Source organism: Panicum hallii, chromosome 2 (assembly GCF_002211085.1).
Source record: "Panicum hallii strain FIL2 chromosome 2, PHallii_v3.1, whole genome shotgun sequence".
NCBI lineage: Eukaryota > Viridiplantae > Streptophyta > Magnoliopsida > Poales > Poaceae > Panicum > Panicum hallii.
The window spans coordinates 10,715,166-10,776,113 of NC_038043.1; the positions used below are offsets into that span (position 1 = coordinate 10,715,166).

At 48.6% G+C, this 60,948-nt stretch overlaps 2 protein-coding genes across 2 annotated transcripts; both read right to left on the minus strand.

The window, feature by feature from the left end:
• Nucleotides 1–31,617: 31,617 nt before the first annotated feature.
• Nucleotides 31,618–33,032, minus strand: LOC112880878 (translation initiation factor IF-2-like). The gene is made up of 2 exons (XM_025945611.1): nucleotides 32,296–33,032; nucleotides 31,618–31,621 (listed from the first exon to the last, which is right to left on the minus strand). The coding sequence occupies exons 1-2, from the start codon at nucleotides 33,030–33,032 to the stop codon at nucleotides 31,618–31,620; spliced, it is 741 nt and encodes a 246-aa protein (XP_025801396.1).
• Nucleotides 33,033–39,717: 6,685 nt separating this feature from the next.
• LOC112881505 (glycine-rich RNA-binding protein 7-like) lies at nucleotides 39,718–44,614 on the minus strand. The gene is made up of 5 exons (XM_025946234.1): nucleotides 44,458–44,614; nucleotides 44,158–44,279; nucleotides 43,930–43,998; nucleotides 43,732–43,838; nucleotides 39,718–40,626 (listed from the first exon to the last, which is right to left on the minus strand). Exons 2-5 carry the CDS (start codon nucleotides 44,264–44,266, stop codon nucleotides 39,973–39,975), a joined length of 939 nt encoding a protein of 312 aa, XP_025802019.1. The 5' UTR covers nucleotides 44,267–44,279; nucleotides 44,458–44,614; the 3' UTR covers nucleotides 39,718–39,972.
• Between the last annotated feature and the right edge of the window lie 16,334 nt (nucleotides 44,615–60,948).

Genomic DNA, 60,948 nt, shown 5'->3' on the forward strand with positions numbered 1-60,948 from the left:
TTCCACCATGGTTTTGTGTGCTGTTTTTATGTAATGTTGTACTATTTCTTATCTTTTGTTTTTGTTTGCATGAATGTGTATGTGCTGGACCATGTTTTGGCGTTGCGATCGTGAGTAGACGCTGAGCCTTTGGAAGAGTACCAGGAGCCCCTTTCTGCAGAGCAGTTTGAGCAGCAGTAGGAGAATTTGAGGAAGGCAAGTATAACATGAACATCCTATCACTTTTAAATACAATTCCATACTGCATTTTAATACTATATGCCTATAAGGATTTCCTGGCCACTATTATCCTTTATATATATACCTTGGGTTGCATTTTGGTTAGTTGTGCTAGGTGCTGTGCTCTCACACATCTCGGTTCTTTTAAATTAAATTTGATTAATGGTTATATGCAACTTGATCCTGAGAGTGGCCCTCTGTGCTGTGTGCTTGAGCGGCTCACGTCTCTTAAAATATGTTTTTGTTAGAAACATGGTTTAGGGGGCCAGCACGGTGCTTAGTGCTTGGTTGGCTACTCTCCATAAGGACCGGTTCATAGAGCGACAACCTGGGACAACCGCGCAACCACAAGACTGGAATGGGACGGTCTTGACTTACTAATTAGGTCATTTTGGTTTGGGAGTAACTTACCTGCGGGGCAAGAGATGTGGTAAGCTTCTATGGCCCTCGCGCTACGAGGCTTGGTCTGTGTTGTGTGTCTTGTACCCCCTCGAGGCTTGCTCCATAGTCGTTGATCCAGAATCCTTAGCGGTTACACCTTACCAACGTGTCCTTTGTAACGGTCTCGTAGTGTGCTTGCTAGTCATCTCACCTAAGGAAGTGTGATGGACAACTAGCGTGGCTCACGACTTGTGGGTAAAGTTGTGCAACCTCTCGAGAGTGTAAAACTGGTATACTGGCCGTGCTCACGGTCATGAGCGGCCCAGATCCTCTGTCTGATTAGTGGGAATCTATCTTGGGTGGTTTGCTTTGGTTCTCAGTAGATTTATGCTTAATCTTGATTAATTATTATGTAACTTGGGTATGGTAATTCATCCACTTGTAGTAATTAGCTTTAATAAAATTTGCCAAGATTAAAAGCTAATGCAGTTGAGTCAGCTAACCCTAGAGCCTAATAATTCATGTTATACTTGTTGAGTACAAGTTGTGTACTCACACTTGCCTTCTCTACTCTTCTGTTCTCTCTGGGATATCTTCGACTGCTGCTCAGTACCAGGTGACGTGGAGGACTACATCAGCGGACTCGACGATTTCTAGGCGTTTGTCTCCCAGTTGACGTCCCTGTGGCGCCCTGCTTTTCATGTATTTATTTTACGCTTCCGCATTCCTTGAACTGATTCTTGATTCAGTTGTAATAAAGATATTCGTTTATAATTTATACGCTTTTATTTCAAGATACGTGTTGTGATATCTTGATGATTCTGTTGTATATATGCGTGACTTGATCCTGGCGCATATATGATTGCTCGATTTATGTTCTTATAAATCGGGTGTGACAGGATTGGTATCAGAGCCGTGTCGGCTGTAGAACGAAGCCTAGATAGAAATGGTCGATTTTAGGGATTTCCTTTCGCTTGCTCTGCTTCCGCAAAACCCAAACATTCGTTTCTGCTCCTATTCCTTGAGCTCTAAACCTCGATTTTGCTAATCCTCTCTGTATTTCTCCGATAATTGGTCTGATATTTTCAGTAGACATGGCCGGTAATTTTCTGACTGTCCTCATAAGTCTAGGATGCCCTTGCAAAATTACGCTAGAGCGCCTGTTTGTTTTAGTCGAGTGGAGTGATAAACTCGACTAACGTGTGAATATTGAATGTTTGTGATTGTGCAAGATGTTTGATTTGAATTTTTGGTTGATTGCATTGTTTAGAAGTTAAACTTGTTCATACAAATTGACTTTAATACAAAACTTGAATTAAGTAAAAAAAATGGAGATAGATCGTGGGGGTAAAACCGTACACTCTTTACTCTCTACTTTATCCTGTCGGAGTTTCTTTCCGGAATCGTACAATATCTTCTTCTCATAAATTTCATTCTGCTGCAAACAGATGGTGAACACCAGGAGCACCGACACCGGTTCTGGCCAGCAGGGGCAGAACAACCAGAGCACTGACCAGCCGCTGCCGATGCCTCCACCTCTGACTCTGGAGCAGTTCTTTCAACTCTAGATGCAGATGATGGCTACTCTAAACAACACTGTTCAGGCTCTGCAGCAGATCCACGCTCAGCCACTACCTCCTCCACCGCCGCAGCCCCGCGACAGGCATGCAGACTTTCTGAGGGGTCACCCGCCGACGTTCTCTCATGCGGCTGATCCACTCCAGGCTGACGACTGGCTTCGTTCAATGGAGCGTCAGTTGGATGTCGCTCAGTGCGACGACAGGGAGCGAGTCATATTCGCGGCATGGCAGCTACGAGGCTCGGCTCTTGACTGGTGGGAGTCCTATCCAGCTTGGGACCGTGGCACTTTCACCTGGATCCAGTTCCGGGAGCGTTTCAGGAACCACCACATCCCTGCTGGAGTGATGAAAATGAAGCACAAGGAGTTCCTTGCGCTTAAGCAGGTAAATCTGAGTAAAATCTTTCCGCAAATTCTTTTTGAGCTCAAGCCCACCCTTGTTTATCTTCATGGAATTGGAAATGCTGAGTAATTTCCATTCTCCTTTTTCCGGTGATTATCCTTTCAGGGAGCTATGACGGTGACCGAGTACCGTGATCGTTTCCTCCAGCTCGCTCGCTACGCCCCGCTGAGGTCGCCAATGATGGTGATAAGCAGGAGCGCTTCAGGGAGGGACTCGATGACCATCTGGAGTACGTGCTCATGAACCACCGCTTCGACAACTTCAACCAGCTGGTCGACGCTGCCCTCAACACCGAGCGCAAACGCTGGGAGATTGAGGACAAGAAGAGGAAGATGGCTCCTGCTGCGTCTGGTAGCAACACCCGGCCTCGGTACTAGTACCAGCAGCAGCAGCTACAGCAGCAGCAGAGGCAGATCCAGCAGTACCAGCAGCGCCAGCAGCAGTACCCGCCTCGTCCTCAGCAGCAGCAGCAGGCGGGACAGGGCCAGAGGCTTCCAGCACCTCCGGCGCCCTTTGCTCCACCAGCTCCGCGGCAGGGAGCGCCCACTCCTCCTGCCGGACAGCAGACTCCAGCGCTCCCACGGGTGTGCTTTCACTGTGGCGAGCCGGGGCACTACGCCAACTTCTGTCCCCAGAAGGCGCAATCTGGACAGTAGGGGCGCCCAGCTCAGCCCAAGGCGCCATCTCAGGGCAGGGTGAACCACGTGACGGCCGAGTCAGCGGCCGAGGCTCCTAACATGGTTATTGGTACGTTCATGGTCAATACTCACCCTGCTACCGTTCTTTTCGATACGGGTGCTACGCATTCATTTATTACTCGGTCATTTGCTGAGAAACATCGTATACCAGTATCCTGCCTGAGGACTCCTATGGTAGTTACCACACCTGGAGGCAAGATCCATACCTGCTCTATCTGTTCCAGGATTAGTTTGATCATAAGGGGGGTAGAGTTCCGCACCGGGCTTTATTGTCATCGACTCAGTGGGTATTGATGTGATCTTGGGAATGGAGACCCTTGTTAGATGGGTGTCAAGATTGATTGCGCTCAGAGGACTGTCTATTTGTCAGCACCGGATGGACAGGAGGCCACAGTCAGTGCTTCGAAGCCTTCTGGAATTCTTTGTCAGATGGAGGCTAGACCCACGGATGGTATTCGCGTGGTGTCTGAATTTTCGAATGTCTTTCCGGATGATCTGTCAGGCATGCCGCCTGACCACGACATTGAGTTTTCTATTGATCTCTTGCCTGGCACAGCTCCTATTGCTAAGCGGCCCTATCGTATGGCACCCGTTGAGCATGAGGAAGTTAAGAAGACTGTCGATGAGTTGCTAGCCAAGGGCTATATCCGTCGTAATTTCTCTCCTTGGGCTTTTCCTGTATTGCTTGTAAAGAAGAAGGATGGCGTGAAGAGAATGTGCGTCGATTATCGGGATCTGAATGCAGTCACCATCAAGAACAAGCATCCATTGCCTCGCATTGAGGATCTCTTTGATCAGCTTCAGGGTGCTTGTGTATTCTCGAAGATTGATCTGCGTTCGGGTTATCACCAGCTGAAGATTCGTCCTGAGGATATTCCGAAGACGGCATTCACCTGCAAGTATGGGCTATACGAGTATACGGTCATGTCCTTTGGCTTGACCAATGCTCCGGCTTTCTTCATGCATCTGATGAACAAGGTTTTCATGGATTATCTGGACACCTTTGTGGTGATATTCATTGATGATATCCTGGTATATTCCAAGTCAGAGGCAGAGCATGAGAAACATCTGAGGCTTGTGTTGCAGAGGCTCAGAGAGCACAAGCTGTATGCCAAGCTCAGCAAGTGCGAATTCTGGATTGACGAGGTCCCATTCCTCGGTCATGTCATCTCCAAGGGAGGTATTGCTGTGGACCCCGGGAAGGTGAAGGATGTGCTTGACTGGGTGGTACCACAGACGGTGAAGGAAGTTCGCTCTTTTCTGGGCTTAGCAGGATATTATCGGAGGTTCATTAAGAATTTCTCCAAGATTGCGAAGCCTTTGACTTCCTTGCTAGAGAAGGGTGTGGACTTCTCTTGGACTGATGAGCGTCAGAAGGCCTTCGAGGAGCTGAAGAAGAGGTTGACTACGGCACCAGTCCTTACTCTGCCAGACCAGAGCAAGAGGTTCACAGTGTATTGTGATGCTTCGAGGGATGGTCTTGGTTGCGTCCTGATGCAGGAAGGCAGAGTGATACCTTATGCCTCGCGACAGTTGCGTCGGCACGAGCTAAATTATCCCACACATGATCTGGAGTTAGCCGCAGTTATGCATGCTCTGAAGATATGGAGGCATTACTTGTTTGGGCAAAGGTGTGATATTTACACCGATCACAAGAGCCTCAAGTATATTTTCACTCAGAATGAGCTGAACATGCGGCAGAGAAGATGGCTAGAGTTGGTCAAGGATTATGACCTGGAGATTCACTATCATTCGGGCAAGGCCAATGTTGTAGCAGATGCTCTGAGCAGGAAGAGCTATGTTAACATGGCCGTGGCTTTTCAGATGCCTCAGGAGTTATGCGAGGATTTTGAGCAGTTGAGACTGGGTTTCTTGCATCACACCTCGAGTGCATCATTCGAGGCAGAACCCACTCTAGAGGCGGAGATCAGGCAGCACCAGAAAGAAGACAAGAAGCTGCAGGAGATTCGTGAATTGCTCAAGATTGGTAAAGCACCTCATTTCAGGGAGGATGATCAGGGAATCTTGTGGTACAAGGGTCGAATATGTGTGCCAGATGTGAAGGATCTCAGGAAGCTGATCTTGAGCGAGGCTCATGATACGCATATTCCATTCATCCAGGCAGCACGAAGATGTATTATGACCTCAAGGAACGATTCTGGTGGTATGGAATGAAGCGTTCCGTTGCGGAGTACGTGGCTATCTGTGACATTTGTCAGCGTGTCAAGGCAGAGCATCAGAGACCAGCAGGTCTATTGCAGCCGTTGAAGATTCCAGAGTGGAAATGGGAAGAGATCACTATGGATTTCATTGTGGGATTGCCTCGTACCCAGAAAGGGTACAACTCCATATGTGTAGTAGTGGATCGGTTGACGAAGGTTGCTCACTTCATTCCGGTGAACACTACTTACTCCGGTGCTAGACTCGCAGAGTTGTACATCTCCAGGATCGTCTGTCTACATGGTGTTCCGAAGAAGATCATATCTGACCGAGGATCTCAGTTCACTTCACGGTTCTGGGAACAGTTGCATGATTCGCTGGATACGAAGCTACGCTTCAGTACCGCTTATCATCCTCAGACAGATGGGCAGACAGAGAGAACCAACCAAGTGTTGGAGGATATGCTTCAAGCCTGCGCTATTCAGTATGGTACCAGCTGGGATAAATGCCTGCCGTATGCAGAGTTTTCGTACAACAATAGCTATCAGGCCAGTCTGAAGAAATCTCCTTTCGAGGCCATGTATGGTCAGAAGTGCAGAACTCCGCTGTATTGGGATCAGATTGGCGAGAGGCAGGTGTTTGGTCCGGATATCGTTGAAGAGGCAGAATAGTTGGTACAGCAGGTGCGCGAGAACCTGAGGGTCGCACAGACTCGTCAGAAGAGCTACGCGGATGTTCGTCGTCGAGATTTGACCTTTGAAGTGGGTGATCATGTGTATCTAAAGGTCTCGCCGATGAGAGGAATCCGCAGGTTTAATGTGAAGGGGAAGTTAGCCCCTAGATACATTGGTCCGTTCAAGGTGTTGGAACGGAAGGGTGAGGTAGCATACCGCTTGGAGTTGCCTCCCAACCTCTCAGGAGTGCATGATGTGTTCCACGTGTCTCAGCTGAAGAAGTGCTTGAGGGTGCCTGAAGAACAAGCCCCATTGGAAGGGTTGGAAGTGCAAGAGGATCTGACCTACACCGAGCATCCGGTGAAAATCCTGGAGACGTCTGAGAGAATTACCAGAAACAAGAAGATCAAGATGTGCCGTGTTCAGTGGAGTCATCACACGGAGGATGAGGCTACCTGGGAGCGAGAAGATGAGCTGAGGAAGACATATCCCGATCTCTTTGCTAGCTAACCTATTCGAAACTCGAGACGAGATTCCTATAAGGGGGGTAGGTTTGTAACACCCTAAGGTAAACTTTCGAGATTTATAATGAATTTAATTGGGTTCTAGTAATTTTCTAAGGATTTATTTTGCCTAGCTTGCATTTATTTATAATCTAATTCACAAGTGATTAAAATTTATTTTAGGTTCAACATGTTTGTGCATTCATGCTGGTGCATAAGTTTTATTTGGTTGAGTGCATAGGGGTTGAATTCAAATTTGGGTTGAATTCAAATAGATTTGAGTTGGTGCGGGAAAAGTAAAGGAAGGAAACAGGAAGGTAGGTCAGTCATTCCTTCTTTTCTCAGTCATTCCTTCTTTTCTCAGTCATTCCTTCTTTTCTTAGTCATTCCTTCTTTTCTCAGTCATTCCCGTTCTTTTCTCAGTCATTCCTTATTTTCTCAGTCATTCCCATTCTTTTCTCAGTCATTACCGTTCTTTTCTCTGTTATTCTTTCTTTCTCAGTCATTCCCCTAGCTTGACCCCACCTGTCGGTGACCATCTCTTTATTTTCCTTCTTCTTCCTCGTGCCCGACCTCCCCTGTTTCTCCTCCGCCGTCCCGGCCGCTTCCTTGCTGCCCGTGGCCCCGCTCCGCCCTCAGTGCGCTCGCTCGAGGCCCACTGACCAGGCTCGCCGGCGCCCTCACCTTCTAGAAGCTGAGCCCCAAAGCTCGGGAGTTCGCAAATCCGTTGCGCGATCCGCTTTCACCGCAGGGTCCGCGGCACGCACGCCTAGGGCATCCCCGCCGCCTCTTAAGCTACCAGGCCGCCTCTCCTGTGACTTCCCGAAACCGCGACCGCAACCCTAGCCACGCCCAGCTCGCTCTCGCCGTCGAATTTCGCCACGACCGCCATTGCCGGTGAGCTCGGCTGCTACCAAAATTGATCGCCGCCGGCGCGTTTCCGTACTCCCTAACTCCTGTGTTACCTTCACAGCACCACCCCGAGTCGATCCACGGTGACCAGAAGCACGGAGCCCCTGCATCGTCTTCCTCCACGAGCACCGCCCGTCCTCGCCGCTCGGCCCTCACCGCCGACCACCCTGCGCTGTTTCACCGGCCAGTTCGAGCCCTCGGTGAGCAACAGCACATTCCCCTGGTCCTTTTGCGCTAGATGTCGTGGACCTTAGCCCATTTCCGTAGCCGGAACGCCGCACGCCGGTGAGCTCCGCCGCGCAAACCTGCTTCCGCCGCCGCGCGCGCAATCCCGAACAACCCCGAGGCCCACAAGTGCCTCAGGTGGATCGCGCGTGTCACGCTGATCGCGACAGACCCAAGCCCCGTTCGATTTGACCCCCGGAGCATTGATTTCGCCCAGCTCCGGTGGCGCGCCGCCGTGGAAACCGATCTCCGGCGACCCCCCCCCTCCCCCCCCGCCGGCCGCGTTCTATCAGATCGGACCTGTCCGGACCCCCGCCGTGCACATCGGACTGTCCGAACTAGATTGGGTCCGAACCGTCTGATCCAGATCCGATGGCCCAGATTGGAGGATACCCCTTCAGCCGTGGCAGTTTTGTTAAAGAGCCCCTGAGCTTTCTTGGAATCAACCCGCAGTCCACCTTCGTTCAAAGATAATTCCAGTTAAGCCCCTATTTTTGCACCGAAGCCCCTGAGCTTTCCAGAAATAGGGTCCGCCATCCCTAGAGCGCAGTTCTACACGTTAGACCCTGTGTCTATAGTTTAATTATGTCTAGGTCCCTAGTTTTTGCCCAGAAACCCCCTGGAAGTTCTGTTTTCTCGCAGAAAAGCTTCTCAACCTTGTTTTAGCTCTAGTTTTCGCGTCTTAGCTCCGTTTTAGGTGGTTTTTGCGCTCACGCGATCGTTGTAACGTGTAGAACAGTTCCACCATGGTTTTGTGTGCTATTTTTATGTAATGTTGTACTATTTCTTATCTTTTGTTTTTGTTTGCATGAATGTGTATGTGCTGGACCATGTTTTGGCGTTGCGATCGTGAGTAGACGCTGAGCCTTTGAACGAGTACCAGGAGCCCCTTTCTGCAGAGCAGTTTGCGCAGCAGCAGGAGAACTTTGAGGAAGGCAAGTATAACATGAACATCCTATCACTTTTAAATACAATTCCATACTGCATTTTAATACTGTATGCCTATAAGGATTTCCTAGCCACTGTTATCCTTTATATATATACCTTGGGTTGCATTTTGGTTAGTTGTGCTAGGTGCTGTGCTCTCACACATCTCGGTTCTTTTAAATTAAATTTGATTAATGGTTATATGCAACTTGATCCTGAGAGTGGCCCTCTGTGCTGTGTGCTTGAGCGGCTCACGTCTCTTAAAATATGTTTTTGTTAGAAACATGGTTTAGGGGGCCAGCACGGTGCTTAGTGCTTGGTTGGCTACTCTCCATAAGGACCGGTTCATAGAGCGACAACCTGGGACAACCGCGCAACCACAAGACTGGAATGGGACGGTCTTGACTTACTAATTAGGTCATTTTGGTTTGGGAGTAACTTACCTGCGGGGCAAGAGAGGTGGTAAGCTTCTATGGCCCTCGCGCTACGAGGCTTGGTCTGTGCTGTGTGTCTTGTACCCCCTCGAGGCTTGCTCCATAGTCGTTGATCCAGAATCCTTAGCGGTTACACCTTACCAACGTGTCCTTTGTAACGGTCTCGTAGTGTGCTTGCTAATCATCTCACCTAAGGAAGTGTGATGGACAACTAGCGTGGCTCACGACTTGTGGGTAAAGTTGTGCAACCTCTCGAGAGTGTAAAACTGGTATACTGGCCGTGCTCACAGTCATGAGCAGCCCAGATCCTCTGTCTGATTAGTGGGAATCTATCTTGGGTGGTTTGGTTTGGTTCTAGTAGATTTATGCTTAATCTTGATTAATTATTATGTAACTTGGGTATGGTAATTCATCCACTTGTAGTAATTAGCTTTAATAAAATTTGCCAAGATTAAAAGCTAATGCAGTTGAGTCAGCTAACCCTAGAGCCTCATAATTCGTGTTATACTTGTTGAGTACAAGTTGTGTACTCACACTTGCCTTCTCTACTCTTCTGTTCTCTCTGGGATATCTTCGACTGCTGCTCAGTACTAGGTGACGTGGAGGACTACATCAGCGGACTCGACGATTTCTAGGCGTTTGTCTCCCAGTTGACGTCCCTGTGGCGCCCTGCTTTTCATGTATTTATTTTACGCTTCCGCATTCCTTGAACTGATTCTTGATTCAGTTGTAATAAAGATATTCGTTTATAATTTATACGCTTTTATTTCGAGATACGTGTTGTGATATCTTGATGATTCTGTTGTATATATGCGTGACTTGATCCTGGCGCATATATGATTGCTCGATTTATGTTCTTATAAATTGGGTGTGACACTATGGCAAGGGATGGCACCGCCGTCTTTGCGGCACGCCCCTCCTATTACGCCAGGGGGCGGACCTCCCATCTAGTCGGTAGGTCCAACCTCCCTCGCCTCGATCAGGAGGTCGGGCGCCTCTTTAATGTTACCACCAGGTCTGCAGCAGGGCCCACTAGCCTGGTGTGCCTGCCTGTCCCTACGCCTAGCGGCGTAGGGTGACCCGGTACGATCCGTCCCGTCAAACTGATGGAGGGAGGGCGCGACCCGCGCGAGCGCCGGTCACAGTGTCATGATGGCCCGGCTGACCGGGGGTGCCCCTCCGGTCCTCTGGTCCATAGGCGGCGCCCCTACCCCAACTTGTCGGGCGAGGGGTGCGCATTACACGTCTTGTTGGGTTCAGTGGAGTTAATGCCGCCTCGCGCCTTTCTCAGGAGACCCTGTGCCCGGGCTCCCTCCTAGGATCAACTCGGGCCACCCGACCCCCGCGGCAATGCTCTTGGTGGGGAGGGCGCCATATGTTCCGTGCCTTGCTGCTGCTGGGCTCTGGCGACTTTCTTCATTGTTGGGCAGGTGCTATCTGCACTCGGCATCCCGCTGGGCTGGGCCGCTTGGTGGTCAGCCTGCTAATCCTTGCTTGGGCCCTTAAAGGCTGTACTTCAGGGTACCTATGGTACTTAACCCCGTCACAGGTTGCAGTGTAGGTGTGTTTCACTCAGTGTGCAGAGTGGATCTAAGCCATTTTCCTAGACTAGATCATTACAATGAAGAACATAAAAATAAGCAAATCGAGAATGGAGACACGTCGATTTATTTACCAAAGCTTGATTTCTTCCAAGAAAGTGCATACACCTCCATTTAGGGCCTCGGTAGCGCTTGAGTCGGGTCCCTTTCAACTCTTTCCTCGCCTCTATCTTGAACTCTATTCTTATGAATGCGATATCAATGCTGTCGGTACATACAGACAGGGGTACATCCTGCTACGGTGTCCAGGCCCTTGGCGTCTCATAATCCATAATCTCCCCCTCGCCTTCTGGGTGACGAGGCACATTACCCGGTCCTGACAGCTGGGACTACGGTCTCCGAACCCTCCCCGAGCTCTGAGAGGTCCGGGGCCTCTGCGCACCCAGGAGGGCAGGAGGGCTCTCGGGTTGCCCCCGCGGATCCGGACTCCCCAGGGGGTCCGGGGCCGCTACGTGTGATGGCCGGACCATCACGGGCCAGACTGCTACAACCGGCCTCGGAGGGCCCGGACCCCCCTTCCCCTCGGGGGAGGGGACCGGTGCCGCCACATGCCGTCCTATAGTGGGAGCGGGGCTAGCCCTGCCACGTGCCTGCGGCTGAAGGCCCTTCACAAGTCCCCAACCCACCTACCAGCATTTAATGCGGTAGCTGGGCTGGGCGCGCCCAAGTCAAAAAGAGCGGCCTGCCACTGACACACGGGGCAGGTACGCTGACACCACGGTAAGCCTGCCTGATCTGAAGGCGGCGCGTCGTATCACAGTGCACAGTGCGCGGACTGTCTGTAGTCCCGTCACGGCGCTGTGCGCGTGATGATGGTCTGTAATAGGCAAAGCTAAGGCGTGCGCTGTAACAGTGCACGCGCAACGGGTCAGCGCTGCTTCACCGCCTGACAGGAGGTCCCATCCTAACAGTGACAGCACGACTTCACTGTTATGCAACGCTGACACCGGACGCTGTACAAGACAAGGTTGTACACGGCCATATCCTGGCAAAAGATACGCACATCAACTTCTCGATCGAGAAGACTACGGAGAGGAGCTCGGGGAGATGACCTCCATGCCTCTCATAGAACAGCTCCTGTTGGCCGGGCCCACCTGTCGGGGTCCGGCTCAGTGTAAGCACTCCCCTTGGACTATAAAAGGGAGAGTGCACTCGTTAGAAAAAAAGGCTCAGACACACAAGCTTAGGCTGCTTTCCATTCAGGCTCACACTGCCAATACTAACACCGAAGTGGACGTAGGGTGTTACGCTCCGGCGGCCCAAACCACTCTAAATCTTGCGCCTTTCCTGTGTTCATCCGCATACCGATCGAGCGCACATAAATCCCCTCCAAACCCATCCTTAACTAGGATTAGGCGGGTGCTTTCCGCCACCCGGCTGGAGAATTCCTCCGACATTTGGTGCACCAGGTAGGAGGTTTAGGTTTGGTTCGCGTTTGGTCGAAGTGCAAGGCCGCGATGGCACAGGAAAACGGTCACCATCACCTCCTGATTGGTGAAGAGGTGGCGTCTACGGCGCCACACGCCTCTCGCCGTCCCGCCTCCAGAGCGGCTCCGCGTGTTGCCCCACCGTGTGCAGCGGAGCGAGCCTCAGTGGCCCAATCGGTGCCTGCACCGAGCGGGCCCCTCATGGCAGCCAGGGAGTTGCTCCGCAACCCCCCTGGAGAGGCGGCTTCGCCAGACGCGCACAGGCAATGGCGTGACGACGTCGACCGTCTCCTCAACCTGGCACAGGCTTCCCCAGGCTCTGCGGGGGGTCTGTTTCCAGGCAGCGCCGTCGCCAGGGTGGCGCATCCGGTTCCGTGCACTCACCGTCCGTGAGGAGTGCACGGACCAAAGACCTCCGGGCGGAGCTCAACCGCAGGCATGCGGGAGAGGACGCCAGGGTCTCCATCGAGCGAGCGCTCAACCGACAGCTCAATATTGAGGGTCGGGACCTTGCGCCCGAGCTCGATGCGGCTGCGGCCAGGCCGCAAGGACTCCCCCAGGCGCCGGTGTCGGGCGTGGGCCCCACCTGCCGGAAAAATATGACGGCTCCACTAACCCATCAGAGTTCCTGCGGGTCTACATCACCGCCATCACAGCGGCCGGAGGTAACGAAGCCGTCATGGAAAGTTACTTTCATGTAGCCTTGACCGGGCCAGCCCGGACCTGGCTCATGAATCTTACCCCGGGATCCATCCAGTCCTGGGGTGAGCTCTGCGCACAGTTCACGGCGAACTTCGCCAGTGCGTACCAGCAGCATGGCGTGGAGGCCCACCTCCACGCCGTGAGGCAACAACCCAGGGAAACCCTCCGGGCTTTCATCTCCCGCTTCACCAAGGTACGTGGAACTATCCCACGTATCTCCGATGCATCTATCATCACGGCCTTCCGACAGGGGGTCCGAGACGAGAAGATGCTAGAGAAGCTGGCGACCTACCAAGTGGAAGCCGTCACCACCCTGTTCGCTCTGGCGGACAAGTGCGCTCGGGCTGCAGAAGGCCGTGCATGGCACTCTGCAACCCACGCAGGACCTGCTCAAACGAGTGGGCCCAGTGTCGCTGCCCCTGGCAGCGGCAAGAAGAAGAACAAGAAGAACCGTGGCTTTGACAGGTCACGGATTGGGGGTCCGGCCGTTGCAGCTGCGACGACCGGGGGCCAGAACTCCCGTGGCAAGCGCCCACGACAGCAGCGCACCGACCCCGGTGAAATGATCGATGGACCAAGAGGGGGGGTGAATTGGGCCTTTTTCAATTTCTAAAACGAGATAAAGCAACCTTAACCTATGCAAAACTAGAAAGGCACCAATTCACCAACCGGGTAACAAAACTACTTACGCAAGCTAGGAAGGATAAAAAGAGATAAAACCTAGCAAGGTAGAGCTAACTAGTGATCCCTAAATCAAGCACATGAATGAATTGCATGAAAGATAATGCTTGAATAAGTAAAGTGGACAAGGGACAACCGGATTTTTTCCCGTGGTATCGATGTGTTGGCACACACCCCTAATCCACGTTGTGACACTCACAAAGAGTATTGTCACCTCCCAAGTCACCAAGATGAGGGCGCTCACTAAGAGTCTCCGTTCACCATCCCGGTGTGGTGGAGATCAAGCCACGTACAATCTTCTTCTCCGGGCTTCCTCAATCCTTGGCAAGCTCCGCGAGAATCACCTCGATCACCAAGATCGCCTAGGTGATGCCAATCACCAAGAGTAACAAGCTAAGGCCTTCACTTGAGCAAGAACCAATCACTAAGAATGGATGCACACAAGCTTCTTTCTACTCAAGTCCTTAATCTTGCTTCTTGAATGATTGAATGGACAAGTGTATGAAATGATGAAGCTCAAGGTGGCTCTTGACTATAGTATAAGTGTTTTGGGTGTTGCCTGGTCTCAAGAGAGAGTTAGAATGACCCATTGGAGGGGTATATATAGGCAGCTCACACGAATAGAGCCGTTGGAGAAAAAGCTGCCAGAAAACTGCGTAGCGCCGGTTAATCCGACGTCCCTCCAATAGTCATCGTCGGTTTAACCGGTGAATGTAAACTGCCCCTTCTGAAAACTAGCCGTTACAGCTTGGGCAGATTAACCGTCGTTGCATCGGTTTAACCGGTGAGTGTAGTCATCCATTGAACAACTGAAAAACCAAGTCACTGGACAACTGCACCGACGTCCAATTTCAAATAGCGTCGGTTTAACCGGTGAGTATAGTTGTCCACTGATCAACTAAAAACCAAGTCTCTGGACAACTGCACCGATGTTAAATTTAAATATCGTCGGTTGAACCGGTGTATAGACTTGTCCAGACTCTGCTGACCTCGTTTAACCGACGTATAGAAAACTTGAGGCGTCGGTTAAACCGGTGTTAAGGATTTTTCTGATTTTGAGTTTTCTGACTTGAGTCTTGAATGAAATCCAAATATTTCTTGAGATATAAGTTGAGAACCACTTATTTGAGCTTCTAGAAACCTGAGTGACCATTGTGTGCATCCATTTTCAAATGACCATGTCCATGCTCAAGTTACTAAGCCTAAACCCCTCTTAATAGTGCGATCACTACAAAACTATAAAACCTATACTAACCTAAGTGTCCTTCTCAACCTTATGACACTTAGGACTAGAAAGATCCTTAGTCTTGACATATTATTGAGTTGAATGCCGAGATCGCCTTTTTGAATAATAAAAATTAGGGGCCTCTTTTGACATATATCCAAATGAGCGATAATGATCTATAAATCTGCACAAACTCATTAGTCACAATAATGGTTGTCATTAATCACCGAAACATACCTTGAGGGCCTAGATGCTCACAATCTCCCCCTTTTTGGTGATTGATGACAACATAAACATAGATAACGAGAGAGCGAGAAAGATAAAGCACGAATAAACACAAGCAAACTCGAAAAGAGAGAATCAAGGAACTCAATGGCTCAAACAAAATCCATAGATATGTCTCAAAAGCTCAGCATGCTCAAATGACAAATGTACATATCCATGAACTAACACCAAATATAGTACAATAAGAAACATCAAGGTCCTGATCACGAGCTCTCTCTAATGCTACCCTCCCCCTGACTCTCACTCCCTCTCCCCCTTTGGCATCAAAGCACAAAAAGTAGAGCTACTGATCCGGCTGACGAGGGACAGCGAGGAAGCGATCCGGGTCATCATCATCGTCGTCGTCAGACGGTGGATCCTCAGAGACTGACGGTAGCTGCTGATCTGAAATGCCTGCAGGGGCTGAGCTGACCGGGGAGAGGATCTGTGGAAGTAGTAGCCGGCTCAGCAGAAGATGTGTCAACATCTGAAGTAGTGAGTGCTGATGCTGCCGGCTGTGACGACTGCTGAACCAAAGAGACCTCTCCTCCTCCCCCTGAAGGTAGTGTCTGTGGAACGACGGGGAGGCCGGCAGACTGCACTGCTGAGGGTGACTCCTGGAAGAGTGAGGTCGCAGGCAGTGGAGAGAAGAGTGGACGACTCGCAGACCCAAGTAGTGCTAACAATGAGAACATAATCTCCGGGGTCGCGGAAGAAGCTGGAGCAGTGGAGGCTGGAGCTGGTGTAACTGCAAGTGGTGGTGCTCCAGCGCCCTGAAGGCCTGACGGTCCTGACTGCTGTGGGGCGAGTCCGGTGTGAGAATATAGCTGAGAAATCATCCCGAACATCGCCATCATGCCCTGCTGCATCTGCTGAAACTGAGCGTTTGTCCTCTGAGATACTCTGTCAATGAGGCCGACAAAACGCTCCTCTGTAGCAGCTCGCTCTCGGGCGGCCTCTCTCTGTATCTCTGCAAGCTGGGCCTCATGGGCTCTCCTGGCCTCCTCCTGAGCACGGCGGTCCTCCCTCTGCTGTGTAACCAGCTGCTGCAGAAGTGCGGTGAGCTCAGACGGCTGAGACACCTGAGACTCTAAAACTGTGGTAGCAGCAGCAGCTGACACTGGAGCTGGCTCTCCGGAACCTCCTGCCTCGTGATCGTGACTCGCTGGAGCAGGTGCAGGGAAGTACTCCTCGTCCTCGGAGGAGTCTGACTCTAGGTCTGACCAATGTATCTCATCATCTCCTCCGAGAAGCTGTGCCTCTGCGGCAAGCAGTGCCTCATCCTCCTGGGCAACACGGGCCTGAACCTCAGGAGACAGCCGTGCCATGGCAGCTCGATCTGCCTGTCTGCCTCTCCTCCTGTCTGAGGGTGCGGTCGGACGGTAGACGGGAAACCAGGGGACCTCGTCCTGCCTGAAAACTGCACTGACGGGTGACTCAGCTGGCACAATCATAGAGCAGATGAAGCTGATCCAGTGAGCATAAGGAAACTGTCGTACAACGCCCATCCCGTCAGTGATGACATCCTCAACCTCAGCCAGAATAAAGTCAACAATATCGAACGGCTCGTGAGTGAGAATGTGAAGAAGCAGTAGCTGCTGCAGACCTGTGAACCCCTCTGGGTAGCCACTCCTCGGGAGTAACGTCCTCCGGAGTGCCATGTGAACTGCGTAAGCCTCGGGGGTCAGCAGGCTGGGGACTCTGGCGTAGGAGGCTGGAAAGGGCTGGCGGAAGCACTGTGAGATCGCCTCGTGAGAAGGAGCAATCCCGCCAATCATGGCCCTGCGAGGTGGATCTGCATCACTGTAGACCATTTCGTGCAGAGAGACGTCAACTAGGTCAACTCCAAGGATCCCAGCAAGTGTCGCTCTGGACAATCCAAATACCTGCCCTCCAAACATGAAGTGAACAGCTCTGCGCTCTGGGGCAATCCATGCTGTAGCATAAAAGACTCTGACCCAGTCCTCAATATATCTGTTCCGCTCAATAGAAAGCAACCTGGGCAGACCCCTGAAGTGAGCAAAGTGCTCCCTGACATCAGCTCCCCCTGCGGCTGTCCTCAGTGAAACCCAGTCAAGAACTCTGTGAGGAAAGATCCTGTGGCCCCGCCTCTGATAGGTCTCGTAGAAACTGGCCTGAAGGAGTGTCCAGAATCTGCGATCGACCCTGCAGTCACGGGTCACCGGGAACCACTCCTCCTCCTGTACACTCCACCTGAGCCGCTTGACCTTTGCCGCATTGGCCTTGGTCAAGTTCTGGAGCAGCACACCTGGCTCCAGACGCACGACAGTGTCCATGCGGAACACTGCGCGCTCGGCCGCTAGGGCCTCGGCTCGACGAGCTGCTGCTGCTGCTGCTGTGGACCTGCGAGGCTCCTGTGGTTGGTGACCTCCTCGCGTCCTCGGTCCAGTGCGACGCTCGGTCGCTGGTGAAGTGTCCTCTGCGGGGGACGTCTGCCGGGTGCGGCCAGAACATCGTAGAGCTGGTGACTGCTGTGTATCCTGCCCCTGAGACTGCTCGGACTGCTCTGTATCTGAATCTGAATCGGACTCTGCCGCTGAAGGTGACTGCTCTGACTCTGCTGCTGCTGCTGCGGCTCTGGTGGCCCTGGCACCTCGGACTCTGCCCATCCCTCTGCCTCTGCCTCTGCCCCTGGCTGGCGTGTCCCTGATAGCAAACGGACAAGCACGGCCTGATGCCTGCTCCTCGGCAGCCTTAGCCACCAACTCGGCCCTCTCGGCCTCTCTCGCTGCGCGAGTCCGCTTGCGAGCGGGCTCCTCGACCACTATCTCCTTCCCCTTCCTCTTATCACGACCCATTTCAATCACTGACAGGAACAAAGAATGCGGCGTTGTGAACTAGGGCTAGCGAAAGGTAGCGCGGCGTGAATGCGGTGCAAAGGCGTGTGGGTGGTGGCACGGTGGAGCTGCAGGGCGTGCAGGCACGGTGGCGCGGTGGCACGGCGGTGTGGTTGCAGTGCAGGCGGCGCACGGGCGTGGCTGAGGTGGCGCGAGCGGCGCAAGGCGGCGGTGGTTGCGGCACGGTGGCGTACGGGCGCAGGCGTGAGGGCGGCGGTGTGTGTAAACGCGGGCGGCGGACGGCGGCGGACGGCGGCGGTGCGACGGCGGCGGTGTAGCAGAGTAGGCGGCGGACGCGGACGGCAGCCGGCGGTGCAGCACTACGGCAGTGAGGGCGAAAGCAACAATGAAGGCGAGGGGTCGATGAGAATGACGATGAGTGTGCGGCTGCGAGTGGGAGAGAAAGTCATATGACATGTGGACCCCGCAGAATTTCTTATCGCCGGTTGATCCGACGCTTAGGTTTTGAACGCCGGTTGATTGCGTCGGTGTAGTTTACCAGAAACTCTGCCAAATCTGCATCTGTACGCCGGTTGAACCGATGCTCCAAAAAGTGAACTCGTCGGTTGAACGATGCAAATAACAGTTGATTTTCAGGTCAAATTTGTGATCTGTTCACCGGTTGATCCGATGCTGCGAACTTTGTATACACCGGTTGAACGCTTGAAATGTCTGGGCTGAACCTGGAACTTAGTAACGTCGGTTAAACCGATGGGTATAGATCCATTGAACGTCGGTTTAACCGGTGAACCCAAAAACCCTCTCTCAGCTCACTTTTCTATGCTAAGTCCAATGAACTTATAAGATTCAACTAAACTCAAGTTAATGGACTTGCATAGGCGACTTTACCCCTCAAAGTAAATAGGATAGCTTAATAACTTAAATAGTTTTTCTTTTCAAAATCAAGGAAAAGTCGCAAGAGAGACAAAGCGCCAAATTAAAATGTATGAGCCATGTCATAGGAATATTGAAGGAGGAAAGCTTCAAACTCACCATGACATTGCTCACTAGGCAATAACGTACCTAACACTTTACTCTTTTCACTTCTCATGAATTAAGATCTTGCACGTAAAACAAGTCTCATCTTCATCAAGTGATCTCCTTTGTGACCTTTACGCATGCAATGATAATGCAAACTACAATCACATGCGAAAGAAAGGTAAACATCAAGTGCACAACTATATGACAAGAAAATGTATAGCGAGAATTTAAATTCTACTTGTCAAGTTTGATCCCACGGAAAGCTTCTTCATGATGAGCCTTTCTACAAGCCTAGAGGAAAACAAGTGGACCACCACCTCTAGCTAAACCCTTGCTCATCACTATCTTATCATGGTTAGACAAGTGTCCTATATGTATGCATTTTTCTATATGACATGGCAATTTACATGACGTTTGCCGCATCTAATACATTAAGCTCATTTCTTAGCCTAACAAAGGTACTCTCGTCTAAAGGTTTTGTGAAAATATCCGCCAATTGCTCCTCGGATCTCACACCTTGAAGGGAAATGTCCCCCTTGGCTTCGTGATCACGCAAGAAGTGATGGCGAATATCAATGTGCTTTGTGCGAGAGTGTTGAACCGGATTCTTGGCAATTTTTACGGCACTTTCATTGTCACAAAGGAGTGGTATTCTTCCTAGTTTCACACCAAAGTCCAAAAGGGTTTGCTTCATATATAGAATTTGGGTACAAAATGCACCGGCTGCTATATATTCCGCTTCCGCGGTGGACAAAGCCACGGAATTTTGCTTCTTACTCGACCAAGAAACTAGAGAACGCCCAAGCAAATGGCAACCCCCGGAGGTACTCTTGCGATCCACATGGCTTCCGGCAAAATCCGAATCCGAGTATCCCAAGAGATCTAAGCTAGCGCCTTTGGGGTACCACAAGCCTATGCTAGGAGTGTGCTTGAGATACCGAAGGATCCTATTCACAGCAGAAAGGTGTGATTCCTTAGGGTTAGCTTGAAAACGGGCACACAAGCACACACTAAACATTATATCGGGCCTAGATGCGGTAAGGTAAAGCAAAGACCCTATCATAGAACGATAGAGGGATTGATCAACTGGTTTACCGTCCACATCCAAGTCGAGATGCCCATTTGTAGCCATAGGAGTCTTAATTAGCTTGCATTCATCCATCTTGAATTTCTTCAAGATATCTTTAGTATATTTTTCTTGATAGATGAATGTCCCTTCTTTCATTTGTTTGACTTGAAAACCAAGGAAGAAAGTCAATTCGCCAATCATGGACATCTCGAATTCCCTAGACATCATGGTAGCAAACTCATGGCTTAGTAAACCATTAGTTGAGCCAAAGATAATATCGTCAACATAAATTTGATAAATGAAAAGATCCCCGTTGACGTCTTTTGTGAACAAAGTGGTGTCCACCCTCCCGATTTTGAAGCCTTGCATGATTAGGAAGTCACGAAGCCTCTCATACCAAGCCCTTGGAGCTTGTTTGAGCCCGTAGATTGCCTTGTGCAACCTATAAACATGGTTGGGATTCCTCGGATCTTCAAACCCGGGAGGTTGCTCAACATAAACAAGTTCGTTAATAAAGCCATTTAAGAAAGCACTTTTCACATCCATTTGATATAACTTAATATTATGATGTGAAGAGTAAGCAAGAAGAATGCGGATAGCTTCAAGTCTTGCGACCGGAGCAAAAGTTTCACCAAAATCCAAATCTTCGACTTGAGAAAACCCTTTTGCCACAAGTCTTGCTTTGTTGCATACCACCACCCCATGTTCATCTTGCTTGTTTCAAAAGACCCACTTTGTGCCGATGATGTTTTTGTCTTTCGGAGGAGCTTCGAGGACCCATACTTCATTGCGGGTGAAATTGTTCAACTCTTCTTGCATGGCCATCACCCAATCCGAGTCCTCAAGTGCTTCCTCTATGCTAGTGGGTTCAATGCAAGAAACAAACGAGTGATGTTCGCAAAATAAAGCATACTTAGAGCGAGTTCTTACTCCTTTGGAAGGACTACCAATGATTTGACCAATTGGATGATCCTTGGAGATGCGACCATGCTTCACTAGCGGTATTTGCGTGGATGCTTGTTGGGGTGGATCATGAGTGACTTGTGCTTGTGGTGGAACATTTTGCTCTTCTTGTTCTTGGACTTGGGGTGTTGGCGTTGACACATTTTCTTGAGGTAGTGGATCAACTTTATCTTGATCTTCATCCACTTGGGGTGCCGTGGAGGTGTTTGGCAAAGATGAGGAAGTTCCTCCCCCTTGATCATTGTCTTCATGCACCTCCTCCGGCTTGATATCCCCAATGGACATCTTCTTTAAGGCTTTTTCAATCTCTTCATCCCCTACATTTTCATAGCCAACAACCTCCTCTTGGGAGCCATTAGATTCATCAAACTCCACATCACACGTTTCTTCAACTAACCCGGAGGTTTGATTGAATACTCTATATGCTTTGAAGTTTGATGCATAACCAAGAAAGAAACCTTCATCACACCTACTTTCAAACTTACCGAGCCTTTTCTTCTTATAAATGAAGCATTTGCAACCAAAGACCCGAAAGTATGATATATTTGGTTTCCTCCCGGTGATGAGCTCATATGGAGTTTTCTTGAGGAGTCGGTGAGGATACACTCGGTTGGATGCATGACACGCCGTGTTGATTGCTTCCGCCCAAAACTTCTCGGACGTGCCATAATCATCCAACATTGCTCTTGCTAGGGTGATGAGTGTCTTATTCTTTCTTTCCACCACTCCATTTTGTTGAGGCGTGTAGGTGGCGGAAAACTCATGTTTGACTCCTTCTTCATCGCACCATTCTTCAATCTTCATATTTTTGAACTCGGTGCCGTTGTCACTCCGGATCTTCACGATTGGGGAATTGTATTCCCTTTGAGCTTTTCTTGCAAATGACTTGAAGATTTCCGGGGTTTCACCCTTATCGCCTAGAAACATGACCCAAGTGTAACGTGAAAAATCATCAACAATTACTAGGCAATAGTGGTTACCACCAATGCTCTTGTATGAAGTTGGACCAAAGAGATCCATGTGTAGTAGCTCGAGCGGCTTGGAGGTAGACAACATCGTCTTGATAGGATGATGAGTTGCAACTTGCTTCCCCGGCTTGACATGCTTTGCATAGCTTGTTCTTGTCAAAAGTGACGTCCTTTATGCCGGTGATCATACCTTTCTTGTGGGCTTTCTTGAGGTTGCTCATGCCAATATGAGCAATTCTTCTATGCCAAAGCCACCCAAGAGACGACTTGGTGAAGAGGTAAGTCATGGTGCTTGTTTGCTTTGAAGAGAAATCCACCAAATAGATATTGCCATGCCTAAACCCCGTGAATACCAATGACTTGTCTTTTTCATGAGTCACTACAACACCATTCTTGTCAAAGGCACACGTTAGTCCAAGATCACATAATTGTGCAATAGAAATAAGATTAAAACTAAGTGCTTCTACAAACAACACATTTGAAATGGATAAATCTTTTGAAATTGCAATTCTACCCAAACCTAAGACTTTCCCCTTTGAGTTATCACCATAGGTGACATGTTCATGATCGCCGGGGTCTTCAAGTGAGGTGAACATGCTATCATTGCCGGTCATGTGTTGAGAGCAACCGCTATCAAGTACCCAATGTTTTCCACCGGCTTTGTAGTTCACCTACACACATGAGAATTTATTTTTGAGTTTTCGGAACCCAAACAAGCTTTGGGCCTTGCACATGTGTGACAAGAGCATTTGGGACCCAAAGTTGCTTGGGGAGCTTCTTCTTCGACTCCTTAGCAATTTTGCCAATGAACTTGGCCTTCACCTTGCCCTTCACTTTACTCAAGAGAAAATGATTATTTTGGAACATTGATGAGTAATTCTTGGGTAATTTAGGAAGAGGACGTGATGGTAAAGTGCACTCCCTAGTGTGGTGCCCAGTGACTTGGCAATGTTGGCAATATGAGCCAACTTCCTTGATGAAGCTTGTCTTGATCTCCGGAGAAGGAGTTGTAGCCATGTTTGGCTCCGGAAATGAACCAAGACCTCTCTTACCATAGTCACGGGCATTGTTAAAGAGAATCTCCTTGTGGATATATTCTCCCCTTGAGAGTTTCTCCACACTACTCTTGAGGCTTGCCACTTGATCCATCAATTCCTTTTCCCTAGAAGAAGCAAGCTTGGGCACAACATTAGTGGCATATGCATCAATGAGTAGGTCATCACATGAAGTAGAAGCATTGACCTTTTCATGAACAACTTTCTCAAGACTTGGGTCAATTACTTCATAAGCAAATTCAAGTTCTTGATACTTGTGAGCCAACTCCCTATGCTCTTGTTTGAGCTTTTTGTGGCTCTCTTCAACTTGCTTAGCAAGTACAAGTGACTCATTATGCTTTTTGAGCAAGTCATTGTACTTACTAAGTAAGTCGGAGTGGGCAAGCTCTAACTTGGCATGAGTGCTCTCAAGAATTTTGACTTTGCCCTTTTCCCTCTTGATAATGGATGTATACTCATTGATGAGGTTAGTAAATTCATTTGGATCAAGCTCTTCATCACTATCATCTTCACTATCTACCTCACATACCTTGGTGTTACCTTTTGCCATGAGGCACATAGGAGGCGGAGATAGAGATGGTTCTTCATTGGTGAGGGCGATGGTGACAATGTCTTCTTCATCACTTGAGTCTTCGCTTGATGAGACATCGGTCACCCACTCTTGTTTCTCCACTAAGAAACTTTTCTTGGTGTGCCCTTTCTTCTTTGGGAAGAGCTTGGTCTTCTTGTCATGGGTCTTCTTCTTCCCAAATCTCTTGTTTTTGTTCTTTCTCTCCTCTTCTTCATCATCGCTTGAATCATGGCGATGCTTATTCTTGCTGTCCTTGCTTCTTTTTGTCCAGCTTGGGGCAATTTGGACGGATGTGCCCTTTTCGCCACAATTGTAGCAAATCTTGTTCTTGACATCCATTGGCCGGAACATTCCCTTCTTGGAGTCAAAGTTGAAACCCTTCTTATTGATCTTCTCATTCAAGCGTGTGAACTTTCTCATCATGAGAGCAAGTTCTCCATCATCTTCAACATCGGATGAGCTCTCATGATGATCATCTTCTTCATTGCTTGAGCTTGAGTCTTGTTTGAGCATCTTGAGCTTGCGGGATTTGTTTGTCTTGGTCTTTAGAGCAATTGACTTGCTTGATGTTGGCTCTTCGGACATACCAAGAATGCTCATTTCATGAGCGCGAATTTCGCCCACAAGTTCCCCTACTTCCATTGTGGCGAGATCCTCCTTTTGAAGCATACATTGATAATGTTATACTTGGGCTTCGGGAGGAGCATGAGGATCTTGCGATTGATGGATGCACTGTCAATTTTGGATATTTCAAGTGCATTAATGTCCTTGACAATGACATTCAAGCAAGAATACATATCATTGCAATTTTCATGAGCTAGCATTTTAAAGGAATCATACTTAGCTTTAAACAAGTGATATTTTTGCTCACGAACTTTGGTGGAACCTTCATGAATCTCAATGAGCTCCTTCCAAATATCACTTGCTAGGTCCATGCCATTTACTCTAGCAAAGACCTCCTCACTAATAGCTTCGAAAATTGCATTTCTAGCTTTAGCATTCCATTTTAATTGTTCGGGGGGTGGGATCTTCGGTGAACCCGACTTTAGTTGCCGACCATACTTCGGGGGCAATCGCATCAAGGTATGCGGCCATGCGAACTTTCCAATAGGCAAAGTTCTTGCCCTCGAAGTGAGGCGGCAAACCACCCATCTTGGCCATAGCTCTAGGCGGTGAAGCCTAATGATCCAAATGAGCAACGAGGCTCTGATACCAATTGAAAGGATCGATGGACCAAGAGGGGGGGTGAATTGGGCCTTTTCAATTTCTAAAACGAGATAAAGCAACCTTAACCTATGCAAAACTAGAAAGGCACCAATTCACCAACCGGGTAACAAAACTACTTACGCAAGCTAGGAAGGATAAAAAGAGACAAAACCTAGTAAGGTAGAGCTAACTAGTGATCCCTAAATCAAGCACATGAATGAATTGCATGAAAGATAATGCTTGAATAAGTAAAGTGGACAAGGGACAACCGGATTTTTTTCCCGTGGTATCGATGTGTTGGCACACACCCCTAATCCACGTTGTGACACTCACAAAGAGTATTGTCACCTCCCAAGTCACCAAGACGAGGGCGCTCACTAAGAGTCTCCGTTCACCATCCCGGTGTGGTGGAGATCAAGCCACGTACAATCTTCTTCTCCGGGCTTCCTCAATCCTTGGCAAGCTCCGCGAGAATCACCTCGATCACCAAGATCGCCTAGGTGATGCCAATCACCAAGAGTAACAAGCTAAGGCCTTCACTTGAGCAAGAACCAATCACTAAGAATGGATGCCACAAACTTCTTTCTACTCAAGTCCTTAATCTTGCTTCTTGAATGATTGAATGGACAAGTGTATGAAATGATGAAGCTCAAGGTGGCTCTTGACTATAAGTATAAGTGTTTTGGGTGTTGCCTGGTCTCAAGAGAGAGTTAGAATGACCCATTGGAGGGGTATATATAGGCAGCTCACACGAATAGAGCCGTTGGAGAAAAAGCTGCCAGAAAACTGCGTAGCGCCGATTAATCCGACGTCCCTCCAATAGTCATCGTCGGTTTAACCGGTGATGTAAACTGCCCCTTCTGAAAACTAGCCGTTACAGCTTGGGCAGATTAACTGTCGTTGCATCGGTTTAACCGGTGAGTGTAGTCATCCATTGAACAACTGAAAAAACCAAGTCACTGGACAACTGCACCGACGTCCAATTTCAAATAGCGTCGGTTTAACCCGGTGAGTATAGTTGTCCACTGATCAACTAAAAACCAAGTCTCTGGACAACTGCACCGACGTTAAATTTAAATATCATCGGTTGAACCGGTGTATAGACTTGTCCAGACTCTGCTGACCTCGTTTAACCGACGTATAGAAAACTTGAGGCGTCGGTTAAACCGGTGTTAAGGATTTTTCTGATTTTGGTTTTCTGACTTGAGTCTTGAATGAAATCCAAATATTTTTGAGATATAAGTTGAGAACCACTTATTTGAGCTTCTAGAAACCTGAGTGACCATTGTGTGCATCCATTTTCAAATGACCATGTCCATGCTCAAGTTACTAAGCCTAAACCCCTCTTAATAGTGCGATCACTACAAAACTATAAAACCTATACTAACCTAAGTGTCCTTCTCAACCTTATGACACTTAGGACTAGAAAGATCCTTAGTCTTGACATATTATTGAGTTGAATGCCGAGATCGCCTTTTTGAATAATAAAAATTAGGGGCCTCTTTTGACATATATCCAAATGAGCGATAATGATCTATAAATCTGCACAAACTCATTAGTCACAATAATGGTTGTCATTAATCACCGAAACATACCTTGAGGGCCTAGATGCTCACACCCGGGTCATGTCCTGTCCATCCTGGGGCTCGCCACAGCGCCACTGAGTGCCGCGAGATCCAAAAGCTCGCGGAGCGCCTCAGCAAGAGGCGTGACCAAGCCTCCAAGGAAGGCTCCTCCCCTCCGCGGCGGTCCGGCAAGGAGAAAGCCTCTGATGCCAACGCAGCTGTGACTGAGAGGGAGTTAGGGTATCAAACCCCCAATAAAGACCTCAAGGGACTTTTCCAGCAGTCCGATTCCGAGTCCGACGGGGACGAGCGCCGCAAGAAGCTGTACGTTATGTACGGCGGCAGTTCGGAGCTCGTCTCCCGGCGGGACGTCAAGGCCCTTCGCCGGGAGGTCCTCTCGGTGAAGCCAGGGGTGCCGAGAGCGGCGCCCCATCAGCGGTGGAAGGGCATTACCATCTCCTTTGGGCCATCTGATTGCCCAGAGAACATGGCGGGCGCTGGAGTGCTGCCGCTCATTACAGCACCCACCATCGCCAATGTTCGCCTTCACCATGTGCTGATCGACGGAGGCGCCGGCCTCAGCGTCATCAGCTATGCAGCGTTCAAGCACCTGCAGTTCCCGGAGTCCAAGCTGGCTCCATCACGCCTATTCTCAGGAGTGGGCCCGGATCCCGTGTACCCGGTGGGGACCATCACCCTACCGGTTACATTCGGGACGGAGGATAATTTCCGTACCGAGAACGTGCAGTTCGAGGTTGCGGAAGTTAACCTCCCCTTCAACGCCATCATCGGCAGACCGGCCCTATACCGGTTCATGGCCGTCGCCCACTACGGGTACCTGGTCCTGAAGATGCCTTCTCCGGCAGGCGTCCTCACTGTCCAGAGTGACCGTGCCGCTGCGGTTGTGGCGGTTGAAAAGCTCCATGCGCTGGCGACAGGACTTGCCCCTGCAGCTGGCGCCCAGGGGTCCGACCCCTCGGCCTCACGTGCCAAGGCTCTGGCCAAGGCACCGAGGGTCTTTCCGTCCGACACAGACGATGTTCCCGTGAAGACCGTCCAGGTCGGAGCGGAGACCTCCCAGACCACCCGCATCGGTGGCAACCTGGGAGAGAAATAGGAAAGCGCGCTCATCGCCTTCCTCCGGGCAAATGTTGATGTGTTCGCCTGGGAACCGTCACAAATGCCCGGGATCCCCAGGGAGGTGATTGAGCATCATCTGAAGATCCACCCCGACACCAGGCCGGTCCGGCAGAATCCACGCAAGCAGTCCATTGAGCGGAAAAACTTCATCCGTGAAGAGGTCCGCAAGCTGCTGCAGGCTGGCTTCATCGAGGAGGTCTACCATCCTGTATGGTTGGCCAACCCAGTTGTGGTCCCAAAGGCCAACGGGAAGCTTCGGATGTGCATCGACTACACCAATCTTAATAAGGCATGTCCAAAAGACCCTTATCCACTCCCGCGTATAGATCAGATTGTAGACTCCACCTCCGGGTGTGATTTGCTGTCCTTCATAGATGCCTATTCTGGTTTTTATCAAATCAAAATGGCTAGAGATGATAGGAAGCATACAGCTTTTATAACAGTGGATGGTCTTTATTGTTATATAGTGATGCCTTATGGATTGCTCAATGCTCTACCCACCTTTGCTCGTGCAATGAATATCACTCTAGGTGATTTGGTTAGAGATATAGTAGAGGTGTATGTCGATGACATCGTTGTCAAGACTAGAGAGTCGTGTTCCCTATTGGAAAATTTAGCTCGTGTTTTTGACAAGTTACGAGCGACCTCCACCAAGCTTAACCCCGAGAAGTGCGTCTTCGGTGTATCGGTGGGGAAGCTCCTTGGTTTCCTGGTCTCCCACCGGGGGATCGAGGCTAACCCGGATAAGGTCCGGGCGATCGAGGCAATGAGGCCCCCTGCGCGCCTCAAGGACGTCCAGAGGTTGACGGGGTCCCTCGCCGCCCTCAGCCGGTTCATTTCGAGGCTGGCGGAGAGGGCACTTCCCTTCTTCAAGTTGATGAGGGGGTCCGGCCCATTCGCATGGACCGAAGAGGCAGAACGTGCCTTCCAAGAGATGAAGCAGTACCTTACCTCCTTGCCGGTCCTGGTCGCACCAGACCCAGGTGAGACACTGTTTCTTTATCTTGCAGCAACGACCGAGGTGATCAGCATGGTGCTGGTCACCGAGAGGTCCGAGCCTCTCTCGCAGGGGGCCCCCGCGGACCCCCCTGCAGGAGAAGGAGGTCCGGCCTCCACCACTTCAGTAACCGGCCCTACTTCGGAGGGTCCGGCCGGGTCCCGACCCGGAGAAGCGCTAAGCAGCCTGGGGGCCGACGGGTCCCTAGCTCAAGTTGAAGGGTCCAGTCCACTTGGCAGAGTCAGGACCGTCCAGAAGCCGGTCTACTACGTCAGTGAGGTCCTTCATGAGGCAAAGGCCAGGTATCCTGAGACGCATAAGCTCCTTTATGCTATACTTGTTGCGTCCAGAAAGCTCCGCCACTACTTTCAGGCCCACAAGGTTGTGGTGGTGACCGCCTACCCATTGAGGGCCATCCTCCACAACTCCAACGCCATAGGCAACATCGCCAAGTGGGCAGCAGAGCTCGCTGGGTTCCAGCTCGACTTCCAGCCACGTCACGCCATCAAGAGCCAGATCCTTGCTGACTTCATCGCGGAATGGACGCCTGCACCAAGCGCCTCCGGGGGTCCAGACCAAGGGACGGATCCCCCACGTCCGGAGGTCAAGGCTCCGGTCTTTACCGGACCTCACTGGACCCTCTTCTTTGACGGGTCCGCCCGCGGCAAGAGGGCCGGGGCTGGCGTGGTCCTCATCGACCCACATGGCGAGCAGTTAAAGTACATGGTGCACCTCGATTTTGAGGCCACCAACAACATGGCGGAGTATGAGGCCTTAATCTTTGGGCTCACGGCGGCTCTCGCCCTGGGGGTCCGGGAGCTCCTGGTCAAAGGGGACTCCCAGCTCATCATCAGGCAAGTCCGGGGGGAGTGTTGCTGCAACAACCCCCAGCTCGCAGCCTACCTCATTCATGTGAAGAGGCTGGAGAAGGACTTCGATGTGCTGGAACTGTAACATGTTCCACGCGAAGGCAACACAGCAGCTGATGCACTCTCTGCGAGCGCATCGACCCAGGCACCCGTGCCTGAGGGCGTCTTCTAGAGACGTCTGCTGAAGCCGTCTGCCCAGCCTGCCGACCTGGGCGAAGGGGGTCGGACTAGCACCTCGAAGCTAGCGGTCCCGGCGGCAATCCATCCGTGGTGCCCGCCAAGGGTCGTGTGCTCCTTTGAGGGTCCCGAAGACCTCAGGGAGCCACACCCAGTTTCTCAGGAAGGTCCCGATGCATGGATCTCTAAGGTCCGGGACTACCTGAAAGATAATTACCTTCCTTAAGATCAAGCATCTGCTGAGTGCATTGTCTGGATGGCTAAGCGATACACAGTGGTAGAAGGGGATCTCTACCGCCGTGGCGCCAACGGCGTCCTCATGCGGTGCATCACCCAGGAAGAGGGCCGTGACTTGCTTGCGGAGATCCATGGAGGCGAGTGCGGAAGTCATTCTTCATCCCGCACGCTGGTTGGTAAAGCTTTCCGGCATGGCTTCTACTGGCCGACTGCACTCCAGGATGCAGCTGAGTTGGTAAGGTCCTGCAAAGCGTGCCAGTTCCATGCAAAGCAGATACACACTCCAGCTCAGGCACTGCAGATGATTCCTCCCTCTTGGCCCTTTGCTGTGTGGGGACTGGATATCTTAGGACCTTTCCCTAGGGCCGTCGGCGGGTACCGGTACCTCTACGTTGCCATTGACAAATTCACTAAGTGGCCGGAGGCAACCCCAGTGGTCAACATCACCAAGGCGTCAGCAACTGCTTTCCTCAGGTCAATTGTGTGCCGGTTCGGGGTCCCGAACCGGGTCATTACTGACAATGGGACTCAGTTCATGAGCCAATACTTTCAGGAGTACTGTGAAGATATTGGGCATTTAGCTCTGTTTCGCCTCAGTGGCGCACCCCAGGAGCAATGGCCAAGTTGAGCGGGCCAATGCTGAGATCCTTAGAGGACTCAAGATCCGGACCTACTGTGATCTTGAGAAGCATGGCGCAAGGAGGATTGAAGAGCTTCCGAGTGTGTTATGGGGGAACCGGACCACACCCAGCCGCGCAACAGGGGAAACCCCTTTCTTCCTGGTTTACGGGGCCGAAGCGTGCCTTCCCCCGGAGATCACCATGGGCTCTCTACGGGTCCAGGCTTTTGATGAGGATTTGCAGGAACAGCAGCATCGCCAAGACGTGGACCTCATCGACGAGCGCAGATGGCGAGCAGCAGTCCGAAATGCACGGTACAACCAAGCGCTCCGGCGCTACCACCAACGGTTTGTGCGAAGTAGGGAGCTCCGGGTCGGGGACCTAGTCCTAAGGCGAATCCTAAACCGGGAGGGCATGCACAAGCTCTCCCCCAGCTGGGAGGGGCCCTTCAAGGTGACAAAGGTGTGCCGACCCGGATCTGTTCGCCTGGCTGCGGAGGATGGAATGCAACTACCCAATCCATGGAACATTGAGCACCTCCGTAAGTTCTATCCCTAGGACCTGGTTGAGAGGAAATTTTTCCTTTGTAATTGGTAGCATTGCCGTGCGGACCAGGGCGGTAGAGGTCCGCCCTCGTAAACCCGGCCCCTGGCGTACATCGCACAACTCTTCTGTACCAATTCATTAAGGGAAAATTTGTTCTCAAATGCGTCCTTGAAGTCTATGCGATTCTATATTTTTTCGCTTCTTGTTACGCTAACCCCCACGTGTTCTTCACGTCTGTGTTGTGCCTAAAGCCTCCCTTAAGTTGCTACGCTACGTCTCTGCCTCGGACCTCTGTTTCGCAGGAGAGAAGGGATCGGACTCCTGGGAACTGGCTTCAGGGGGACGTGCTCGCCCTTTGCTGGGGTCCAGGGTTGTCTAGCCGTTTAGCCTGGTTCCGTACCCTGAGCCTACACACTCTGCCCCCCTAGGGTGGGTACCGTCGTACCTTGAACCGTGGACCCGGGGGCCGGGACCCCTTTTAATCCCCGAACGCAGGTCCTAGTGCTCTGGCTTGCTACGCAACTTAGGAGCACTTCACTGGCCAGACTGAGGATCCGTGGAGACGTCTACTAAACGTCGATCCTAAGTCATGTGCAGGACCTCGGTTTTATGGCAGCTAGTCCCGACCTATCGCGACTACCTCCCAGGGGGCCACGGGACCTCGGTGTGCCCAACAGCACTTTGCAGATCGACAATCAGGAAAAAAGCTAAGTTTTTCACGAAAAGTAGACACATCAAATACTTAAACGCATTACTAATAATGTGCACAACATTTTAAAGCTATCTTACAATAACAAAAGTTATGTTACAAAAGAAATAACAAAAAGACACTAGCACTACTCCGCTGGTGGTCCGGAGGCACTCCCACTCTCTGCAGGTTCGGGACGACGCCGGAGGTGGGCCGCGACCATGTCCACCGCCTCCTGGACCCCTTCCCGCGCGGCGGCTGAGGTCGCCCGGAGGGGTCCGACCAAGACAGGAGTCAGCTGGATGGAGGGGTCATGGCTCCGGAAGCTGGTGAGGATGTACTCAGCCATCCCCCGAGCAACTATTCTCCCCTCTGTCTCCAGGAGGTCCTGCATCCCGGCCTCCGCATCCTGTAGCCGCCTGGCGGTGGAGTCCAGCAGTTGGAGTGCGGCGCCAAATGGCGAAGGAGCCTCCGGTACCCAGATGGGGTTGGCTCCGAGTGCCTCTAGCAGAGGGTTCACCGTACCGACCCATCTTGTTAACCGGTCGGAGCCGGCGCGCTGCTCTGCCAGGAGCCCCTCCATCTTGGCCTCCCTCTCCTGGAGCGCTGCCTCGCGTTCCTGGAGCCTCCGGTTCCCGGCTGCCAGCTCCTCCTCCACGGCCTCTTCCCGCTTCTGGAGCTCCTGAAGCCGGGCCACCTCCTCTGCTTCGCGGGCGGCCAGCCATTCTTCTTTCTTTGCTGCCGCCGCCGCTAAATCTGCGAGGGCGGACTTTTCCGCCTCGACCACTGCCGACGCCTTCCTGGCCTGAGCCGCCAGCTCCCGGACGACCCGATCCCTGTCTGCCACCGCCTGCTTCATCTCCTCCACGGCGATCAGCCCCTCAAGGGCTTCCGTTTCCCTCCGCCTGGCCTCTTTCTCCCGTTGGAGCGCCGCCGCCTCCCGGACGCGAGCTTGCTCCAGCTCCTCCTGCAGAAGCTCGCGCCCCTGCACGAGCTTGGCGCGCTCCTCGGCGTAGCGGGCGGAGACGGAGTTGATGCGGTCGCCCAGACGGACCTCCCAGTCGGAGAGTCGGTGGCGTTCTGCCTCCAGCTTCTCCCACTCCCGGCGCATGCCGGCCTCTAGCTCCTTCTGAGCTTGGTGGCACTTGGCTATGAGTCGGGGAAGAGGGATCTCCGCCGTACTCGGGAGGAGGCGCCTTCCCAGCACTACCTCTGTCTCCTCCCCCTGCTCCGCCGGTGCAGCGGAGCTGCTGGCAACTTCGGCGACCCCTGGTGCCGCCCCCTCCGCCTCTTCCGCTGCCTCCGGTGCCGCCACCTCTGCTGCCTCCGGCGCTGCAGCCTCCGCCGTGGCAGCGGCCCCCTCAGCCGCTGGCTCAGCTGGTGAGGGCCCGGCCTCGTCGTCTGAAGCTGCGGCCGCTGCCTCCATAGCTGCAGCGGCTTTGGTGGCCCCCTCCTGGGGGGCAGCTTCGGGTCGTGGCGGGGTGGAGGCATCCGGCTCCGGGCCCATGGGTCCGGTAGCTTCTGGAGCTGCTTCGGGCGGGGGTCCTGCTGGGGTCGGCGCCGAGGGTCCCAACGCTGGCTGGGGCCGGATCCCCCAGTTGGTGCATATGAAGATTGCGGCCTGCCGTATCATCAGTATGGTTAAGGACCAGAAGCCAAGAGAGATAATGAAAAGCTATGAGAAGGATGCTTACGCGTAGTCGCACCACTCCCATCTGCCCCGGGCGGCTGGGGGGACTTTCCTCCCTGCTGAAGACCCCCCGGATTTTTGATGGGTGTCCCCGGCCATCGGAGCTTCTGGTGGCGGCGGTGGGGACTGTGACCTGGCCTCGGGCGGGGGTGGTGGCGTCGTCGGACGCCGTTCTGGTGGTGGCGGCGGAGGAGTCTGTTGTTTCGAAGGAGGCCGTCGCGCTCCCTCCGGACTCCTCTCCGTCCGCCGGTGTTGTGGCGGAGGTGGTGGAGCTCCGCTCTGCTCCTCCACTCCCGCCGTCTTCTGGCGCTTGGGCGCCGGCTCCCCGACCAAGGAGCCGTCGCCTCGCTGGAGCCTCTGGGATTTGCTCCCTTCGGCTTGGCTGCTCTGTGCGGGTGCTGCCCCCTGAGCCTCGTTGCTCCTTTGGGCCGGGCCAGCACCCACATTATCCTTCTCCCGGTGCGCTGGCGCCGGCACCTTCTCCTTCCCTTTTCCGCTGGGAGCCGGACCTCTGGGTCCCGGCTCCCCGGGACCTTCGCTGGGGCGTTGCTGGCGGTCCGGAGAGGCGCCAGGGATCTGGAGCCCGCGGTTGGGGTCTCCTCCCAACTGCTGGACCGCCAGGCCACCCTCGTCCAGGGTCGGCATCGACGCCAGGACAGAAGACCGCAATGCCTGGTCCTCGCACAGGGCCTTCACCCCGCTCGGGAGGACCAGGGACTCAGGAACGAACACCTCGCCGGTCATTGCCCGGATCGCCGCCTCCAGCTCCGCCCTGGTGAAGTCGCCGCCGGGCCCGCGCGCGATCCTGCAGCAGTCGTTTAGCCCCGTGTACACGTAGGCCATCCGGGACCGCTGCTGCAGGGGGGCGATCCGCCGCTTCAGGAAGTCGCCCAGCACCATCATGGAAGTCAGGCCACTCCTTGCCAGCTTCTTGATCCGGTACAGCACCGGGTCGAGCTCCGCTGGTATCGATGGCCTGGCCTTCCATGTGCTCCGGTCGCTCTGGGGACCCTCTGTTGGCAGCTCCAGGCGGTCGTGGGGCTCGACTGCCGCGATGACCCAGCCTTCACGCCAGTCCTCGCACTTGGAGCTGGAGAAGGCGGCGATGTAGGAGCCCGCCATCCCGTGCCGGAGCTGGAAGTAATAAGCGCCAATCTCGCCGCGCTTCTTCCCGGTCCCAACCAGGGAGTAGAAATGTTTGAAGATGGTGGTGCAGGGGCGCACCCCCACGAACATCTCCATAAAGTGGGCGAAGACCGCCGCGAGGAGGACGGAGTGGGGGGTGAGATGATGAAGTTGGAGGCCGAACTCCTCCAGGAGCAGGAGGAAGAAGGAGGAGATCGGAGGAACTAACCCACACATAATGTACGAATTGAAAAGGACGAACTCCCCCGCGGCAAGGTCGCGGAGGGGAATCTTGCCGGCCCTGACCTTCCCGGCGTACGCCAGCGCGGTCCACCCCAGAAGGCGCCGCACCGCGTCCAACTGATCCTGGCTCTGGAAGCGGCGCGGGAAAGGAAGCGAAGCCATGGTGATTGTTGGGAGTGGATTGCAAAGGAGCAGGAAAGAGAAGGGAGCCGAGCGCAAGGAAACCGATCACGAGAGGGGATGCGGAGATGAAGGGGCGCTACGGCGTCTGTTGTTGGCAAAAGCGAAAAGGTAGCCGTTCCCCTCGGCGCATACCTTTTATGCAAAAAGTTGTTCCTCTCTTGCGTCCCGCGGCGACCGAGGAGAAGTCGAACGGTTGCCAGCACCAGCTTCCCCTCCTCTCACACTCGATAACCAGTGGGCTCGGGCCCACCGGTCATCGGCGTGGGTGCTGGAGGATCGATGAAAAGGCAGAATCCGAACCGCCCAGGCCGCGGGACGGGCTCGAATAAGACAAGAATCTGAACCGCCTGACGCGCACGGTGCGAGCGGGGGACGGGCCCCTCGGGGTTCCCGCTTCGGGCAAAAAGACATCCGTGCCCTTTTTCGGCGGGAACAAGCTGTCCACCCGGCGCGGTGCTGGGGTCTGGCCCCACCTGCGGGTTCATCCCTCACCCAAGGTGGGCCCGGGGGCCTCTGTCGGTACATACAGACAGGGGTACCTCCTGCTAGGGTGTCCAGGCCCTTGGCGTCTCATAATCCATAATCTCCCCCTCGCCTTCTGGGTGACGAGGCACATTACCCGGACCTGACAGCTGGGACTACGGTCTCCGGACCCTCCCCGAGCTCTGAGAGGTCCGGGGCCTCTGCGCACCCAGGAGGGCAGGAGGGCTCTCGGGTTGCCCCCGCGGACCCGGACTCCCCAGGGGGTCCGGGGCCGCTACGTGTGATGGCCGGACCATCACGTGCCAAACTGCTACAACCGGCCTCGGAGGGCCCGGACCCCCCTTCCCCCCGGGGGAGGGGACCGGTGCCGCCACATGCCGTCCTATAGTGGGAGCGGGGCTGGCCCTGCCACGTGCCTGCGGCTGAAGGCCCTCCGCAGGTACCCAACCCACCTACCAGCATTTAATGCGGTAGTTGGGCTGGGCGCGCCCAAGTCAAAAAGAGCGGCCTGCCACTGACACACGGGGCAGGTACGCTGATACCACGGTAAGCCTGCCTGATCTGAAGGCGGCGCGTCATATCACCGTGCACAGTACGCGGACTGTGTGCAGTCCCGTCACGGCGCTGGGCGCGTGATGATGGTCTGTAATAGGCAAAGCTAAGGCGTGCGCTGTAACAGGGCACGCGCAACGGGTCAGCGCTGCTTCACCGCCTGACGGGAGGTCCCATCCTAACAGTGACAGCACGGCTTCACTGTTATGCAACGCTGACGCCGGACGCTGTACAAGACAAGGTTGTACACGGCCATATCCTGGCAAAAGATACGCACATCAACTTCTCGATCGAGAAGACTACGGAGAGGAGCTCGGGGAGATGACCTCCATGCCTCTCATAGAACAGCTCCTGTTAGCCGGGCCCACCTGTCGGGGTCCCGCTCAGTGTAAGCACTCCCCTTGGACTATAAAAGGGAGAGTGCACTTGTTAGAAAAAAAGGCTCAGACACACAAGCTTATGCTGCTTTTCATTCAGGCTCACACTGCCAATACTAACACCGAAGTGGACGTAGGGTGTTACGCTCCGGCGGCCCGAACCACTCTAAATCTTGCGCCTTTCCTGTGTTCATCCGCATACCGATCGAGCGCACCTAAATCCCCTCCAAACCCATCCTTAACTAGGATTAGGCGGGTGCTTTCCGCCACCCGGCTGGAGAATTCCTCCGACAAATGCCTTCACAAACTTTCCGTCGTCGCACACTGTAAGCTTGGAACTCGTCAGGCAATGCCTAGCCATCCAGCAGGTTTCTCCTCCAAGTGCAAAAAAATGCTTCAAGTCCACAAGTGCTCAAGGATGGGAATGGTTCACTCTTTCTTTCAATCACCAAATCTTTCACCCTCTCAACCAACTCAAAAGATATCTTAAGGAAACTCACAAATAGGGGATGGGAAGAGCTCAAATGGTCTCTATAAGTGTTTTTTTCATGTTAGAGTAGGCTTCCAAAGGTGGGATGATGGAGCATAAATACAGGACCCTCAAAAACTAGGCGTTGCAGCAGAAACCTAATTGAACCGGCATATATCGGCTGAGCCAGAGTGACTAGTCAGTACAATATTGTTGAAAACAACCGATCAACTAACTCGGTGCACCACCCGGCTGAGCCGGATATTCGGACTGAGCCATTGTTGAACTAAATCTTGAGCGCACAATTTGGCTAAGCCTGTCAGACCGGTTAAGCCGAGTTAGCAGCATAGTGCCAACTTGAAATGGCTAGAACTTCTCACTTCCAAGCCTAATTTAGGTGACCTTGGACTCTATGAAAAACTTATTCAAAGGATATCCAACCCAACCAAAAACAAGCACCAAGACCACCAAATGCATATGTCGTGACAAGAGTTTCCCTCAAATTAGTACTAGAGCTTTGTTAGTTTGAGCACAGAGACCAAACCATTCGATATCGCATCAATTATGATAGAGCGGCATAACTATATTCAAGTTCAAAGATAAAATCTAGGTCACGAGCTTGAATAACTTGAGTCTTACCACTTTTCTCCAATTTTCACTTTATTAAGATGCAACATTTCTTATCTCTTGAGCACACCATCCTTGAACTAGTGACTTGTGATTCCTCGATGAAAGTAAAGGCACACATGTTGAATACGGAAACGTAAAGTAGTGGGTTAAAGTGAATGCAAACTCGGCACAATGGTTTATCACCTGGCATCGGTAGATAAATGTCACCCCTAGTCTACGTTAGAGCTCCACCAAGAATATGTTTCTGGTCGAGTTCTTGGGCTCACCACTAGTGCTCTCGCCATGCTAGATGAGAATCTTTCCACTAAGGCAAGGCTCACCACTACCTCTCTTCCGGTAACCTTGACGTCATCTTCACTATGGATCTTCTCCGCCAAGAAATAGGTCTCCTCATCCCCTATATGGTCGTCGTCATCTCTCCACACCAAGCAAAAGATCGATAACTCGCCGGCGAGCTACCAATACTCTAAGAGGTCAGTGCAACAAGCTTGCAAGGTTGGTTCACTGCATGAACCAGGTGCAAAGCAGCAACACTATGTTCCCTCTCACTCTAGGGCTAATCTGACACTAATCACTCTCTAAGCATGGGCTAATTTCCTTGGATTTGATCATTTTAGCACTTTTGATGGCTTGGATGTGTTATTGACGTGTCTTGCACTCTAATGTTCTTAGCACACTCCAGCAAGTTCACAATGGACGGGTAAAGAGGGTATAATTAGCCCAACAACTCAGTAGAGTCGTTACTCTAACGGCTAGTTAAAGTGCAGCACCAGATAATCCGGTACACTCATAGGGTAGTCATTAGATCATCTGGTACCCTGTTTGAACTATATAATCGTTGGTCTGTGAACGAAGAACCAGTCCTCTCTTTTTTGTTTCTTCTCATCTTCCTTCTTCATGTTCCTTTCGTCCCACAGCAGCCATAGCGGGGCCTCACCGTGCCCCTCCTCGCACTAGCTCTTGCCTGGTATTCCGGCCACCTGCAAGGTCTCCCCGCCAGATGGCCTCTATCACCAAGCCGGCAACGCTATCGCCGCGCCATGGCCACGCAGCATACAACCTACAGCCACCACTAGGCCAGAGCTTGTGCTGATTCTAAAATCCAAAGATTAACCCTAATTCCCTTCTGTGCACCTCCTGTGGTAGGTAATAATGATAAGAATTGGAATAAATTTTGAATCAGAAAATGGCTGACTTTTCTTAGAAATAAATGGAATAGTTGCTATGGATAGTCTTGGATCTAATTCTAGGTATATGATCATTCCTAAATAAGTGTTCTATCAAAATATTGCAGTGAACAGTTAGTAATGGAGATCTGGTAGTAAATTAAAATACTACTGATGACGCATTGGTCCAGCCTTTGTACTGAGTGCGAATAGCCCATTATTAGTTTCCAAACTAAGGGCAAAGATACTGCACCCACAATATTATAAATCTAAGGGAGTTGCTTACTCATTTAAAAAATCCTAACCGCGTTCGGTCACCCAGAATCCGATTGCTAAGTGTGCTGGAGGGAAGCAGAAGCTCTTGCCTGCTCGGGACGAGACGCCGCTACGCCGCCACGGCTACTGCATCAACTCAGCCGCCGGTACATCTACGGCTACTGCATCAACTCAGAGAGCTGCATGGCTTCAGCTGACAATGGTATGAGCATTACCCACATAATTCCGCATTCCTAAGTTAATTCATGATTAGGCTTAAGTAGATCCTGTGGTTAAATGCTAATTATGTGTTTAGCAGATCTAACAAAGATCAGTTGAGGCGCCGGCCGATGGAGCGGCCGTGCCATGGGTCGGCGCAGGTTCTCGGAGCAGACGAAGGCGGTGACCGCACGGACGCCCCAGGCGCGGGAGAACCCCACGACGACTCCGGCAGCAGCCCGCTCTGGATAACAAGCGCCTAGGCCGCCGAGTGGTCGGCACCCACGCCCGCCGTGTCGGAGCGCGCGCGTGGAGGCAGGAGACGCGCGCGGCGGGAGCGAGCCGGCGGCGGCGGCGCTGAGCGGTGGATGCTAGTGGGAGACGGGGAGTGTGAGAGCAGCGTCGTCATGGCGACACGCCGACACGTCCGTGTAGGCTGGAGGCCTTCGATCTCAGCACGTGTACCACCGTGCGTAGCAGCTGAATCGGTGAAACTTAATAGGTGTTGAGGTCGCCACCACACCATGTCAGTACAGTGTACTGGTCAACTGGTGGATCATTATTCAGCAGCATGACGTGTGAAAGAGCCAATTTGTTAGGGGGAAAAATGCAAATGTGGCACATGTATTATTCATCAGAAAATTACTTGGCAATGATCTCCGTTGTCTGCGTCGTCCAGTTTCGTCTGACCACTGTAACTGAATGTGGTCTGAAAGAATGCCTGGTGCAGAAAGATGCCCTCCGTGCGACCAAGCACCAGGCCAGCAGATCTGCAGCAGCCCCAGCTAGCACCAGCGAAAGAACAGGAAATTTAATATATTGCAGCCACAACACGACAGCACAAGTGCAATGTCCACACAGTCGGAAGCAAGTGCAAGCGTTCATGACACATCAAAACGCATAGTCCCGTAGTCCAGCATACACAGCGCAAGCAAGCAACGAGTGGAGCATAGCTATGACACGAAACTCTAGAGTTCGGTTGCATGGAGGAGATAGCCTCTGCACTGCATTTATTTACCCTGGAGATCATCTTCACCTCATGCGTGGGGCCCAGTTTAACTACTTTTGTTGGCCTTGTCAGGCTCATCTTCGTCCTTCAAATCATCCTGGGTGAAGTCATCTTGGCCTTCCGAAGCCTCGACCTCTCCCTCAGCCTCGCCAGCACCGTCAACTTTGAGATCACTTAACAAGTCATCCAGTTTGCCAACAGCCGCATTGTTGGAGGCGTTGTCTGCATAGCTGTCGTTGCTTGCCCCATAGTTCCCACCTCCATATGCACTAGGTGTGCCACCCCCTTGATTGAAGCTATCGCCACCGTAATTGCCAGGAGTAGCATTATATCCACCAGTGCCACCAGTGTAACCAGCATCAACACCATACCCACCTTGCCCACCTTGAGAAACACCATAGCTTCCACTAGTGTTGTACCCTGTGCCAGCATTACCATCGTTGTTATATCCGCCGCCACCGTAGCCTCCGCTACCACCATATGAACCTCCACCATACCCACCACCTCCGCTATAGCCTCCACCACCACCTCTTCCATATCCACCGCCACTGTATCCTCCACTGCCACCATAGCTGCCGTCACCATATCCACCACCACCATAGCCGCCTCCACCATATCCACCACCGCCATAGCCGCCTCCACCAGGACGGCTACCACGATCATGAGCATAACTCACCCTCACTATCCGACCCTGCAAATCCTGATGCAGCAAAACAATTAAACAAATCAGATTAAGCTTTGAACACAAACTCAGCATGACATGATGACAAATTAGCCTCATAAAATATTAGGAAAAATGATATTCTGTGCAATTTCATCACATGAAAATTAAGTGAATTAAAGACCACACAGAACAGCAGTTAGTCAATTGCATAATATACTGCCAAAAAAATAATTAAGGAATTTACAAATCACTGTCACCTCTTAGCCCATCAAAATTTACTTCCATCAGCATGGCTACCATGCCAATGATGCTGTCCGCTCCTTACCCTCAATTACCAGGTCTCTCCAGCTTTCACTACTACCAGAAAGCATATGTATATCTCAGATGAACAAGGTGCTATGGTTTTGACGTTCATTACACATATATTCTACACTCAAATTTCCAGCTACTCCAGTGAACTCACTATTTCCTAGCTCTGTTTTCTGATCTTCACAGGTATTCTGAGTTCCTTTCAGAAAAAAAAACAAATATTGGGGAGTTGGCATAACCCGAAGAATTTCACTGGAGTTTTTGCAACAACAAAACAAAAACTCAAATCTTCCGAACTTCCTGCTATAACCTTCAATTTCATTGTAGCTACAGTGCAGAGGATGACCAGACAGCATAACTTGAAAGGAACTAGGGTATTTGAAAGGGAAAAAGACTATAGACGTGTACGAAATAAATTCAGATGAAAAAGAGAAACTAAATCGCTGTTTTGCTTTTTGCATAGAACAACAAATAATCATTGTAGCTTTTAGAAATGAACTATTTTACTTGCTGCTTAATTGATTGATAACGAGCATGAGACAACTTGTTCCCTAAAGAATATTTTCTAAACTTGGAAATATTATCTTCTAACACATGGGATATATTTAGACCTTGCACCACCATCACATGAATGACCCTGCATATGAGCTCTGAAAAGCTGTGCGCCTCTGCATTCCAACACAATGTAATGTGGATTGAGAAAATTAACAAGGCTCATTGAATAGCTCGAGGCTCGAACTCTGCTGACCGGAGCCCATGACTCGTGAGCTTGATGACAGGCTCTAGCTTGGCCCGTTTTTAAGACAAGCCAAGCTTGAATCGAGCTATTAATGAGTTGAGTTCAAGTACATTGCGAGCCTCGAGCTTTCTTAACAGCCCTACTATTAACGCACTGTATTCAAGAAACAAGTTGGCCCACAAGTTAAAGCCACCTGTGACAAAACTGTCAGGCTGGTGCAGGGTTATTAACCTAATGCAATAGTGCTAACTTATTGATTGTGACTATATGCTTCTTCTAGTTTAAAACATAGATACAATAATGCTAAATGTTTCTATACTTTTAGGTCCTTTGATTGCTTAGTGGCATGCCTAAAAACACTTATTTTCATCTTGACATACAGCGCAAAAGCATTTTATTATAGACAGTACAATGATGCGTGCATAGAGGCAAAACAGCCTCCCAATTCAGCTAACTAAATAACTGGATTCACTACTCGTTATGCCAGGCCCAGATAGGGATACATAGAAGATAACTTCCTTTTTCCTATTTGTAGTGCCTAGCTATCCTAGCTCCTCAGCTGTTACAAATTCTCCTATTGCCATATGTAAGCATTTCCAATAGAACAGATTGACAGATTTAGCTTATTTTTCATGTTCACTAACCACAATGCACCATTGTCATATCTTACGTATAAAACCTTAAAATGCATCATAAATCCCTAAACTTGCATGACAATCTCACTTCGGTCCATGAACATTAGGCTCACATATGTTGCAAATCCGGTACTTTGACTGGTATAATGTGTCAAAGCAGGGAAAATTCCAGCTTAATTCACAGTTTTTGATGACATGGCACGTTCACTTTTCTTAAGTTATATTTGAGCAAATAATTGATCAGAAAATCAGAAATATTAGACGAGAGATGATAAAACTTATAAAAAGGCACTGAATATTTATCTTAAAATTACAAACATCAACTTTTCATCAGTTTGATTGATGATGTGTTAAAACAACAATTCGGAATAACCAAGATTTTTTCTCCTATTTCATTCAAAATTAACAGAGATTTGGAAGTCTGTTGACCCACTTTATACAAGTTCAACGACATAAATGGTTATTTCTTAAGTTCAGAGACCTAGATGAGACGCTTGTCCAAGTTTAAGGAACAACCATGGAATTTACTATATATAACAAACCAGAAGAGCAATATTAAGGCACCAACCAATTATAAACATAAGGTTAATTATATGAAATTATTCTATATTTCTTGCATCTCATACAAGTTAAAAACTGTAATATCAATTAATAGTTGTAAGATAAAATCAGAAAACCAAATGCACCACACGTAACATTGGTGTCTACAACATCAAATAGAACTTCAAGATCAAAAGTACATATGTGACCCAGCAGCACCGATGCAAACCCATATGTTCCATTTGGCATTGAGGTCCTACCATAATCTATTGGAAGAACTGCTTTCAGAAATTTAAGTGTTTGGCCGAACACTATATTATTAAGTTTGCAAATGATGAAATGAAGATCCTAAAAGACAGGTGTAGGAGAATCAAAAGTTGCATAACATCAGCACAGCAACCACAAACTGGCCCTGAAACATGGAATAAACCAACAACGCAATTTGGCTCAGTACTTGGTTAGCTTTTTCTGAACCAAATGATATTTTAATACTGCATAGTGGGACAGAAACCAGATTTCAGCACATCGTTGCAGATATAGGTTACCTATGGAATCTATATTAAATTAAGGAGATCAACAATTCATCGATTTGGACCTATATTCTCCATCCTTACACATCCCAGTCTATCAATTTGTTATAGCGAAAAGTCATGAGTTCATCAGACAATAATTTCAAGTTAATTCCTAACATTTTCTGATTCAGAAAAAAAAACTGCATTGTTACATTTATAGAGACAAACCATCCCTAGCAAATACACCTTATAGGGTGTACACGTTGCTACGCACAGTCTGATCACTAGGATACTTAACCATTAGTCACAAATTAAAAGCAAAGCAAACAAACACATATGACCAACAAGGTTTATGGTCACTTGATATGTTAAATCCAGTCAGATTGACAAACTAAGGGCAACACACCTTCCCATCCATGCCAGTAATGGCAGCGGCTGCCTCCTCCGTGGATGTGTATGTCACAAAACCAAACCCCCTTGATCTTCCAGTTTCCCGGTCCATGATTATCCTAGCTGAAGAATAACGCCGCATTATTTTCACACAACATGAGCAAATCTTTGTATAAATCTGAAAGAGAACAAATGAAAAAAAAAAGACGTGTGCCTTCAATGACTTGGCCATAGCTTGCAAAAGCATCCCTGAGGCTGTGCTCATCTGTGCCATACGAGATTCCTGCAAGGATGACAAATCAGTAAGCGCAATACAGCAGAATAATGGTTTTGTACAAGCATCCGGACCATCCTGTGGCAATCAAATCTAAACTTATCCTATTATTCAGGAAAACAAACAAAGAGAAAATGGATTAGCAGTGTGGAGTGGAGAACTCGGGACCTCCTATGAAGAGCTTGGAGGAGGACATGCATCGAACCGCCTGGTAGAGCGGCGAGCTGGCACCCGTGGACCGCTTGACCAGATTGCCAACTTTCTGCAGGAACGCCATCTCCCAAATTACCCTGCAAATCACACGAATTGGGAGCCGGTAAGAGAAAATATCACTGGAACCTAGTGAGAGACAGGGGCGGACCCAGTATAGAACATTGGTGTAACTGGGTCAGATCCGAATACAAATAGCTTAGGGTTTAGGGTTCTTCGTTTCGCACACCAGGAAGGGAAGAGGAGGGGTAGGCGTACCTGGTGGGTGCTCGTCAACGGCGAAGGGCCCAGCGAAGACGGGCGATGCGCGCCGCTGCTCGCACAGTCGTCGCCGCCAGGAAAGGAAGGCCACAAAGGGGGAGAGGGGTAAAAAGAGGTGAACGGGAGAAAGAAACAAACGCCGTGGCCAACATCCGCGGCGCCACCTCACGCTGCTGCTTCCCCGCTGGAGGCGCCATGAGAAGAAGGCCCGCCAGAATATGGGCCGAGAAGTCATGTAAGAAATCGGCCCACGAGGGCATCAAACAAAACAGGAAAACAAAAAAAAATAGACAAATATTAAAGCAAATCTAGGCCATAGGACTTTTACTTAAAGCAATGAAAACTGGTCGAGCTGTTTCAAATTATGAGAAAACATAATTTTCAAAAAAGATTTCAAATTTAATTATATTTGTATCATTATATTATTTTAAGATAAAATATTTAAACAAACCAAACTTGAGTATGTTTGGATGCATTTTTCCTAGGGCACTTGTATTGTTGGAAATAAGGGTTCTTAAGCCCCTAAAGGTAGACCTCGTACGTAAGAACATATGAGGTCCTAAGGGCTATCATAATAGAACTCAAAAGTAGTCAATACAGAATAAACAATTATTCAAACCTATCTAGATACATTCACAACCAGCCTATATAGTAGTCCATAGCAAAAGATATCCATATACATATGGGCAATCTATAAAGAATAAACAAACATTAATCTCTCTCTCCTCACTTATTATCCCTCTCTCCATGCTTGCTTGAGGACTGATTTTAACTCAATTGTGGGGCCTAATTTACTATCTTCTTTCACTTTCGACATTGTGCAAATGGTAACAACTATAGATCATTTTATATTGTTCCTATCTATATGGACTACTTGGTCAAAATATATTGGTCTTGCCTTTAGTGTCCTAAACTAAAAAGTTTCAGATCACATTCTCAAGCTACCTTAGCAAATAAAAAATTTGACACGAGAGGCGAAAGGCACCCCCCAGCAAATAAAGCATATCTTTATTTCACTAACTTTCTTTATAATAATGTAGTGACCAAGTAATGCAAGCTTGCATACAAACTTCTTATTGAACAAGTAGCCTCTTGTTTGCCTTTCTTCTCAATATTCTAACTGATAAATCCTTATGCACTTTTCATGATTATGCAGGTCAACAACCAATGACATCACACAATTGCACTTGCATCTCTTTTGCTTATTTCAATCTTCGCATGTCATATCTTTGCATGATTTATATGATATGAGCTTGACTTTGTCATCTACAATAAAAATCTATCAAAAATTCAACAAGATCATTAGTCCTTTAATTTTTTATGTCATTTAACCATTGAAACCCACAACTAGCCTAAATGCACTTTCAGCGGGTCCTCGCACTCATGCAGTCATGCTGGTGGTACTCACTTAACACTCGGCTACCGAGAGAAGAAAGTCGGCATGGTTCTACATTGTAAGCCATGAACCTATATTTTCTTTGGTTATCCAACATTCGGCCAGATCTCTCTCTCTCTCTCTCTCTCTCTCTCTCCATGTTTGTTACTTTTCTTTTAGCCATACTCAGTATGAGCTCTCACGTGGATGTTTGATTGACAGTCATTACACTTGGCATTACTTTAATGTGCCTTATGTTTCTCGTGAATCATATCATCTAGCATTTTTACAATGAAAATTTTAAAACTTAGAAATAAATATACATAGAAAACTTTGCTTATAAACCTGTCGATTATCCTTGGCAAAGTAAATATTTAGAGCTTTTGCCATTTCATATGCATGTCACATCAAAGCTCATTTTATAAAAAAATGTCCTATACTAGAAGGCAACATATCAGGTGCAAACCAGGATATCCGTGCAAACTCCGTGCAAACCAACTAACAAAAGTCGCAAAAAATTCTCAAAAAAATTATGTATATACTTCATAGACTACTCTACCACTTTATAAAATTTCAAGTTCAAATTCATCATATGTTAAGAGATACTAAAAAGAGAAAATTCTGAGAGATAAATAAAAGAGAAAACTCTTAAAACTTTCTCTTTTTTGTATCTCTTAACATATGATGAATTTGAACTTGAAATTTTATACAGTGGTAAGAAAGGCTATGAAGTATATACATAATTTTTTTGAGAATTTTTTGCGACTTTTGTTAGTTGGTTTGCACGGAGTTTGCACGGATACCCTGGTTTGCACCTGATATGTTGCCATACTAGAAATGTCATCAAGTTATTGCTTGAAACCAAATTTCCTATGTCGACGAGGAAATTTATTGATGGTTTTCAACAAGCTGAAATGAAACCAAAAGGGAAGTTATAAAATATGTAGGAAAATATATTTCAAACTTGTGGGTGTGAGATTTTCACAAAATACAAAGGGAAATAAATAGTTTCCTTGTCATATTCCTAAGAACACACAGAAATTACAACCTTAGTATAAACGCTCCAACCCTCTCCAGCTCTTATAATCCTAAACTTATCCACCTCCCTCCCTAGCTCTTGTCCACTCTGAGTCCCCACCAACTATGCCTCTCTAGACTGTCGCTAATTGTTCCCTATCCTTAGTCCATCGTCAGAACCTCGTGCCCATCCAACTCCAGGCTATCGCCCTAAGCATGTGAAGCTAGATCCAACTAGAGCACATCCTCACAACCCATATGTATTAGAGCTCGCCGCCTGTAGCCACTCACTGGCCATGTAGCCTAGATATCAAATTTAGCTATGTATAGCAGAACATGTCACATCCAATGCGATAAAACATCATCATCGTCATCATTTTCAAAATCATGTAACTTTTACCACAGTCCCGTGTCCAAACTTTTAGCTACTATGAAATGTTATGATTTTAAATAATAGCTTTAAATATTTAATTCTATTGATCTTTTGAAATTACTTTGAAACTCAATGACACATATTATTATTCTATAATGTAAATACTGTTTAAAAATAGTGGTATATCTTTCATTTGCTCAAACAATACTTGTATTTTGACTTGTTGAGATAGTAAACTAAAAAATTTAATTTAATAAGAGCTAAATTCATATATTCAATATCCATGAATTTGTCTCATTAGTTGTAAACAATAGTCCTAAAATGCAGACACTTACAATGGGAGAAAAATTGGTTGCATTTTGCATGAAACCAATAAAAAATCTAAAGCATCCTGTAAATGGCCCAATCGACACCTACTTCAAGTCCACTGATGGTTGAATGTATGACCAACTATCGATTGAATGAAGAACATATACTACAATAGTACTAACTCGTTTTAGCAATGCAAGGCTTGGAATGGAACCCAAATGCAATTCCAACATAGAGTTCATCGTGTGCTTCCGTTTGATCCATCTTAGTCTCTCTTCTCCAAATACCAGTATAGTGCATAGTCTGCCCTAAAGCCTGAACTCGTTGTGAGATATGTGACATGACATAATAAGAGGAGAGTCGGCCTCAGACGTGGACATGGATAAAAGGAGGAGTGCAATTGATATAGTCATGCATGTCTCTAATTTCATTTGCTATGTGGTGGAAGAATGCCTTCAGTTTAGGTTTGGTACAACTCAAGAAAAATTGAAGATTGCAAGAGCTCGAAAGCAAGGCTGCTACACTCCAGACCAAGGTTGTCCATTTTAATGTCCAAGTTCATTTTCTAAATAGTTCACCTCTAGAATCAAATTTTGGATAATTGGGAAAAAGAATGAATTGTCAAGAAACCAGCCATTTGAAGTGGGGCTTTATCAAATTTCCTAAATATGTTTCATACAATTTCCTCGCTGACTCTTTCTTTAGCTTCTTTCCTTTTCATTGTAGACGAAGATAATTGTCAGGGTCATTCGTATGATTAGTTTTTGAAGATATACAATGGCAACTCTTTCTTTAGCTTCTTTCCTTTAGAATTTATGATGTAGATGAATTGAATCACTTAATTTATTGCATTTTAGATATTCTTAATTTATGTGAATGTATTTATATTTTAGCCATGCAAAAAATAAAATGGAACAAGGTATTTTGCAAAGCATATTGGAGATATTTACACCAATTAAAAATATGGTTCATTATTATGGTTGCTGGAGTGCTCCCTTCTAATGCAACATTTCTTGTGTATTCAAAATAAAATATCCCTCTCCCTCTGTTTCTATGTTAAACCCAAAATATTTAATTTTGGGTGTCCGAATAATACACATATATTCAATGATTTCCTTTTTTCATATTTCTAAATTTTCCAGTATTTATATGGAGAGCAAAACATTCAATTGTAGGTAATAATTTTTTTCTCAAAAGAAACAATGTATCATGTGAATAAATTTTTTGTTGCACTCACACTAGTTGCATCTGGTGTTTATGGGTGTGAGCAGAGACTTTTTGCTTGATTTTTATAGGAATTTTATAGATTCATTTTGGTAATCTTTCCATTTTCTAGTGTATAACCTATTATTGAAAGAATCTAGAAGCAGGGTATGGGCTCCACAGGTCGGAGCGACGGGACATCAGTTGCACTTTATGGGTAGAACGGTAGAAGCGGCCTCCGCGGGTTCTACTGTGGCACGGTGTTAGCACTCTGGATCTGTTTGGATCCACATGCTAATTGATAGGTAGCTCGTTTAACTGAGTAGATCTAAAAGGATAAGTTAAAACTCTTCTATCTATCTGAATATAGCTAATTCAAATTAACCAGGTAATGAATTAGATGGATGAATCCAAATGAGGTTTACATAAGAACTGAGTTCTAGCAGCAGCGTGAAGGCAGGGACAAGGGACAAACACAGGCCATTTACATCCTCCTGGACAAAAAAGGGGAAAAGGAAAACTCAATCTACTCGAGATTTGTACACCACACCTGGGAATACCAAGAACCAAAACACATATATACGTACTGCAGGCGGATACGAACAATTCCCAACCTGCCTATGCTTGTGCACGCTCGTATCGCTTTCAGTCTATCCAATGGAACGGGAAGCAACCAAACCAGAGGAAAGCGGTAGAGATGAACTCGCGTGCGCCCATGATGCGCAGCATCAGGAAGCTGCTACTACAGCGGATCAGCCGGCGAGGACGACGGCGTGGGGCGGCGGCGGCGGCGGCGCGGCCGCCGGCGGGGCCGCGAAGGGGAGGCTGCGGAGGACCAGGAACCGGACCCGGCGCGGCAGGATGCGCCGCGGCGCCGCGGCCGACAGCAGGCGCTCCACGGCGCGCGCCACCGCCGCCGTGTACTCCTCCAGCAGCGCCGCCACGATCGCCACCAGGATCATCTCCCGATGAGCGGTGGTGCCTCTCGCGAGTGTGTGCGCGGGGGGGTGTTGCGATGCTGGTGGGTTCTGTTTCCTCCGCTCGTCTCAGCTTCTTCCTCTCCGGATCTATCTCTGCTGGGCGTGCTGATCGTCTCTCGAAAAGGCAAGCTGACGGGTCTCTCAAGCTGGATGCGCTGATGCCGCGCGCCTTCTACTGTACACTTACTCCAGTAGTCCAGTGTAGTAGTGAACGGCGATCTTATCCGGTTTGGTGACGTGTGGTCCCGCGCTGCTTCGGAACGGATCTCTGTCCGTTCGGTGCTACTAGTGTGCCAACACTGTTTGCATCCGAGGTACTAAAGTGCTAAAGAAATGAAAGTTTTAAATAAAATAATTAAAAGTGACTAAAAATATTAAAAATATTTTAGTCCCATTAGTTCCAAAAGAGAAACTAAAAAAGCTAAAAAAAATAAATAACGGAGCATTCCGCAACCCTCCGTTCACCTCCATCCTCTCACCCACTTGATCTCTCTCGCTTTGTATCGCTCTGCCCTTGGCCTCCGCCACTACTTCCTACGCCAACGTCACCACCCACGCTCCTCCCCACACCGCCACCGACGCCCCCGCTCCTCTCCATGCTAGATCCACCATGGAAGGGGCAAGGGGGCGGGTACCATAACTTTTTTCTCAGGGGAGTTCTTCCTCGCCGGTTCCCCACTTCCACGCTTCCGCCGCTGCCAACGACAACTAGGAGTTCGGAATCTTTTCGCAACCACTATGGTATCCTAGAGCTCACTATATAATGTGCTTGTTCAGTCATATGGTTTGATGTCCACCCAAAAGATGATGTCATCTGTAGAGGCATTAGGTCTGTTTTTTGGATGTGTGGTTGTCCTCAGGGTACGAGACAGGCTGAGGATCGATTTTATAGGTCAAAATAAACATGCAGTACGAAGTTTGATAATGTATTGCGTAGTGTAAATAAGCTTACAGATGACATCATTAGACTATTAGATCCTGAATTTAGCATGAGCATCCGAGGTTGCAATTTCTGCATACTTTGACACAACCATCCAAAGTACGCTAGAGCCTAGAGATCACTCTACGAACTCGTACATATACATATTGTTTTTCTATAAGCATACATACACATTGTTACTATTGGTATTGACGAGACATGCAAAATACCAAGCTCTATTTGATCCTTAATAGACAGGGCACAACCACTTCCGCTAACTATATTTTTGTAACTAATGCTTGGTACTGTTCTCACATGCCTATCATTTTTCTATATCCATGCATGGCATGATTAACTCAGGCGTAAACAAAAACGAGCCTCTGTTTTATATAAAATATGATCTATCTCGGAAGCGTGTGCACTTACACATTTGGTCTTCCCAAAAGAAAAAAGTGTTAGATTCCTGGGCCAGTCGACAATGAGCACGCTATCGAGTTGCTCCGTAAGATTCCGAAGGCTCTAAAGTTATATCAAAGAGAATCTTGTCATTTAGAAGTATTAAATAAAGTTTAATTACAAAACTAATTGCAGAACTATAGGGCTAATTCGCGAGACGAATCTAATGAGGTATATTAGTCCATGATTAGCGGATGATTACTGTAGCATCACTGTGACAAATTATGGATTAATTAGGCTTATTAAATTTGTCTCGCGAATTAGCATCCATCTGTGCAAAAAGTTTTATAAACATATTTTATTTAATACTTCTAAATAGCAAGATTCTCTTTGATGTGACGGGTCTAAACTTTAGATAGGAGGAAACGAACACACCCTTAGAAAGAATGAACACATGACGTGCATTGCTCGTCCTTTCCCAAGATGATAAAAACGAGTGACACGGGAGCGAAAGAAACGATGCCGGACTACAGAAAGGGTATTTAGGTTCATGACTAAAGTTTAGTTGGTGTCATATTGAATTTTCAAATGCTAATTAGAAGGATTAAATATGAAGTAATTATAAAACTAATTATACAGATGGAGGCTAATTCGCGAGAAAAATCTATTAAACCTAATTAATATATTATTACCATATTATCAAATCAAATCATGAACTAACTAGATTCAACAAAATTTTCTTATAAATTAGTCTCTATTAGTTTTATAATTAATCTATATTTAATACTTTTAATTAGTAATAAATATTTTATGCGAGTCGTATAACCAAACACCCAATATATCTTGGGCAGCCATGAGCCCATGAGCCATCAGCGAGCCCATCACGTCTAGAGATGTCAACGGGTATAATACCCACGGGTTTTGCCAACCTATACCCATACCCATCAGGGCGAACCTGTACCCATACCCATCCCCATACCCGCCCGCGGGTAGGAGTTCGTCCCATACCCATACCCATACCCACATGGGTAACGGGTACCCGCGGGTTTCTCATACCCGTGGATTTTGCATTCAAAAGATTAAAATTTAGCATTAAACAGAGATTAAAATTCAGCATTCAACAGAGATTCAAAATATCAACATTCGTACACCTGGGAAGGAGTTGAGGTGCTCGGTTAGGGTTTGCTTCTTAATGGGCTTGCTTCTTAATGGGCTATTTGTTATGAGATTCCTGCCCTTAATCGGTTACGGGGTAAACAGGGATGGGTTCTTAGTTACCATACCTATACCCGTTGAACCCGATGGGTATGAGTTTTTTCCAGTTTGCATACCCATAGGTACAAAATTTTATCCAAACCCGACCCCTAATAGGGTTTTTACCCATCGGATTTGAGGTATCGGGTACCCGTTGACATTTAATCACGTCGTCCTTGCTCTCTATACTTATTGATCTAAGCTAGCCCGGGCCGTAGGCTGCGCTCCGTCAGCTGTCAGAGCTGGAAAAGTAACAGAGACGGAAAGCGAAAGGGACAGACAAGATGGTTCATAAAGTGGAACAAGGAAAACAATATGGAGGAGGATGGATCATGTAATATTACTTGTTAAATTTATTCAAGATTCGCATACATATTTTTTTTATCAAGAACATAATCTTTCGGACTACTCACGTATCTTTATTTTTCCAAGCACATACTCATAGACTGATTGAGTTGTTCATGCATCCCTCGTGTTCAAAATACTTCACATTTTGGACATAATAAAATACTTCTGGAGTTGCTCATCCAAAAGAAACTATTTTCATATATATCCTTACAAGGCAAAGATCTTGTCACACATTTTGTCAACCTTCTTCAACAGGGAAACTTTTTAGTAATATTAGACCCATAATACAATAAGTCTCCGTACTTGTAGCATCATATGCAAACTTAAAAAGTGAGGAAAGACAAGTGGAGCATACACTCGAAAGGTTTCGGGCATTTAAGAAGTACTCGTTAAATGCCCGTCCATTATTATGGGCAACAAAAATTATCTCAAATAACCAAATATCATATAGCTAATATATAATGTATGTTCATAGGCACATACCAAATACCTTGAACTCAAACTTCGAGTTCAAGTTTTTTAGCGTCAATAAATAATGGAGGTCGGCCCCTAGATTGCTTTGGAGGTGTCATCAGCATGACAGGCAGGATTTGGACAACTTTTTTATGTGCTTTATGCTTCTTTAGACTTCTATGACAAAATGAGGACAACTAATTAGAATGGAACTCATCTGTTTCCATGCGCTCCATTACACACTCATGCAATTGAAATCAGATTGCAACAAACGTATTCATATTCACATCAAGAACAACACAATCCTTCGGTTACACAGAACAACTATTGCAATACAGTCCTTCAAGGAGCCAAACAATTCCACACATTGTTACATGGATTCAATTAGACCAAAGACTTTGTAACATGATTAGCAATATAACAGGTATCACAACATAACTAGAGGAACAATTCATGCTTGCTTGATTACTCAAGTAACTAAAAATTCCGCACGTCCTAACATGTCACTATAAATTCTCCACATATCTTAATATGTGATTTTACAATCTGTCCTTTCTGATTTTGTATCTCACAGGCAATTACCTACAAAGTCTTGGATGATAACCACAACTAGAAACCTGCATATCGGCCAGTCCTTCAGAGTTGAAATTTATTCCTGGAGAGGATCGGAAATCACGCCTGCAACAAGGCACAAGATTAGTAGAGTGACAGATGGCTTCTGTTGTTTGTCAGGTTAGCTGTAGTGCTATCAACTACATCTCTACGGTTTTGGGTTCTTCTCCAATGGATCTCAACTAGAATGAGTTCATAAACGAGGTTCCATCCTGTCGCATGTAAGCCATAGAAATGCTGTGAATCTCTCCAGATGCTGCCTTGAGACAAAAGTGCCCTTGCTCTTGTTTCCAGAGGAACCCTCTACAACCAAGATCGCTCTCATGGAACAATAGGTTGAGGACTGCGACGGAGACGAACCAAAGCTATTGCCAGTAACAAACACAGAATCCACGCAAGCAAAGCAGAACCGCGCCCTCCTACATCAAGTCCACCATATACTTCTAGATGATATTCTAACATCAAAGGAACCAGACTTTTTGGAGCTTCAAAGCACATCCCAGTCGATCGAACAGGATTAACTACCAAGGTGCAAAGGACAATAGGATACTTGGATCCTACGTACTATTACACGAGGCGGCTCACTGAGAAGAGTAGTGTTTACCGTTTTGGGGTCCTTGTTGAATTACTTACCAGGAAGAGACCTTCATATATCCTAACAGGACAAGGTCCTGTTGCACATTTCATTGGCTTGGTAAACAGTGGTCAACATTTTGGATTGGCAAGTTACCGAGGAGGAGGGTAACAGGCTGAAGAAATCGCTGCATGCACTGGCAGCGACATGTGTGAAATTGAATTCAGACAAACGTCCAACCACGAGGCAAGTGGACATGGCACTCAAAGGGGTGTTTGGTTCGAGCGGGGCTAAACTTTAGCCCTGACATATCAAATATTTGGATACTAATACTACGCCAAAACAGCAAATAGGAGCAAGCAATCTGAGACAAACCTCTAAGGGCACGTCTCAGATTACAGAAAGAGAGACGCGCTAAAAATGCGGACGCGGCGCTGCGTGGGGTGGGGGAGGGTAAGAGACAAATGCGAGACGCGCCGTGGGAGGGCACGTCTCCGATCATTTTGAGATCTGAGATGCGCCTTAACGTGGCTCGTCTCGCATTTATTCCCACCTCAATGCGAGACGCGCCGTGGGAGGGCTTGTCTCCGATCATTTTATAAAGCCACAGAAAGTAATGCGAGATGAGCCTTAGTAAGGCGCGTCTCGCATTGATCCAGGGCCCCCAAAGGGGGGGGGCGTCTATAGCGTACAATACATTACATAATACATTACATTACATGGAATCAATCCCTTGAAACCGAACGAACCGGCTTACATTACATTACATTAGTAAATCCAGCAATACATTACAATGTCTCAAATACAAATAATCTCACAATATATTACAATGTCTAGCTAAATCCAGCAATTATTATTACATCGATATTAATTATTAGATAGATATTAAATTAGACAATGGCGCTGGCTTACGAGCGCTAGCAGCTTCGCGAGCTGAATCATCGTCCTGCCCCCTGTAAGCGTTGTTGTTCCCCGAGCCACAGCAGTTTAGGGTGACGTTGGTTGAACAGTCGCTGCAGGGGAGGCAGCCGCTGAAGCAGCTAAACAGCTTCGACCAGCTCGTGTTTCGTGGGTTTCGTGAGACAATAGAAATCGATAGAGTACTACCACTAAAGCAAACAAAGAGAAGCTTCCTCCGTGGGTTTCGTGGGTTTGCTGATGCAGATTCAGGCAGAATGCGACGATTCCAACAAATACATGCAACAATGGGGGGTACCCGATCCTTATGCGCGGGGGATGTTGGTGGTGAAGGGCGTTGTGGTCCCCGTGTCGCAGATCTGCGGCTGGTGGTGGAGAAGCCCGGGGATGTTGGTGGTGAAGGGAGCTGTGGTCCCCGTGTCGCAGATCTGCGGCTGGTGGTGGAGAAGCCCGCTGGAGGAGGCGCCGCAGATCTGCCGGTGGCAACCGCCGTGATCTCCGAAGCGGTGCACTCCGGGAGCGCGGCGGTCTCGGAGGATACGCCGAGGAGGGTGATGCCGAGCGCCGCGGTCTCCGGCACGCTGGGGAGGGGGATTTTGGTGGTGGCGAGGTCCTCAGTCTCCGGGACGCTGGGGAGGGGGATTTCAGCCGTGCTCATCTCGTTCAGCAGTACATCTTGCGACTATACTTTCTTTCGTTAAATAGCCGGGACGCGTCTCGCTTTACTTTACTGAGACAAATGGGAGACGCGCCACTGGATGGCGCGTCTCAGATTATGTGGATGGGAGACGCGCCACTGGATGGCGCGTCTCAGATCATGTGGCGTGTCTTGCATTTGTTCCCACCTCAGACAAGACCCGCCTGGGGGTCTGGAGGTCCGAGCAAGCTGTCCGAACTTGCAGTCTGATACTTTGGTGGTGCGGCTGGGTGGATCTGCGGAAAGTGGTGCTGACGGATGTGCGGCTGGGTGGATCTGCCACGGCGGGCGGTGGAGATCTCGTGGGGAGCGTGTCGCGGCGGGCGGCTGGAGCACAATCGAGCCTCTTCTTGCTGTCGTGTGTCGCGGGGGCAGTGGCAAGGTACCTCCGACATGATATCGATTCTTTTGGGCCAATAAAATTTAGCGCAACTCTAGATCTAAATGACCGTCGTACTTGAGCCGAGCGGGGCCTTTTATGCCCAAGTCAAGTCTAGCTATTACTACTATACGATTGTTTCCCTCCCATTTTCCAAACGAATTCACCCCAACCAGTGTGTGCGTCCTGCCAGGCAGATGTCGCTGCCTACTTGAGCCACTCGAGCGAGGCCGCCGCCGCATCCATCCCATCTTAATGTGTTTCTCGTCCATCGCAACTGTACACATTTTGGTACTTTAGTGCAGTGCTATAAGTAGAGTTAGAAAAACTCATTCTACTGCCTTAATTAGTTTTCTTTGTCCATTTAGCCTTGGAATAAAATTTTGGTTCGATTGACTTTCGAAAATGTTTGAATTTTCCTTTTGGTTCACCATGTAATAATTAAGTTCTAAGTTCAAACTTTTATGGCTAGAATAGGGCATTATAACTTATGTTCGAAAATACACCAAGATTTTTTCATGATTGTCTTCAGACGTTAAGAGCATGTAATACTAAATTAATCCGAGATAAATCATATAGCATGAAAAGTAAAGATGAAAATCTTAAAATATTTTTTCTAGCACATGATATCATGTCATTTGCCATATAACAATATTTGAACTTAAACACTAGTTGTGCATGGCCTCAAACTATGAGAATCCTAACGTTTTGATTTCATATTCTATATAGATGTCGTATCGGCGTTGGATGTATGGTCCACGCCTTTGCAAGGAGTTTATGGATGGTGTTCAAGCCTTCATTAAGAACGCGAAGAAAGATATGGTGGACAATGGTATACAGTATCTTTATTGCCCATGCAAAAATTGCAAAAATGAGAAGCGATATCTTCAAGAGCACGTGTTGAAATCACACTTGATCAAACGTGGATTCATGGAGGATTATCGATGTTGGAATAAACACGGTGAAGGACTTAATGAAGCAGACAATAGGGATTCCTATGTGGAGAGGGAGGTCCATAGCGTTGTCGAAGAAGAGGACGACGATGTGGACGAGGCGGATATACTAGGGTTGAGCAATACCGACATCATGGAACAGGTACTAATCAAACCCGGCCCCATAATAAAGCTTACAATTAGTATAATAAGGTCGTGCTAATATGACTTTTCATGTCTGGCTTGACAGGTTGATAACATAGAGGAGATGGTTTGCAATGCTGAGAGACACGGCGACGATGAGTTCAAAGGAGGCGAATTCGGAAAGTACAAGAGGATGATCGAAGACTCTAAGAAACCTTTCTATCCTGGTTGTGGATTGAAATACTCAAGGCTATTTGCAATGGTGAAGCTTTTCCAGTTGAAAGCAATCCACGGATGGAGTGATGGCAGTTTCAAGGAGTTGTTAGCACTCCTTAAGGTCATGCTTCCACAAGGCAACACCGTCCCTGAGACCGTTTATGAGGCCAAATAGATTATCTGCCCGTTGGGATTGGAGGTGGAAAAGATCCATGCATGCAAGAATGATTGCATTCTCTATCGTGGCTCAAATTATCAGGACCTTGAGAAGTGCCCTGTTTGTGGACTCGATCGATTCAACTGTAGAAAAGATGGTGGTGATGATGAGGACTGCAACAGAACAAAGGGCGGACCTAAAAAGGTGTTTTGGTACTTTCCAATTGTTCCACGATTGGTGCGCTGGTTTGCAAACAAAAAGGAGTCAGAATTGTTGCGATGGCACAAGGAGAAGCATAAGGTGGACGGATTGATAAGACATCCTGCTGATGCCACACAATGGCGGAATATAGATTTGCGATATCCTAAATTTGCGGAAGATCCGAGGAATATTAGGATTGCAATGAGCACAGATGGCATGAACCCATTCATGAACAATAGCACACATAGCACCTGGCCAATTGTTCTGACGATATACAACCTTCCGCCTTGGTTGTGTAACAAACGAAAGTACATTATGCTGTCAGGCTTGATACCGGGGCCACATCAACCTGGGAATGACATCGACACTTATTTCAGTCCTTTGGTTGACGATCTGAAGTTGCTGTGGTGTAAAGGAGTGGAGGTTTGGGATGAGTACAAGCGTGAGTACTTTCAGCTTCGAGCCATTTTGTTCGCGACTATCAGTGACTCTCCAGCGGCACGGAACTTGTCCGGACAGAGCAAGAAAGTAGGTTGCGGGTGCCCACATTGTTTGAGAGAGACAGACTCTGAGTACTTGAGTGAGTAAAAAAAAAATAGTGTCCATGGGACATAGACGCTACCTTGGAATGAAACACCCGTTCCGGAACATGTGTGATTACTTCAACGGTAAGGCCGAGAAGAGGCGTCCTCTACCGCATTTCTCAGGTCATGATGTCTATGAAATGGTTAAGAATGTCCATGTTGTCCTCGGTAAGCGGAAAGGAGAGAAGAAAGGCAAGAAGGGCAAGAAGGTCGTTGTTGAAGAAGATGACATGTGGAAGAAGCAGTCGATTTTCTGGGAGCTACCGTATTGGAAGGACTTAGACGTCCGTCATTCTATTGATGTGATGCACGTGGAGAAGAATGTCTGTGAGAGCCTTCTCGGCACATTGCTTAACATGGACGGAAAAACGAAAGATCACGCACATGCACGAGCTGATCTGAAGAAAATGAAAATTAGAGAAGAGTTGTGGCTCAATGATGACTCCATTAAAGGAATGGAGCTGCCCACATCATGCATCACCCTTTCAAAGAATGAGAAGAAGGAGTTTTGCGAGTTCTTGAAAAGTGTGAAAGTTCCAACTGGCTACTCAACCAACGTCTCGAAGCTTGTATCAATGCCTGATCTAAAGCTATCTCCCGGCATAAAGTCTCATGATTACCATGTATTGCTGACGCAGATGATTGCCGTAGGAATTCGGAATATCCTACCGGTCAATGTTCGGGAGGCTATTATCAACCTTTGCTTTTTCTTTAATGCAATTGGTCAAAAGGTTCTAAGTAAAGAAGATCTTGAGTCATTGGGAAAGAAGCACTATGAAACTTTGTGCGTTCTTGAGATGTATTTTCCACCTGCCTTTTTCGATATCAGCCTTCATTTCACGGGCCATCTTATCAAGGAGATAAAGCTACTTGGTCCTGTGTTCCTTCACCAGATGTATGCGTACGAGAGATTCAACGGCATCTTGAAGTCACTAGTAAGAAATCGAGCTTTCCCCGAGGGTAGCATGGTACAAGGATATTGTACAGAGGAAGCCATTGAGTGGGCCCTAAACTACGCTGACCCGAGTAACCCGGTTGGTGTTCCCAAGTCTCGTCATGAGGGGAGGCTCACAGGCACGGGGACGATCGGGAAGAAGGCTATAATTCCAGATCGAGATTTATTTCATAGGGCTCATTTCCACGTGTTGCAACAAATGGACATTGTGTCTGAGTACTTTGATGAGCACAAGGAGCTGTTGCTTAGAGAGAATCCTCTACACAGTGAATCATGGTTAGCAAAGGAACACATGAACAAATTCTGTGGTTGGCTCCGGAATCGAATTTCATGATCAGATACTCCTATAAGTGAACAACTCAAAAAGTTGGCTCTTGGTCCTATATTCACCGTTATGACATACCAAGGGTATGACATAAATGGATACACGTTCTACACCAAACGACAAGATAAGAAAAGCATGTATCAGAATAGTGGTGTACGTGTTGATGCTTACGATGTTAACGGAGAGGACAAAACCGCGTACTATGGTCAAATACAAGAGATATGGGAGCTTGACTTTCACGGTTTTAAAATTGCTCTTTTCCGTTGCAATTGGGTTGATGCAAATAGAGGTGTACAAAAAGACAAGTACGGGTTCATTAGTGTCGATCTTAGCCGTCACGGATACAAGACGGACCCTTTCATCCTCGCACAACATGTGGCTCAAGTGTTCTATGTTTCTGACACAACAAACAAAAGACTCAAGGTGGTTATACCTGGAAAACGGTGAATCGTCGGTGTTGAGAATGCGGTCGAGGAGGAAGAGTTTGATTAGTTTGATGAGATACCTCCTTTCGCCACCTCAATGATCAAGCCAAGAATACCATCGGCCAACGAAACTCCCTACTTGCGCAACGACCATAAATAAAAAGTCAAGAATTTCAAAAAACCAAGGGAACAACGGAAAGTAGCAAAATGATTGGGCACACAATGTATATTAATTGTTCCTTTGTGAGATATGATAATGTGTGAATATTTGTGAAATACGAATTCAGTTCTGGAAATACGAATTCAGTTTTGTAACTGAATTTTCAGTTCCAGAACTGAACCATTCAGTTCTGGAACTGAACAAATACAGGCAACCAGCACGGGGGCATGAAAGGCGAGACACGCGTTACCTACGGCGCGTCGCTCATATAACAATGCGCGATGAGCCGTAGGTAACGCGCGTCGCGCATTCCCCATGGCAGGGGCATATCTGCAATTATTTTTCCTATTCTAAGGGGGTCCGGGCAAAACCTAGAGGTCCGGGGAAAACCTAGGGGGTCCGAGCAAAACCTAGAGGGTCCGGGCGGAACCCAGGGACCCTGGGGTCCATGATGTAAAAAACACTTGTGCTTAAAAAGAGAAAACAAAAAAAAGTTACCCGGGGGTGGTTGGGGTCCGGGGCCACCGGGCTCAACCCGCAGGGTACCACAAACAGATTGAACGGGTTCGACCCGCAGGGAGC

Bases quoted from the DNA above. Each gene is read 5' to 3' on its own strand.
- LOC112880878 (XM_025945611.1), bottom strand. From the start codon at position 33,032: ATGGGCCCGGAGCCGGATGCCTCCACCCCGCCACGACCCGAAGCTGCC.
- LOC112881505 (XM_025946234.1), bottom strand. From the start codon at position 44,266: ATGGCGTTCCTGCAGAAAGTTGGCAATCTGGTCAAGCGGTCCACGGGT. The intron at 43,999-44,157 runs GTCCCGAGTTCT...TCATCCTTGCAG, and splicing joins CTCCAAGCTCTTCATAGGAG to GAATCTCGTATGGCACAGAT. The intron at 40,627-43,731 runs GTGTGTTGCCCT...TTGCTGCATCAG, and splicing joins TTACTGGCATGGATGGGAAG to GATTTGCAGGGTCGGATAGT.